Consider the following 72,089-nt stretch of genomic DNA (forward strand, 5'->3'; position numbering starts at 1 on the left):
TATTTGGAGCACTTCGAGGCCTGTGCTGGGATATGGAAAATCTTCACCTAAAAACTACAGAGAAGCATTCTCAGAAAGTTCTTCACGATGCATTCATTCAACTCACAGAGTTGAACCTTCCTTTTGATAGAACAGTTTTGAAACACTCTTTTTGTAGAATCTGCAAGAGGATATTTGGAGCGTTTTGAGGCCTATGCTGGAAAAGGAAATATCTTCACCTAAAAACTAGACAGAAACATTCTCAGAAACTTCTGTGTGATGAGTGCATTCAACTCACAGACTTGAACGTTCCTCTTTAAAGAGCAGTTTTGAAACACTCCTTTTGTAGAATCTGCACGTGTTCATTTGGAGCGCTCTGAGGCCTATGTTGGAAAAGGAAATATCTTCACATAAAAACTAGACAGAAGCATTCTCAGAAACTTCTTCGTGATGAGTGCATTCTACTCACAGTGTTGAAGCTTGCGCTTGATAGAGCAGTTTTGAAACACTCTTTTGCTAGAATCTGCAAGTGGATATTTGGAGCGCTTTGAGGCCTATGCTGGAAAAGGAAATGTCTTCGCATAAAAACTAGACAGAAGCATTCCAGGAAACTTCTGTATGATAAGTGCATTCAACTCACAGACTTGAACGTTCCTTTTGATAGAACAGTTTTGAAACATTACGTTTGTAGAATCTGCAAGTGTTTATTCGGAGCACCTTGAGGCCTATGTTGGAAAAGGAAATATCTTCACATAAAAACTAGAGAGAAGGATTCTCAGAAACTTCTTTGTGATGAGTTCATTCAACTCACAGAGTTGAACCTACCAATTGATAGAGAAGTTTGGAAACACTCTTTTTGTAGAATCTGCAAGTGGATATTTTGAGCCGTTTGAGGCCTATGCTGGAAAAGGAAATATCTTCACATAAAAACTGAACAGAAGCATTCTCAGAAACTTCTTTGTGTTGAGTGCATTCAACCCACGGACTTGAACTCACCTGTAGAAAGAGCAGTTTTGAAACACTCTTTTGGTAAAATCTGCAAGTGGTTATTTGGAGCACTTCGAGGCCTGTGCTGGGATATGGAATATCTTCACCTAAAAACTACAGAGAAACATTCTCAGAAAGTTCTTCACGATGCATTCATTCAACTCACAGAGTTGAACCTTCCTTTTGATAGAACAGTTTTGAAACACTCTTTTTGTAGAATCTGCAAGAGGATATTTGGAGCGTTTTGAGGCCTATGCTGGAAAAGGAAATATCTTCACCTAAAAACTAGACAGAAGCATTCTCAGAAACTTCTGTGTGATGAGTGCATTCAACTCACAGACTTGAACGTTTCTTTTGACAGAACAGTTTTGAAACATTACGTTTGTAGAATCTGCAAGTGTTTATTAGGAGCACCTTGAGGCCTATGTTGGAAAAGGAAATATCTTCACATAAAAACTAGAGAGAAGGATTGTCAGAAACTTCTTTGCGATGAGTTCATTCAACTCACAGAGTTGAACCTACCATTGATAGAGAAGTTTGGAAACACTCTTTTTGTAGAATCTGAAAGTGGATATTTGGAGCCGTTTGAGGCCTATGCTGGAAAAGGAAATACTTTCACATAAAAACTGAACAGAAGCATTCTCAGAAACTTCTTTGTGTTGAGTGCATTCAACTCACAGACTTGAACTTACCTGTAGAAAGAGCAGTTTTGAAACACTCTTTTGGTAAAATCTGCAAGTGGTTATTTGGAGCACTTCGAGGTCTGTGCTGGGATATGGAAAATCTTCACCTAAAAACTACAGAGAAGCATTCTCAGAAAGTTCTTCACGATGCATTCATTCAACTCACAGAGTTGAACCTTCCTTTTGATAGAACAGTTTTGAAACACTCTTTTTGTAGAATCTGCAAGAGGATATTTGGAGCGTTTTGAGGCCTATGCTGGAAAAGGAAATATCTTCACCTAAAAACTAGACAGAAGCATTCTCAGAAACTTCTGTGTGATGAGTGCATTCAACTCACAGACTTGAACGTTTCTTTTGATAGAACAGTTTTGAAACATTACGTTTGTATAATCTCCAAGTGTTTATTCGGAGCACTTTGAGGCCTATGTTGGAAAAGGAAATATCTTCACATAAAAACTAGAGAGAAGGATTCTCAGAAACTACTTTGTGATGAGTTCATTCAACTCACAGAGTTGAACCTACCAATTGATAGAGAAGTTTGGAAACACTCTTTTTGTAGAATCTGCAAGTGGATATTTGGAGCCGTTTGAGGCCTATGCTGGAAAAGGAAATATCTTCACATAAAAACTGAACAGAAGCATTCTCAGAAACTTCTTTGTGTTGAGTGCATTCAACTCACGGACTTGAACTTACCTGTAGAAAGAGCAGTTTGAAACACTCTTTTGGTAAAATCTGCAAGTGGTTATTTGGAGCACTTCGAGGCCTGTGCTGGGATATGGAATATCTTCACCTAAAAACTACAGAGAAGCATTCTCAGAAAGTTCTTCACGATGCATTCATTCAACTCACAGAGTTGAACCTTCCTTTTGATAGAACAGTTTTGAAACACTCTTTTTGTAGAATCTGCAAGAGGATATTTGGAGCGTTTTGAGGCCTATGCTGGAAAAGGAAATATCTTCACCTAAAAACTAGACAGAAGCATTCTCAGAAACTTCTGTGTGATGAGTGCATTCAACTCACAGACTTGAACGTTTCTTTTGATAGAACAGTTTTGAAACATTACGTTTGTAGAATCTGCAAGTGTTTATTCGGAGCACCTTGAGGCCTAGGTTGGAAAAGGAAATATCTTCACATAAAAACTAGAGAGAAGGATTCTCAGAAACTTCTTTTTGATGAGTTCATTCAACTCACAGAGTTCAGCCTACCAATTGATAGAGAAGTTTGGAAACACTCTTTTTGTAGAATCTGCAAGTGGATATTTGGAGCCGTTTGAGGCCTATGCTGGAAAAGGAAATATCTTCACATAAAAACTGAACAGAAGCATTCTCAGAAACTTCTTTGTGTTGAGTGCATTCAACTCACGGACTTGAACTTACCTGTAGAAAGAGCAGTTTGAAACACTCTTTTGGTAAAATCTGCAAGTGGTTATTTGGAGCACTTCGAGGCCTGTGCTGGGATATGGAATATCTTCACCTAAAAACTACAGAGAAGCATTCTCAGAAAGTTCTTCACGATGCATTCATTCAACTCACAGAGTTGAACCTTCCTTTTGATAGAACAGTTTTGAAACACTCTTTTTGTAGAATCTGCAAGAGGATATTTGGAGCGTTTCGAGGCCTATGCTGGAAAAGGAAATATCTTCACCTAAAAACTAGACAGAAGCATTCTCAGAAACTTCTGTGTGATGAGTGCATTCAACTCACAGACTTGAACGTTTCTTTTGATAGAACAGTTTTGAAACATTACGTTTGTAGAATCTGCAAGTGTTTATTCGGAGCACCTTGAGGCCTATGTTGGAAAAGGAAATATCTTCACATAAAAACAAGAGAGAAGGATTCTCAGAAACTTCTTTGTGATGAGTTCATTCAACTCACAGAGTTGAACCTACCAATTGATAGAGAAGTTTGGAAACACTCTTTTTGTAGAATCTGCAAGTGGATATTTGGAGCCGTTTGAGGCCTATGCTGGGAAAGGAAATATCTTCACATAAAAACTGAACAGAAGCATTCTCAGAAACTTCTTTGTGTTGAGTGCATTCAACTCACAGACATGAACTTACCTGTAGAAAGAGCAGTTTTGAAACACTCTTTTGGTAAAATCTGCAAGTGGTTATTTGGAGCACTTCGAGGCCTGTGCTGGGATATGGAATATCTTCACCTAAAAACTACAGAGAAGCATTCTCAGAAAGTTCTTCACGATGCATTCATTCAACTCACAGAGTTGAACCTTCCTTTTGATAGAACAGTTTTGAAACACTCTTTTTGTAGAATCTGCAAGAGGATATTTGGAGCGTTTTGAGGCCTATGCTGGAAAAGGAAATATCTTCACCTAAAAACTAGACAGAAGCATTCTCAGAAACTTCTGTGTGATGAGTGCATTCAACTCACAGACTTGAACGTTTCTTTTGATAGAACAGTTTTGAAACATTACGTTTGTAGAATCTCCAAGTGTTTATTCGGAGCACTTTGAGGCCTATGTTGGAAAAGGAAATATCTTCACATAAAAACTAGAGAGAAGGATTCTCAGAAACTACTTTGTGATGAGTTCATTCAACTCACAGAGTTGAACCTACCAATTGATAGAGAAGTTTGGAAACACTCTTTTTGTAGAATCTGCAAGTGGATATTTGGAGCCGTTTGAGGTCTATGCTGGAAAAGGAAATATCTTCACATAAAAACTGAACAGAAGCATTCTCAGAAACTTCTTTGTGTTGAGTGCATTCAACTCACAGACTTGAACTTACCTGTAGAAAGAGCAGTTTTGAAACACTCTTTTGGTGAAATCTGCAAGTGGTTATTTGGAGCACTTCGAGGCCTGTGCTGGGATATGGAATATCTTCACCTAAAAACTACAGAGAAGCATTCTCAGAAAGTTCTTCACGATGCATTCATTCAACTCACAGAGTTGAACCTTCCTTTTGATAGAACAGTTTTGAAACACTCTTTTTGTAGAATCTGCAAGAGGATATTTGGAGCGTTTTGAGGCCTATGCTGGAAAAGGAAATATCTTCACCTAAAAACTAGACAGAAGCATTCTCAGAAACTTCTGTGTGATGAGTGCATTCAACTCACAGACTTGAACGTTCCTCTTGAAAGAGCAGTTTTGAAACACTCCTTTTGTAGAATCTGCACGTGTTCATTTGGAGCGCTCTGAGGCCTATGTTGGAAAAGGAAATATCTTCACATAAAAACTAGACAGAAGCATTCTCAGAAACTTCTTTGTGATGAGTGCATTCTACTCACAGTGTTGAAGCTTGCGCTTGATAGAGCAGTTTTGAAACACTCTTTTGCTAGAATCTGCAAGTGGATATTTGGAGCGCTTTGAGGCCTATGCTGGAAAAGGAAATGTCTTCGCATAAAAACTAGACAGAAGCATTCCAGGAAACTTCTGTATGATAAGTGCATTCAACTCACAGACTTGAACGTTCCTTTTGATGGAACTCTTTGGAAACACTCCTTTTGTGGAATTTGCAAGGGTTTATTTGGAGCGCTTTGAGGCCTAAGCTGGAAAAGGAAATATCTTCACGTAAGGTCTAGACAGAAGAATTCTCAGAAACTTCTTTCTGATGAGTGCATTCAACACACAGACTTGAACCTTGCTCTTGAAAGAGCAGCTTTGAAACACTCTTTTCGTAGAATCTGCAAGTGGATATTTGGAGCGTTTTGAGGCCTATGCTGGAAAAGGAAATATCTTCACCTAAAAACTAGACAGAAGCATTCTGAGAAACTTCTGTGTGATGAGTGCATTCAACTCACAGACTTGAACGTTTCTTTTGATAGAACAGTTTTGAAACATTACGTTTGTAGAATCTGCAAGTGTTTATTCGGAGCACCTTGAGGCCTATGTTGGAAAAGGAAATATCTTCACATAAAAACTAGAGAGAAGGATTCTCAGAAACTTCTTTGTGATGAGTTCATTCAACTCACAGAGTTGAACCTACCAATTGATAGAGAAGTTTGGAAACACTCTTTTTGTAGAATCTGCAAGTGGATATTTGGAGCCGTTTGAGGCCTATGCTGGAAAAGGAAATATCTTCACATAAAAACTGAACAGAAGCATTCTCAGAAACTTCTTTGTGTTGAGCGCATTCAACTGACGGACTTGAACTTACCTGTAGAAAGAGCAGTTTTGAAACACTCTTTTGGTAAAATCTGCAAGTGGTTATTTGGAGCACTTCGAGGCCTGTGCTGTGATATGGAATATCTTCACCTGAAAACTACAGAGAAGCATTCTCAGAAAGTTCCTCACGATGCATTCATTCAACTCACAGACTTGAACCTTCCTTTTGATAGAACAGTTTTGAAACACTCTTTTTGTAGAATCTGCAAGAGGATATTTGGAGCGTTTTGAGGCCTATGCTGGAAAAGGAAATATCTTCACCTAAAAACTAGACAGAAGCATTCTCAGAAACTTCTGTGTGATGAGTGCATTCAACTCACAGACTTGAACGTTCCTCTTGAAAGAGCAGTTTTGAAACACTCCTTTTGTAGAATCTGCACGTGTTCATTTGGAGCGCTCTGAGGCCTATGTTGGAAAAGGAAATATCTTCACATAAAAACTAGACAGAAGCATTCTCAGAAACTTCTTTGTGATGAGTGCATTCTACTCACAGTGTTGAAGCTTGCGCTTGATAGAGCAGTTTTGAAACACTCTTTTGCTAGAATCTGCAAGTGGATATTTGGAGCGCTTTGAGGCCTATGCTGGAAAAGGAAATGTCTTCGCATAAAAACTAGACAGAAGCATTCCAGGAAACTTCTGTATGATAAGTGCATTCAACTCACAGACTTGAACGTTCCTTTTGATGGAACTCTTTGGAAACACTCCTTTTGTGGAATTTGCAAGGGTTTATTTGGAGCGCTTTGAGGCCTAAGCTGGAAAAGGAAATATCTTCACGTAAGGTCTAGACAGAAGAATTCTCAGAAACTTCTTTCTGATGAGTGCATTCAACACACAGACTTGAACCTTGCTCTTGAAAGAGCAGCTTTGAAACACTCTTTTCGTAGAATCTGCAAGTGGATATTTGGAGCGTTTTGAGGCCTATGCTGGAAAAGGAAATATCTTCACCTAAAAACTAGACAGAAGCATTCTGAGAAACTTCTGTGTGATGAGTGCATTCAACTCACAGACTTGAACGTTTCTTTTGATAGAACAGTTTTGAAACATTACGTTTGTAGAATCTGCAAGTGTTTATTCGGAGCACCTTGAGGCCTATGTTGGAAAAGGAAATATCTTCACATAAAAACTAGAGAGAAGGATTCTCAGAAACTTCTTTGTGATGAGTTCATTCAACTCACAGAGTTGAACCTACCAATTGATAGAGAAGTTTGGAAACACTCTTTTTGTAGAATCTGCAAGTGGATATTTGGAGCCGTTTGAGGCCTATGCTGGAAAAGGAAATATCTTCACATAAAAACTGAACAGAAGCATTCTCAGAAACTTCTTTGTGTTGAGCGCATTCAACTGACGGACTTGAACTTACCTGTAGAAAGAGCAGTTTTGAAACACTCTTTTGGTAAAATCTGCAAGTGGTTATTTGGAGCACTTCGAGGCCTGTGCTGTGATATGGAATATCTTCACCTGAAAACTACAGAGAAGCATTCTCAGAAAGTTCCTCACGATGCATTCATTCAACTCACAGACTTGAACCTTCCTTTTGATAGAACAGTTTTGAAACACTCTTTTTGTAGAATCTGCAAGAGGATATTTGGAGCGTTTTGAGGCCTATGCTGGAAAAGCAAATATCTTCACCTAAAAACTAGACAGAAGCATTCTCAGAAACTTCTGTGTGATGAGTGCATTCAACTCACAGACTTGAACGTTTCTTTTGATAGAACAGTTTTGAAACATTACGTTTGTAGAATCTGCAAGTGTTTATTCGGAGCACCTTGAGGCCTATGTTGGAAAAGGAAATATCTTCACATAAAAACTAGAGAGAAGGATTCTCAGAAACTTCTTTGTGATGAGTTCATTCAACTCACAGAGTTGAACCTACCAATTGATAGAGAAGTTTGGAAACACTCTTTTTGTAGAATCTGCAAGTGGATATTTGGAGCCGTATGAGGCCTATGCTGGAAAAGGAAATATATTCACATAAAAACTGAACAGAAGCATTCTCAGAAACTTCTTTGTGTTGAGTGCATTCAACTCACAGACTTGAACTTATCTGTAGAAAGAGCCGTTTTGAAACACTCTTTTGGTGAAATCTGCAAGTGGTTATTTGGAGCACTTCGAGGCCTGTGCTGGGATATGGAATATCTTCACCTAAAAACTACAGAGAAGCATTCTCAGAAAGTTCTTCACGATGCATTCATTCAACTCACAGAGTTGAACCTTCCTTTTGATAGAACAGTTTTGAAACACTCTTTTTGTAGAATCTGCAAGAGGATATTTGGAGCGTTTTGAGGCCTATGCTGGAAAAGGAAATATCTTCACCTAAAAACTAGACAGAAGCATTCTCAGAAACTTCTGTGTGATGAGTGCATTCAACTCACAGACTTGAACGTTTCTTTTGATAGAACAGTTTTGAAACATTACGTTTGTAGAATCTGCAAGTGTTTATTCGGAGCACCTTGAGGCCTATGTTGGAAAAGGAAATATCTTCACATAAAAACTAGAGAGAAGGATTCTCAGAAACTTCTTTGTGATGAGTTCATTCAACTCACAGAGTTGAACCTACCAATTGATAGAGAAGTTTGGAAACACTCTTTTTGTAGAATCTGCAAGTGGATATTTGGAGCCGTTTGAGGCCTATGCTGGAAAAGGAAATATCTTCACATAAAAACTGAACAGAAGCATTCTCAGAAACTTCTTTGTGTTGAGTGCATTCAACTCACAGACTTGAACTTACCTGTAGAAAGAGCAGTTTTGAAACACTCTTTTGGTAAAATCTGCAAGTGGTTATTTGGAGCACTTCGAGGCCTGTGCTGGGATATGGAATATCTTCACCTAAAAGCTACAGAGAAGCATTCTCAGAAAGTTCTTCACGATGCATTCATTCAACTCACAGAGTTGAACCTTCCTTTTGATAGAACAGTTTTGAAACACTCTTTTTGTAGAATCTGCAAGAGGATATTTGGAGCGTTTTGAGGCCTATGCTGGAAAAGGAAATATCTTCACCTAAAAACTAGACAGAAGCATTCTCAGAAACTTCTGTGTGATGAGTGCATTCAACTCACAGACTTGAACGTTCCTCTTGAAAGAGCAGTTTTGAAACACTCCTTTTGTAGAATCTGCACGTGTTCATTTGGAGCGCTCTGAGGCCTATGTTGGAAAAGGAAATATCTTCACATAAAAACTAGACAGAAGCATTCTCAGAAACTTCTTTGTGATCAGTGCATTCTACTCACAGTGTTGAAGCTTGCGCTTGATAGAGCAGTTTTGAAACACTCTTTTGCTAGAATCTGCAAGTGGATATTTGGAGCGCTTTGAGGCCTATGCTGGAAAAGGAAATGTCTTCGCATAAAAACTAGACAGAAGCATTCCAGGAAACTTCTGTATGATAAGTGCATTCAACTCACAGACTTGAACGTTCCTTTTGATGGAACTCTTTGGAAACACTCCTTTTGTGGAATTTGCAAGGGTTTATTTGGAGCGCTTTGAGGCCTAAGCTGGAAAAGGAAATATCTTCACGTAAGGTCTAGACAGAAGAATTCTCAGAAACTTCTTTCTGATGAGTGCATTCAACACACAGACTTGAACCTTGCTCTTGAAAGAGCAGCTTTGAAACACTCTTTTCGTAGAATCTGCAAGTGGATATTTGGAGCGTTTTGAGGCCTATGCTGGAAAAGGAAATATCTTCACCTAAAAACTAGACAGAAGCATTCTGAGAAACTTCTGTGTGATGAGTGCATTCAACTCACAGACTTGAACGTTTCTTTTGATAGAACAGTTTTGAAACATTACGTTTGTAGAATCTGCAAGTGTTTATTCGGAGCACCTTGAGGCCTATGTTGGAAAAGGAAATATCTTCACATAAAAACTAGAGAGAAGGATTCTCAGAAACTTCTTTGTGATGAGTTCATTCAACTCACAGAGTTGAACCTACCAATTGATAGAGAAGTTTGGAAACACTCTTTTTGTAGAATCTGCAAGTGGATATTTGGAGCCGTTTGAGGCCTATGCTGGAAAAGGAAATATCTTCACATAAAAACTGAACAGAAGCATTCTCAGAAACTTCTTTGTGTTGAGCGCATTCAACTGACGGACTTGAACTTACCTGTAGAAAGAGCAGTTTTGAAACACTCTTTTGGTAAAATCTGCAAGTGGTTATTTGGAGCACTTCGAGGCCTGTGCTGTGATATGGAATATCTTCACCTGAAAACTACAGAGAAGCATTCTCAGAAAGTTCCTCACGATGCATTCATTCAACTCACAGACTTGAACCTTCCTTTTGATAGAACAGTTTTGAAACACTCTTTTTGTAGAATCTGCAAGAGGATATTTGGAGCGTTTTGAGGCCTATGCTGGAAAAGGAAATATCTTCACCTAAAAACTAGACAGAAGCATTCTCAGAAACTTCTGTGTGATGAGTGCATTCAACTCACAGACTTGAACGTTTCTTTTGATAGAACAGTTTTGAAACATTACGTTTGTAGAATCTGCAAGTGTTTATTCGGAGCACCTTGAGGCCTATGTTGGAAAAGGAAATATCTTCACATAAAAACTAGAGAGAAGGATTCTCAGAAACTTCTTTGTGATGAGTTCATTCAACTCACAGAGTTGAACCTACCAATTGATAGAGAAGTTTGGAAACACTCTTTTTGTAGAATCTGCAAGTGGATATTTGGAGCCGTTTGAGGCCTATGCTGGAAAAGGAAATATCTTCACATAAAAACTGAACAGAAGCATTCTCAGAAACTTCTTTGTGTTGAGTGCATTCAACTCACGGACTTGAACTTACCTGTAGAAAGAGCAGTTTTGAAACACTCTTTTGGTAAAATCTGCAAGTGGTTATTTGGAGCACTTCGAGGCCTGTGCTGGGATATGGAATATCTTCACCTAAAAACTACAGAGAAGCATTCTCAGAAAGTTCTTCACGATGCATTCATTCAACTCACAGAGTTGAACCTTCCTTTTGATAGAACAGTTTTGAAACACTCTTTTTGTAGAATCTGCAAGAGGATATTTGGAGCGTTTCGAGGCCTATGCTGGAAAAGAAATATCTTCACCTAAAAACTAGACAGAAGCATTCTCAGAAACTTCTGTGTGATGAGTGCATTCAACTCACAGACTTGAACGTTTCTTTTGATAGAACAGTTTTGAAACATTACGTTTGTAGAATCTGCAAGTGTTTATTCGGAGCACCTTGAGGCCTATGTTGGAAAAGGAAATATCTTCACATAAAAACTAGAGAGAAGGATTCTCAGAAACTTCTTTGTGATGAGTTCATTCAACTCACAGAGTTGAACCTACCAATTGATAGAGAAGTTTGGAAACACTCTTTTTGTAGAATCTGCAAGTGGATATTTGGAGCCGTTTGAGGCCTATGCTGGAAAAGGAAATATCTTCACATAAAAACTGAACAGAAGCATTCTCAGAAACTTCTTTGTGTTGAGTGCATTCAACTCACAGACTTGAACTTACCTGTAGAAAGAGCAGTTTTGAAACACTCTTTTGGTGAAATCTGCAAGTGGTTATTTGGAGCACTTCGAGGCCTGTGCTGGGATATGGAATATCTTCACCTAAAAACTACAGAGAAGCATTCTCAGAAAGTTCTTCACGATGCATTCATTCAACTCACAGAGTTGAACCTTCCTTTTGATAGAACAGTTTTGAAACACTCTTTTTGTAGAATCTGCAAGAGGATATTTGGAGCGTTTTGAGGCCTATGCTGGAAAAGGAAATATCTTCACCTAAAAACTAGACAGAAGCATTCTCAGAAACTTCTGTGTGATGAGTGCATTCAACTCACAGACTTGAACGTTTCTTTTGATAGAACAGTTTTGAAACATTACGTTTGTAGAATCTGCAAGTGTTTATTCGGAGCACCTTGAGGCCTATGTTGGAAAAGGAAATATCTTCACATAAAAACTAGAGAGAAGGATTCTCAGAAACTTCTTTGTGATGAGTTCATTCAACTCACAGAGTTGAACCTACCAATTGATAGAGAAGTTTGGAAACACTCTTTTTGTAGAATCTGCAAGTGGATATTTGGAGCCGTTTGAGGCCTATGCTGGAAAAGGAAATATCTTCACATAAAAACTGAACAGAAGCATTCTCAGAAACTTCTTTGTGTTGAGTGCATTCAACTCACGGACTTGAACTTACCTGTAGAAAGAGCAGTTTGAAACACTCTTTTGGTAAAATCTGCAAGTGGTTATTTGGAGCACTTCGAGGCCTGTGCTGGGATATGGAATATCTTCACCTAAAAACTACAGAGAAGCATTCTCAGAAAGTTCTTCACGATGCATTCATTCAACTCACAGAGTTGAACCTTCCTTTTGATAGAACAGTTTTGAAACACTCTTTTTGTAGAATCTGCAAGAGGATATTTGGAGCGTTTTGAGGCCTATGCTGGAAAAGGAAATATCTTCACCTAAAAACTAGACAGAAGCATTCTCAGAAACTTCTGTGTGATGAGTGCATTCAACTCACAGACTTGAACGTTTCTTTTGATAGAACAGTTTTGAAACATTACGTTTGTAGAATCTGCAAGTGTTTATTCGGAGCACCTTGAGGCCTATGTTGGAAAAGGAAATATCTTCACATAAAAACGAGAGAGAAGGATTCTCAGAAACTTCTTTGTGATGAGTTCATTCAACTCACAGAGTTGAACCTACCAATTGATAGAGAAGTTTGGAAACACTCTTTTTGTAGAATCTGCAAGTGGATATTTGGAGCCGTTTGAGGCCTATGCTGGAAAAGGAAATATCTTCACATAAAAACTGAACAGAAGCATTCTCAGAAACTTCTTTGTGTTGAGTGCATTCAACTCACGGACTTGAACTTACCTGTAGAAAGAGCAGTTTGAAACACTCTTTTGGTAAAATCTGCAAGTGGTTATTTGGAGCACTTCGAGGCCTGTGCTGGGATATGGAATATCTTCACCTAAAAACTACAGAGAAGCATTCTCAGAAAGTTCTTCACGATGCATTCATTCAACTCACAGAGTTGAACCTTCCTTTTGATAGAACAGTTTTGAAACACTCTTTTTGTAGAATCTGCAGGAGGATATTTGGAGCGTTTTGAGGCCTATGCTGGAAAAGGAAATATCTTCACCTAAAAACTAGACAGAAGCATTCTCAGAAACTTCTGTGTGATGAGTGCATTCAACTCACAGACTTGAACGTTCCTCTTGAAAGAGCAGTTTTGAAACACTCCTTTTGTAGAATCTGCACGTGTTCATTTGGAGCGCTCTGAGGCCTCTGTTGGAAAAGGAAATATCTTCACATGAAAACTAGACAGAAGCATTCTCAGAAACTTCTTTGTGATGAGTGCATTCTACTCACAGTGTTGAAGCTTGCGCTTGATAGAGCAGTTTTGAAACACTCTTTTGCTAGAATCTGCAAGTGGATATTTGGAGCGCTTTGAGGCCTATGCTGGAAAAGGAAATGTCTTCGCATAAAAACTAGACAGAAGCATTCCAGGAAACTTCTGTATGATAAGTGCATTCAACTCACAGACTTGAACGTTCCTTTTGATAGAACAGTTTTGAAACATTACGTTTGTAGAATCTGCAAGTGTTTATTCGGAGCACCTTGAGGCCTATGTTGGAAAAGGAAATATCTTCACATAAAAACTAGAGAGAAGGATTCTCAGAAACTTCTTTGTGATGAGTTCATTCAACTCACAGAGTTGAACCTACCAATTGATAGAGAAGTTTGGAAACACTCTTTTTGTAGAATCTGCAAGTGTATATTTAGAGCCGTTTGAGGCCTATGCTGGAAAAGGAAATATCTTCACATAAAAACTGAACAGAAGCATTATCAGAAACTTTTTTGTGTTGAGTGCATTCAACTCACAGACTTGAACTTACCTGTAGAAAGAGCAGTTTTGAAACACTCTTTTGGTAAAATCTGCAAGTGGTTATTTGGAGCACTTCGAGGCCTGTGCTGGGATATGGAAAATATTCACCTAAAAACTACAGAGAAGCATTCTCAGAAAGTTCTTCACGATGCATTCATTCAACTCACAGAGTTGAACCTTCCTTTTGATAGAACAGTTTTGAAACACTCTTTTTGTAGAATCTGCAAGAGGATATTTGGAGCGTTTTGAGGCCTATGCTGGAAAAGGAAATATCTTCACCTAAAAACTAGACAGAAGCATTCTCAGAAACTTCTGTGTGATGAGTGCATTCAACTCACAGACTTCAACGTTTCTTTTGATAGAACAGTTTTGAAACATTACGTTTGTAGAATCTCCAAGTGTTTATTCGGAGCACTTTGAGGCCTATGTTGGAAAAGGAAATATCTTCACATAAAAACTAGAGAGAAGGATTCTCAGAAACTACTTTGTGATGAGTTCATTCAACTCACAGAGTTGAACCTACCAATTGATAGAGAAGTTTGGAAACACTCTTTTTGTAGAATCTGCAAGTGGATATTTGGAGCCGTTTGAGGTCTATGCTGGAAAAGGAAATATCTTCACATAAAAACTGAACAGAAGCATTCTCAGAAACTTCTTTGTGTTGAGTGCATTCAACTCACAGACTTGAACTTACCTGTAGAAAGAGCAGTTTTGAAACACTCTTTTTAAAATCTGCAAGTGGTTATTTGGAGCATTTCGAGGCCTGGGCTGGGATATGGAATATCTTCACCTAAAAACTACAGAGAAGCATTCTCAGAAAGTTCTTCACGATGCATTCATTCAACTCACAGAGTTGAACCTTCCTTTTGATAGAACAGTTTTGAAACACTCTTTTTGTAGAATCTGCAAGAGGATATTTGGAGCGTTTTGAGGCCTATGCTGGAAAAGGAAATATCTTCACCTAAAAACTAGACAGAAGCATTCTCAGAAACTTCTGTGTGATGAGTGCATTCAACTCACAGACTTGAACGTTCCTCTTGAAAGAGCAGTTTTGAAACACTCCTTTTGTAGAATCTGCACGTGTTCATTTGGAGCGCTCTGAGGCCTATGTTGGAAAAGGAAATATCTTCACATAAAAACTAGACAGAAGCATTCTCAGAAACTTCTTTGTGATGAGTGCATTCTACTCACAGTGTTGAAGCTTGCGCTTGATAGAGCAGTTTTGAAACACTCTTTTGCTAGAATCTGCAAGTGGATATTTGGAGCGCTTTGAGGCCTATGCTGGAAAAGGAAATGTCTTCGCATAAAAACTAGACAGAAGCATTCCAGGAAACTTCTGTATGATAAGTGCATTCAACTCACAGACTTGAACGTTCCTTTTGATAGAAATCTTTGGAAACACTCCTTTTGTAGAATTTGCAAGGGTTTATTTGGAGCGCTATGAGGCCTAAGCTGGAAAAGGAAATATCTTCACGTAAGGTCTAGACAGAAGAATTCTCAGAAACTTCTTTCTGATGAGTGCATTCAACACACAGACTTGAACCTTGCTCTTGAAAGAGCAGCTTTGAAACACTCTTTTCGTAGAATCTGCAAGTGGATATTTGGAGCGTTTTGAGGCCTATGCTGGAAAAGGAAATATCTTCACCTAAAAACTAGACAGAAGCATTCTCAGAAACTTCTGTGTGATGAGTGCATTCAACTCACAGACTTGAACGTTTCTTTTGATAGAACAGTTTTGAAACATTACGTTTGTAGAATCTGCAAGTGTTTATTCGGAGCACCTTGAGGCCTATGTTGGAAAAGGAAATATCTTCACATAAAAACTAGAGAGAAGGATTCTCAGAAACTTCTTTGTGATGAGTTCATTCAACTCACAGAGTTGAACCTACCAATAGATAGAGAAGTTTGGAAACACTCTTTTTGTAGAATCTGCAAGTGGATATTTGGAGCCGTTTGAGGCCTATGCTGGAAAAGGAAATATCTTCACATAAAAACTGAACAGAAGCATTCTCAGAAACTTCTTTGTGTTGAGTGCATTCAACTCACGGACTTGAACTTACCTGTAGAAAGAGCAGTTTGAAACACTCTTTTGGTAAAATCTGCAAGTGGTTATTTGGAGCACTTCGAGGCCTGTGCTGGGATATGGAATATCTTCACCTAAAAACTACAGAGAAGCGTTCTCAGAAAGTTCTTCACGATGCATTCATTCAACTCACAGAGTTGAACCTTCCTTTTGATAGAACAGTTTTGAAACACTCTTTTTGTAGAATCTGCAAGAGGATATTTGGAGCGTTTTGAGGCCTATGCTGGAAAAGGAAATATCTTCACCTAAAAACTAGACAGAAGCATTCTCAGAAACTTCTGTGTGATGAGTGCATTCAACTCACAGACTTGAACGTTTCTTTTGATAGAACAGTTTTGAAACATTACGTTTGTAGAATCTGCAAGTGTTTATTCGGAGCACCTTGAGGCCTATGTTGGAAAAGGAAATACCTTCACATAAAAACTAGAGAGAAGGGTTCTCAGAAACTTCTTTGTGATGAGTTCATTCAACTCACAGAGTTGAACCTACCAATTGATAGAGAAGTTTGGAAACACTCTTTTTGTAGAATCTGCAAGTGGATATTTGGCGCCGTTTGAGGCCTATGCTGGAAAAGGAAATATCTTCACATAAAAACTGAACAGAAGCATTCTCAGAAACTTCTTTGTGTTGAGTGCATTCAACTCACGGACTTGAACTTACCTGTAGAAAGAGCAGTTTTGAAACACTCTTTTGGTGAAATCTGCAAGTGGTTATTTGGAGCACTTCGAGGCCTGTGCTGGGATATGGAATATCTTCACCTAAAAACTACAGAGAAGCATTCTCAGAAAGTTCTTCACGATGCATTCATTCAACTCACAGAGTTGAAGCTTCCTTTTGATAGAACAGTTTTGAAACACTCTTTTTGTAGAATCTGCAAGAGGATATTTGGAGCGTTTTGAGGCCTATGCTGGAAAAGGAAATATCTTCACCTAAAAACTAGACAGAAGCATTCTCAGAAACTTCTGTGTGATGAGTGCATTCAACTCACAGACTTGAACGTTTCTTTTGATAGAACAGTTTTGAAACATTACGTTTGTAGAATCTGCAAGTGTTTATTCGGAGCACCTTGAGGCCTATGTTGGAAAAGGAAATATCTTCACATAAAAACTAGAGAGAAGGATTCTCAGAAACTTCTTTGTGATGAGTTCATTCAACTCACAGAGTTGAACCTACCAATTGATAGAGAAGTTTGGAAACACTCTTTTTGTAGAATCTGCAAGTGGATATTTGGAGCCGTCTGAGGCCTATGCTGGAAAAGGAAATATCTTCACATAAAAACTGAACAGAAGCATTCTCAGAAACTTCTTTGTGTTGAGTGCATTCAACTCACGGACTTGAACTTACCTGTAGAAAGAGCAGTTTGAAACACTCTTTTGGTAAAATCTGCAAGTGGTTATTTGGAGCACTTCGAGGCCTGTGCTGGGATATGGAATATCTTCACCTAAAAACTACAGAGAAGCATTCTCAGAAAGTTCTTCACGATGCATTCATTCAACTCACAGAGTTGAACCTTCCTTTTGATAGAACAGTTTTGAAACACTCTTTTTGTAGAATCTGCAAGAGGATATTTGGAGCGTTTTGAGGCCTATGCTGGAAAAGGAAATATCTTCACCTAAAAACTAGACAGAAGCATTCTCAGAAACTTCTGTGTGATGAGTGCATTCAACTCACAGACTTGAACGTTTCTTTTGATAGAACAGTTTTGAAATATTACGTTTGTAGAATCTGCAAGTGTTTATTCGGAGCACCTTGAGGCCTATGTTGGAAAAGGAAATCTCTTCACATAAAAACTACAGAGAAGGATTCTCAGAAACTTCTTTGTGATGAGTTCATTCAACTCACAGAGTTGAACCTACCAATTGATAGAGAAGTTTGGAAACACTCTTTTTGTAGAATCTGCAAGTGGAAATTTGGAGCCGTTTGAGGCCTATGCTGGAAAAGGAAATATCTTCACATAAAAACTGAACAGAAGCATTCTCAGAAACTTCTTTGTGTTGAGTGCATTCAACCCACGGACTTGAACTCACCTGTAGAAAGAGCAGTTTTGAAACACTCTTTTGGTAAAATCTGCAAGTGGTTATTTGGAGCACTTCGAGGCCTGTGCTGGGATATGGAATATCTTCAACTAAAAACTACAGAGAAGCATTCTCAGAAAGTTCTTCACGATGCATTCATTCAACTCACAGAGTTGAACCTTCCTTTTGATAGAACGGTTTTGAAACACTCTTTTTGTAGAATCTGCAAGAGGATATTTGGAGCGTTTTGAGGCCTATGCTGGAAAAGGAAATATCTTCACCTAAAAACTAGACAGAAGCATTCTCAGAAACTTCTGTGTGATGAGTGCATTCAACTCACAGACTTGAACGTTTCTTTTGATAGAACAGTTTTGAAACATTACGTTTGTAGAATCTGCAAGTGTTTATTCGGAGCACCTTGAGGCCTATGTTGGAAAAGGAAATATCTTCACATAAAAACTAGAGAGAAGGATTCTCAGAAACTTCTTTGCGATGAGTTCATTCAACTCACAGAGTTGAACCTACCATTGATAGAGAAGTTTGGAAACACTCTTTTTGTAGAATCTGAAAGTGGATATTTGGAGCCGTTTGAGGCCTATGCTGGAAAAGGAAATACTTTCACATAAAAACTGAACAGAAGCATTCTCAGAAACTTCTTTGTGTTGAGTGCATTCAACTCACAGACTTGAACTTACCTGTAGAAAGAGCAGTTTTGAAACACTCTTTTGGTAAAATCTGCAAGTGGTTATTTGGAGCACTTTGAGGCCTGTGCTGGGATATGGAAAATCTTCACCTAAAAACTACAGAGAAGCATTCTCAGAAAGTTCTTCACGATGCATTCATTCAAATCACAGAGTTGAACCTTCCTTTTGATAGAACAGTTTTGAAACACTCTTTTTGTAGAATCTGCAAGAGGATATTTGGAGCGTTTTGAGGCCTATGCTGGAAAAGGAAATATCTTCACCTAAAAACTAGACAGAAGCATTCTCAGAAACTTCTGTGTGATGAGTGCATTCAACTCACAGACTTGAACGTTTCTTTTGATAGAACAGTTTTGAAACATTACGTTTGTAGAATCTCCAAGTGTTTATTCGGAGCACTTTGAGGCCTATGTTGGAAAAGGAAATATCTTCACATAAAAACTAGAGAGAAGGATTCTCAGAAACTACTTTGTGATGAGTTCATTCAACTCACAGAGTTGAACATACCAATTGATAGAGAAGTTTGGAAACACTCTTTTTGTAGAATCTGCAAGTGGATATTTGGAGCCGTTTGAGGTCTATGCTGGAAAAGGAAATATCTTCACATAAAAACTGAACAGAAGCATTCTCAGAAACTTCTTTGTGTTGAGTGCATTCAACTCACAGACTTGAACTTACCTGTAGAAAGAGCAGTTTTGAAACACTCTTTTGGTAAAATCTGCAAGTGGTTATTTGGAGCACTTCGAGGCCTGTGCTGGGATATGGAATATCTTCACCTAAAAACTACAGAGAAGCATTCTCAGAAAGTTCTTCACGATGCATTCATTCAACTCACAGAGTTGAACCTTCCTTTTGATAGAACAGTTTTGAAACACTCTTTTTGTAGAATCTGCAGGAGGATATTTGGAGCGTTTTGAGGCCTATGCTGGAAAAGGAAATATCTTCACCTAAAAACTAGACAGAAGCATTCTCAGAAACTTCTGTGTGATGAGTGCATTCAACTCACAGACTTGAACGTTCCTCTTGAAAGAGCAGTTTTGAAACACTCCTTTTGTAGAATCTGCACGTGTTCATTTGGAGCGCTCTGAGGCCTCTGTTGGAAAAGGAAATATCTTCACATAAAAACTAGACAGAAGCATTCTCAGAAACTTCTTTGTGATGAGTGCATTCTACTCACAGTGTTGAAGCTTGCGCTTGATAGAGCAGTTTTGAAACACTCTTTTGCTAGAATCTGCAAGTGGATATTTGGAGCGCTTTGAGGCCTATGCTGGAAAAGGAAATGTCTTCGCATAAAAACTAGACAGAAGCATTCCAGGAAACTTCTGTATGATAAGTGCATTCAACTCACAGACTTGAACGTTCCTTTTGATAGAACAGTTTTGAAACCTTACGTTTGTAGAATCTGCAAGTGTTTATTCGGAGCACCTTGAGGCCTATGTTGGAAAAGGAAATATCTTCACATAAAAACTAGAGAGAAGGATTCTCAGAAACTTCTTTGTGATGAGTTCATTCAACTCACAGAGTTGAACCTACCAATTGATAGAGAAGTTTGGAAACACTCTTTTTGTAGAATCTGCAAGTGGATATTTAGAGCCGTTTGAGGCCTATGCTGGAAAAGGAAATATCTTCACATAAAAACTGAACAGAAGCATTATCAGAAACTTCTTTGTGTTGAGTGCATTCAACTCACAGACTTGAACTTACCTGTAGAAAGAGCAGTTTTGAAACACTCTTTTGGTAAAATCTGCAAGTGGTTATTTGGAGCACTTCGAGGCCTGTGCTGGGATATGGAAAATATTCACCTAAAAACTACAGAGAAGCATTCTCAGAAAGTTCTTCACGATGCATTCATTCAACTCACAGAGTTGAACCTTCCTTTTGATAGAACAGTTTTGAAACACTCTTTTTGTAGAATCTGCAAGAGGATATTTGGAGCGTTTTGAGGCCTATGCTGGAAAAGGAAATATCTTCACCTAAAAACTAGACAGAAGCATTCTCAGAAACTTCTGTGTGATGAGTGCATTCAACTCACAGACTTCAACGTTTCTTTTGATAGAACAGTTTTGAAACATTACGTTTGTAGAATCTCCAAGTGTTTATTCGGAGCACTTTGAGGCCTATGTTGGAAAAGGAAATATCTTCACATAAAAACTAGAGAGAAGGATTCTCAGAAACTACTTTGTGATGAGTTCATTCAACTCACAGAGTTGAACCTACCAATTGATAGAGAAGTTTGGAAACACTCTTTTTGTAGAATCTGCAAGTGGATATTTGGAGCCGTTTGAGGTCTATGCTGGAAAAGGAAATATCTTCACATAAAAACTGAACAGAAGCATTCTCAGAAACTTCTTTGTGTTGAGTGCATTCAACTCACAGACTTGAACTTACCTGTAGAAAGAGCAGTTTTGAAACACTCTTTTTAAAATCTGCAAGTGGTTATTTGGAGCATTTCGAGGCCTGGGCTGGGATATGGAATATCTTCACCTAAAAACTACAGAGAAGCATTCTCAGAAAGTTCTTCACGATGCATTCATTCAACTCACAGAGTTGAACCTTCCTTTTGATAGAACAGTTTTGAAACACTCTTTTTGTAGAATCTGCAAGAGGATATTTGGAGCGTTTTGAGGCCTATGCTGGAAAAGGAAATATCTTCACCTAAAAACTAGACAGAAGCATTCTCAGAAACTTCTGTGTGATGAGTGCATTCAACTCACAGACTTGAACGTTCCTCTTGAAAGAGCAGTTTTGAAACACTCCTTTTGTAGAATCTGCACGTGTTCATTTGGAGCGCTCTGAGGCCTATGTTGGAAAAGGAAATATCTTCACATAAAAACTAGACAGAAGCATTCTCAGAAACTTCTTTGTGATGAGTGCATTCTACTCACAGTGTTGAAGCTTGCGCTTGATAGAGCAGTTTTGAAACACTCTTTTGCTAGAATCTGCAAGTGGATATTTGGAGCGCTTTGAGGCCTATGCTGGAAAAGGAAATGTCTTCGCATAAAAACTAGACAGAAGCATTCCAGGAAACTTCTGTATGATAAGTGCATTCAACTCACAGACTTGAACGTTCCTTTTGATAGAAATCTTTGGAAACACTCCTTTTGTAGAATTTGCAAGGGTTTATTTGGAGCGCTATGAGGCCTAAGCTGGAAAAGGAAATATCTTCACGTAAGGTCTAGACAGAAGAATTCTCAGAAACTTCTTTCTGATGAGTGCATTCAACACACAGACTTGAACCTTGCTCTTGAAAGAGCAGCTTTGAAACACACTTTTCGTAGAATCTGCAAGTGGATATTTGGAGCGTTTTGAGGCCTATGCTGGAAAAGGAAATATCTTCACCTAAAAACTAGACAGAAGCATTCTCAGAAACTTCTGTGTGATGAGTGCATTCAACTCACAGACTTGAACGTTTCTTTTGATAGAACAGTTTTGAAACATTACGTTTGTAGAATCTGCAAGTGTTTATTCGGAGCACCTTGAGGCCTATGTTGGAAAAGGAAATATCTTCACATAAAAACTAGAGAGAAGGATTCTCAGAAACTTCTTTGTGATGAGTTCATTCAACTCACAGAGTTGAACCTATCAATTGATAGAGAAGTTTGGAAACACTCTTTTTGTAGAATCTGCAAGTGGATATTTGGAGCCGTTTGAGGCCTATGCTGGAAAAGGAAATATCTTCACATAAAAACTGAACAGAAGCATTCTCAGAAACTTCTTTGTGTTGAGTGCATTCAACTCACGGACTTGAACTTACCTGTAGAAAGAGCAGTTTGAAACACTCTTTTGGTAAAATCTGCAAGTGGTTATTTGGAGCACTTCGAGGCCTGTGCTGGGATATGGAATATCTTCACCTAAAAACTACAGAGAAGCATTCTCAGAAAGTTCTTCACGATGCATTCATTCAACTCACAGAGTTGAACCTTCCTTTTGATAGAACAGTTTTGAAACACTCTTTTTGTAGAATCTGCAAGAGGATATTTGGAGCGTTTTGAGGCCTATGCTGGAAAAGGAAATATCTTCACCTAAAAACTAGACAGAAGCATTCTCAGAAACTTCTGTGTGATGAGTGCATTCAACTCACAGACTTGAACGTTTCTTTTGATAGAACAGTTTTGAAACATTACGTTTGTAGAATCTGCAAGTGTTTATTCGGAGCACCTTGAGGCCTATGTTGGAAAAGGAAATATCTTCACATAAAAACTAGAGAGAAGGATTCTCAGAAACTTCTTTGTGATGAGTTCATTCAACTCACAGAGTTGAACCTACCAATTGATAGAGAAGTTTGGAAACACTCTTTTTGTAGAATCTGCAAGTGGATATTTGGCGCCGTTTGAGGCCTATGCTGGAAAAGGAAATATCTTCACATAAAAACTGAACAGAAGCATTCTCAGAAACTTCTTTGTGTTGAGTGCATTCAACTCACGGACTTGAACTTACCTGTAGAAAGAGCAGTTTTGAAACACTCTTTTGGTGAAATCTGCAAGTGGTTATTTGGAGCACTTCGAGGCCTGTGCTGGGATATGGAATATCTTCACCTAAAAACTACAGAGAAGCATTCTCAGAAAGTTCTTCACGATGCATTCATTCAACTCACAGAGTTGAAGCTTCCTTTTGATAGAACAGTTTTGAAACACTCTTTTTGTAGAATCTGCAAGAGGATATTTGGAGCGTTTTGAGGCCTATGCTGGAAAAGGAAATATCTTCACCTAAAAACTAGACAGAAGCATTCTCAGAAACTTCTGTGTGATGAGTGCATTCAACTCACAGACTTGAACGTTTCTTTTGATAGAACAGTTTTGAAACATTACGTTTGTAGAATCTGCAAGTGTTTATTCGGAGCACCTTGAGGCCTATGTTGGAAAAGGAAATATCTTCACATAAAAACTAGAGAGAAGGATTCTCAGAAACTTCTTTGTGATGAGTTCATTCAACTCACAGAGTTGAACCTACCAATTGATAGAGAAGTTTGGAAACACTCTTTTTGTAGAATCTGCAAGTGGATATTTGGAGCCGTCTGAGGCCTATGCTGGAAAAGGAAATATCTTCACATAAAAACTGAACAGAAGCATTCTCAGAAACTTCTTTGTGTTGAGTGCATTCAACTCACGGACTTGAACTTACCTGTAGAAAGAGCAGTTTGAAACACTCTTTTGGTAAAATCTGCAAGTGGTTATTTGGAGCACTTCGAGGCCTGTGCTGGGATTTGGAATATCTTCACCTAAAAACTACAGAGAAGCATTCTCAGAAAGTTCTTCATGATGCATTCATTCAACTCACAGAGTTGAACCTTCCTTTTGATAGAACAGTTTTGAAACACTCTTTTTGTAGAATCTGCAAGAGGATATTTGGAGCGTTTTGAGGCCTATGCTGGAAAAGGAAATATCTTCACCTAAAAACTAGACAGAAGCATTCTCAGAAACTTCTGTGTGATGAGTGCATTCAACTCACAGACTTGAACGTTTCTTTTGATAGAACAGTTTTGAAACATTACGTTTGTAGAATCTGCAAGTGTTTATTCGGAGCACCTTGAGGCCTATGTTGGAAAAGGAAATATCTTCACATAAAAACTAGAGAGAAGGATTCTCAGAAACTTCTTTGTGATGAGTGCATTCAACTCACAGAGTTGAACCTACCAATTGATAGAGAAGTTTGGAAACACTCTTTTTGTAGAATCTGCAAGTGGATATTTGGAGCCGTTTGAGGCCTATGCTGGAAAAGGAAATATCTTCACATAAAAACTGAACAGAAGCATTCTCAGAAACTTCTTTGTGTTGAGTGCATTCAACTCACGGACTTGAACTTACCTGTAGAAAGAGCAGTTTTGAAACACTCTTTTGGTAAAATCTGCAAGTGGTTATTTGGAGCACTTCGAGGCCTGTGCTGGGATATGGAATATCTTCACCTAAAAACTACAGAGAAGCATTCTCAGAAAGTTCTTCACGATGCATTCATTCAACTCACAGAGTTGAACCTTCCTTTTGATAGAACAGTTTTGAAACACTCTTTTTGTAGAATCTGCAAGAGGATATTTGGAGCGTTTTGAGGCCTATGCTGGAAAAGGAAATATCTTCACCTAAAAACTAGACAGAAGCATTCTCAGAAACTTCTGTGTGATGAGTGCATTCAACTCACAGACTTGAACGTTTCTTTTGATAGAACAGTTTTGAAATATTACGTTTGTAGAATCTGCAAGTGTTTATTCGGAGCACCTTGAGGCCTATGTTGGAAAAGGAAATATCTTCACATAAAAACTAGAGAGAAGGATTCTCAGAAAATTCTTTGTGATGAGTTCATTCAACTCACAGAGTTGAACCTACCAATTGATAGAGAAGTTTGGAAACACTCTTTTTGTAGAATCTGCAAGTGGAAATTTGGAGCCGTTTGAGGCCTATGCTGGAAAAGGAAATATCTTCACATAAAAACTGAACAGAAGCATTCTCAGAAACTTCTTTGTGTTGAGTGCATTCAACCCACGGACTTGAACTCACCTGTAGAAAGAGCAGTTTTGAAACACTCTTTTGGTAAAATCTGCAAGTGGTTATTTGGAGCACTTCGAGGCCTGTGCTGGGATATGGAATATCTTCAACTAAAAACTACAGAGAAGCATTCTCAGAAAGTTCTTCACGATGCATTCATTCAACTCACAGAGTTGAACCTTCCTTTTGATAGAACGGTTTTGAAACACTCTTTTTGTAGAATCTGCAAGAGGATATTTGGAGCGTTTTGAGGCCTATGCTGGAAAAGCAAATATCTTCACCTAAAAACTAGACAGAAGCATTCTCAGAAACTTCTGTGTGATGAGTGCATTCAACTCACAGACTTGAACGTTTCTTTTGATAGAACAGTTTTGAAACATTACGTTTGTAGAATCTGCAAGTGTTTATTCGGAGCACCTTGAGGCCTATGTTGGAAAAGGAAATATCTTCACATAAAAACTAGAGAGAAGGATTCTCAGAAACTTCTTTGCGATGAGTTCATTCAACTCACAGAGTTGAACCTACCATTGATAGAGAAGTTTGGAAACACTCTTTTTGTAGAATCTGAAAGTGGATATTTGGAGCCGTTTGAGGCCTATGCTGGAAAAGGAAATACTTTCACATAAAAACTGAACAGAAGCATTCTCAGAAACTTCTTTGTGTTGAGTGCATTCAACTCACAGACTTGAACTTACCTGTAGAAAGAGCAGTTTTGAAACACTCTTTTGGTAAAATCTGCAAGTGGTTATTTGGAGCACTTTGAGGCCTGTGCTGGGATATGGAAAATCTTCACCTAAAAACTACAGAGAAGCATTCTCAGAAAGTTCTTCACGATGCATTCATTCAAATCACAGAGTTGAACCTTCCTTTTGATAGAACAGTTTTGAACCACTCTTTTTGTAGAATCTGCAAGAGGATATTTGGAGCGTTTTGAGGCCTATGCTGGAAAAGGAAATATCTTCACCTAAAAACTAGACAGAAGCATTCTCAGAAACTTCTGTGTGATGAGTGCATTCAACTCACAGACTTGAACGTTTCTTTTGATAGAACAGTTTTGAAACATTACGTTTGTAGAATCTCCAAGTGTTTATTCGGAGCACTTTGAGGCCTATGTTGGAAAAGGAAATATCTTCACATAAAAACTAGAGAGAAGGATTCTCAGAAACTACTTTGTGATGAGTTCATTCAACTCACAGAGTTGAACCTACCAATTGATAGAGAAGTTTGGAAACACTCTTTTTGTAGAATCTGCAAGTGGATATTTGGAGCCGTTTGAGGTCTATGCTGGAAAAGGAAATATCTTCACATAAAAACTGAACAGAAGCATTCTCAGAAACTTCTTTGTGTTGAGTGCATTCAACTCACAGACTTGAACTTACCTGTAGAAAGAGCAGTTTTGAAACACTCTTTTGGTAAAATCTGCAAGTGGTTATTTGGAGCACTTCGAGGCCTGTGCTGGGATATGGAATATCTTCACCTAAAAACTACAGAGAAGCATTCTCAGAAAGTTCTTCACGATGCATTCATTCAACTCACAGAGTTGAACCTTCCTTTTGATAGAACAGTTTTGAAACACTCTTTTTGTAGAATCTGCAGGAGGATATTTGGAGCGTTTTGAGGCCTATGCTGGAAAAGGAAATATCTTCACCTAAAAACTAGACAGAAGCATTCTCAGAAACTTCTGTGTGATGAGTGCATTCAACTCACAGACTTGAACGTTCCTCTTGAAAGAGCAGTTTTGAAACACTCCTTTTGTAGAATCTGCACGTGTTCATTTGGAGCGCTCTGAGGCCTATGTTGGAAAAGGAAATATCTTCACATAAAAACTAGACAGAAGCATTCTCAGAAACTTCTTTGTGATGAGTGCATTCTACTCACAGTGTTGAAGCTTGCGCTTGATAGAGCAGTTTTGAAACACTCTTTTGCTAGAATCTGCAAGTGGATATTTGGAGCGCTTTGAGGCCTATGCTGGAAAAGGAAATGTCTTCGCATAAAAACTAGACAGAAGCATTCCAGGAAACTTCTGTATGATAAGTGCATTCAACTCACAGACTTGAACGTTCCTTTTGATAGAACAGTTTTGAAACATTACGTTTGTAGAATCTGCAAGTGTTTATTCGGAGCACCTTGAGGCCTATGTTGGAAAAGGAAATATCTTCACATAAAAACTAGAGAGAAGGATTCTCAGAAACTTCTTTGTGATGAGTTCATTCAACTCACAGAGTTGAGCCTACCAATTGATAGAGAAGTTTGGAAACACTCTTTTTGTAGAATCTGCAAGTGGATATTTAGAGCCGTTTGAGGCCTATGCTGGAAAAGGAAATATCTTCACATAAAAACTGAACAGAAGCATTATCAGAAACTTCTTTGTGTTGAGTGCATTCAACTCACAGACTTGAACTTACCTGTAGAAAGAGCAGTTTTGAAACACTCTTTTGGTAAAATCTGCAAGTGGTTATTTGGAGCACTTCGAGGCCTGTGCTGGGATATGGAAAATCTTCACCTAAAAACTACAGAGAAGCATTCTCAGAAAGTTCTTCACGATGCATTCATTCAACTCACAGAGTTGAACCTTCCTTTTGATAGAACAGTTTTGAAACACTCTTTTTGTAGAATCTGCAAGAGGATATTTGGAGCGTTTTGAGGCCTATGCTGGAAAAGGAAATATCTTCACCTAAAAACTAGACAGAAGCATTCTCAGAAACTTCTGTGTGATGAGTGCATTCAACTCACAGACTTCAACGTTTCTTTTGATAGAACAGTTTTGAAACATTACGTTTGTAGAATCTCCAAGTGTTTATTCGGAGCACTTTGAGGCCTATGTTGGAAAAGGAAATATCTTCACATAAAAACTAGAGAGAAGGATTCTCAGAAACTACTTTGTGATGAGTTCATTCAACTCACAGAGTTGAACCTACCAATTGATAGAGAAGTTTGGAAACACTCTTTTTGTAGAATCTGCAAGTGGATATTTGGAGCCGTTTGAGGTCTATGCTGGAAAAGGAAATATCTTCACATAAAAACTGAACAGAAGCATTCTCAGAAACTTCTTTGTGTTGAGTGCATTCAACTCACAGACTTGAACTTACCTGTAGAAAGAGCAGTTTTGAAACACTCTTTTTAAAATCTGCAAGTGGTTATTTGGAGCATTTCGAGGCCTGGGCTGGGATATGGAATATCTTCACCTAAAAACTACAGAGAAGCATTCTCAGAAAGTTCTTCACGATGCATTCATTCAACTCACAGAGTTGAACCTTCCTTTTGATAGAACAGTTTTGAAACACTCTTTTTGTAGAATCTGCAAGAGGATATTTGGAGCGTTTTGAGGCCTATGCTGGAAAAGGAAATATCTTCACCTAAAAACTAGACAGAAGCATTCTCAGAAACTTCTGTGTGATGAGTGCATTCAACTCACAGACTTGAACGTTCCTCTTGAAAGAGCAGTTTTGAAACACTCCTTTTGTAGAATCTGCACGTGTTCATTTGGAGCGCTCTGAGGCCTATGTTGGAAAAGGAAATATCTTCACATAAAAACTAGACAGAAGCATTCTCAGAAACTTCTTTGTGATGAGTGCATTCTACTCACAGTGTTGAAGCTTGCGCTTGATAGAGCAGTTTTGAAACACTCTTTTGCTAGAATCTGCAAGTGGATATTTGGAGCGCTTTGAGGCCTATGCTGGAAAAGGAAATGTCTTCGCATAAAAACTAGACAGAAGCATTCCAGGAAACTTCTGTATGATAAGTGCATTCAACTCACAGACTTGAACGTTCCTTTTGATAGAAATCTTTGGAAACACTCCTTTGGTAGAATTTGCAAGGGTTTATTTGGAGCGCTATGAGGCCTAAGCTGGAAAAGGAAATATCTTCACGTAAGGTCTAGACAGAAGAATTCTCAGAAACTTCTTTCTGATGAGTGCATTCAACACACAGACTTGAACCTTGCTCTTGAAAGAGCAGCTTTGAAACACACTTTTCGTAGAATCTGCAAGTGGATATTTGGAGCGTTTTGAGGCCTATGCTGGAAAAGGAAATATCTTCACCTAAAAACTAGACAGAAGCATTCTCAGAAACTTCTGTGTGATGAGTGCATTCAACTCACAGACTTGAACGTTTCTTTTGATAGAACAGTTTTGAAACATTACGTTTGTAGAATCTGCAAGTGTTTATTCGGAGCACCTTGAGGCCTATGTTGGAAAAGGAAATATCTTCACATAAAAACTAGAGAGAAGGATTCTCAGAAACTTCTTTGTGATGAGTTCATTCAACTCACAGAGTTGAACCTACCAATTGATAGAGAAGTTTGGAAACACTCTTTTTGTAGAATCTGCAAGTGGATATTTGGAGCCGTTTGAGGCCTATGCTGGAAAAGGAAATATCTTCACATAAAAACTGAACAGAAGCATTCTCAGAAACTTCTTTGTGTTGAGTGCATTCAACTCACGGACTTGAACTTACCTGTAGAAAGAGCAGTTTGAAACACTCTTTTGGTAAAATCTGCAAGTGGTTATTTGGAGCACTTCGAGGCCTGTGCTGGGATATGGAATATCTTCACCTAAAAACTACAGAGAAGCATTCTCAGAAAGTTCTTCACGATGCATTCATTCAACTCACAGAGTTGAACCTTCCTTTTGATAGAACAGTTTTGAAACACTCTTTTTGTAGAATCTGCAAGAGGATATTTGGAGCGTTTTGAGGCCTATGCTGGAAAAGGAAATATCTTCACCTAAAAACTAGACAGAAGCATTCTCAGAAACTTCTGTGTGATGAGTGCATTCAACTCACAGACTTGAACGTTTCTTTTGATAGAACAGTTTTGAAACATTACGTTTGTAGAATCTGCAAGTGTTTATTCGGAGCACCTTGAGGCCTATGTTGGAAAAGGAAATATCTTCACATAAAAACTAGAGAGAAGGATTCTCAGAAACTTCTTTGTGATGAGTTCATTCAACTCACAGAGTTGAACCTACCAATTGATAGAGAAGTTTGGAAACACTCTTTTTGTAGAATCTGCAAGTGGATATTTGGCGCCGTTTGAGGCCTATGCTGGAAAAGGAAATATCTTCACATAAAAACTGAACAGAAGCATTCTCAGAAACTTCTTTGTGTTGAGTGCATTCAACTCACGGACTTGAACTTACCTGTAGAAAGAGCAGTTTTGAAACACTCTTTTGGTGAAATCTGCAAGTGGTTATTTGGAGCACTTCGAGGCCTGTGCTGGGATATGGAATATCTTCACCTAAAAACTACAGAGAAGCATTCTCAGAAAGTTCTTCACGATGCATTCATTCAACTCACAGAGTTGAAGCTTCCTTTTGATAGAACAGTTTTGAAACACTCTTTTTGTAGAATCTGCAAGAGGATATTTGGAGCGTTTTGAGGCCTATGCTGGAAAAGGAAATATCTTCACCTAAAAACTAGACAGAAGCATTCTCAGAAACTTCTGTGTGATGAGTGCATTCAACTCACAGACTTGAACGTTTCTTTTGATAGAACAGTTTTGAAACATTACGTTTGTAGAATCTGCAAGTGTTTATTCGGAGCACCTTGAGGCCTATGTTGGAAAAGGAAATATCTTCACATAAAAACTAGAGAGAAGGATTCTCAGAAACTTCTTTGTGATGAGTTCATTCAACTCACAGAGTTGAACCTACCAATTGATAGAGAAGTTTGGAAACACTCTTTTTGTAGAATCTGCAAGTGGATATTTGGAGCCGTCTGAGGCCTATGCTGGAAAAGGAAATATCTTCACATAAAAACTGAACAGAAGCATTCTCAGAAACTTCTTTGTGTTGAGTGCATTCAACTCACGGACTTGAACTTACCTGTAGAAAGAGCAGTTTGAAACACTCTTTTGGTAAAATCTGCAAGTGGTTATTTGGAGCACTTCGAGGCCTGTGCTGGGATTTGGAATATCTTCACCTAAAAACTACAGAGAAGCATTCTCAGAAAGTTCTTCACGATGCATTCATTCAACTCACAGAGTTGAACCTTCCTTTTGATAGAACAGTTTTGAAACACTCTTTTTGTAGAATCTGCAAGAGGATATTTGGAGCGTTTTGAGGCCTATGCTGGAAAAGGAAATATCTTCACCTAAAAACTAGACAGAAGCATTCTCAGAAACTTCTGTGTGATGAGTGCATTCAACTCACAGACTTGAACGTTTCTTTTGATAGAACAATTTTGAAATATTACGTTTGTAGAATCTGCAAGTGTTTATTCGGAGCACCTTGAGGCCTATGTTGGAAAAGGAAATATCTTCACATAAAAACTAGAGAGAAGGATTCTCAGAAACTTCTTTGTGATGAGTTCATTCAACTCACAGAGTTGAACCTACCAATTGATAGAGAAGTTTGGAAACACTCTTTTTGTAGAATCTGCAAGTGGATATTTGGAGCCGTTTGAGGCCTATGCTGGAAAAGGAAATATATTCACATAAAAACTGAACAGAAGCATTCTCAGAAACTTCTTTGTGTTGACTGCATTCAACTCACAGACTTGAACTTATCTGTAGAAAGAGCCGTTTTGAAACACTCTTTTGGTGAAATCTGCAAGTGGTTATTTGGAGCACTTCGAGGCCTGTGCTGGGATATGGAATATCTTCACCTAAAAACTACAGAGAAGCATTCTCAGAAAGTTCTTCATGATGCATTCATTCAACTCACAGAGTTGAACCTTCCTTTTGATAGAACAGTTTTGAAACACTCTTTTTGTAGAATCTGCAAGAGGATATTTGGAGCGTTTTGAGGCCTATGCTGGAAAAGGAAATATCTTCACCTAAAAACTAGACAGAAGCATTCTCAGAAACTTCTGTGTGATGAGTGCATTCAACTCACAGACTTGAACGTTTCTTTTGATAGAACAGTTTTGAAACATTACGTTTGTAGAATCTGCAAGTGTTTATTCGGAGCACCTTGAGGCCTATGTTGGAAAAGGAAATATCTTCACATAAAAACTAGAGAGAAGGATTCTCAGAAACTTCTTTGTGATGAGTGCATTCAACTCACAGAGTTGAACCTACCAATTGATAGAGAAGTTTGGAAACACTCTTTTTGTAGAATCTGCAAGTGGATATTTGGAGCCGTTTGAGGCCTATGCTGGAAAAGGAAATATCTTCACATAAAAACTGAACAGAAGCATTCTCAGAAACTTCTTTGTGTTGAGTGCATTCAACTCACGGACTTGAACTTACCTGTAGAAAGAGCAGTTTTGAAACACTCTTTTGGTAAAATCTGCAAGTGGTTATTTGGAGCACTTCGAGGCCTGTGCTGGGATATGGAATATCTTCACCTAAAAACTACAGAGAAGCATTCTCAGAAAGTTCTTCACGATGCATTCATTCAACTCACAGAGTTGAACCTTCCTTTTGATAGAACAGTTTTGAAACACTCTTTTTGTAGAATCTGCAAGAGGATATTTGGAGCGTTTTGAGGCCTATGCTGGAAAAGGAAATATCTTCACCTAAATACTAGACAGAAGCATTCTCAGAAACTTCTGTGTGATGAGTGCATTCAACTCACAGACTTGAACGTTTCTTTTGATAGAACAGTTTTGAAATATTACGTTTGTAGAATCTGCAAGTGTTTATTCGGAGCACCTTGAGGCCTATGTTGGAAAAGGAAATATCTTCACATAAAAACTAGAGAGAAGGATTCTCAGAAACTTCTTTGTGATGAGTTCATTCAACTCACAGAGTTGAACCTACCAATTGATAGAGAAGTTTGGAAACACTCTTTTTGTAGAATCTGCAAGTGGAAATTTGGAGCCGTTTGAGGCCTATGCTGGAAAAGGAAATATCTTCACATAAAAACTGAACAGAAGCATTCTCAGAAACTTCTTTGTGTTGAGTGCATTCAACCCACGGACTTGAACTCACCTGTAGAAAGAGCAGTTTTGAAACACTCTTTTGGTAAAATCTGCAAGTGGTTATTTGGAGCACTTCGAGGCCTGTGCTGGGATATGGAATATCTTCAACTAAAAACTACAGAGAAGCATTCTCAGAAAGTTCTTCACGATGCATTCATTCAACTCACAGAGTTGAACCTTCCTTTTGATAGAACGGTTTTGAAACACTCTTTTTGTAGAATCTGCAAGAGGATATTTGGAGCGTTTTGAGGCCTATGCTGGAAAAGGAAATATCTTCACCTAAAAACTAGACAGAAGCATTCTCAGAAACTTCTGTGTGATGAGTGCATTCAACTCACAGACTTGAACGTTTCTTTTGATAGAACAGTTTTGAAACATTACGTTTGTAGAATCTGCAAGTGTTTATTCGGAGCACCTTGAGGCCTATGTTGGAAAAGGAAATATCTTCACATAAAAACTAGAGAGAAGGATTCTCAGAAACTTCTTTGCGATGAGTTCATTCAACTCACAGAGTTGAACCTACCATTGATAGAGAAGTTTGGAAACACTCTTTTTGTAGAATCTGCAAGTGGATATTTGGAGCCGTTTGAGGCCTATGCTGGAAAAGGAAATACTTTCACATAAAAACTGAACAGAAGCATTCTCAGAAACTTCTTTGTGTTGAGTGCATTCAACTCACAGACTTGAACTTACCTGTAGAAAGAGCAGTTTTGAAACACTCTTTTGGTAAAATCTGCAAGTGGTTATTTGGAGCACTTTGAGGCCTGTGCTGGGATATGGAAAATCTTCACCTAAAAACTACAGAGAAGCATTCTCAGAAAGTTCTTCACGATGCATTCATTCAAATCACAGAGTTGAACCTTCCTTTTGATAGAACAGTTTTGAAACACTCTTTTTGTAGAATCTGCAAGAGGATATTTGGAGCGTTTTGAGGCCTATGCTGGAAAAGGAAATATCTTCACCTAAAAACTAGACAGAAGCATTCTCAGAAACTTCTGTGTGATGAGTGCATTCAACTCACAGACTTGAACGTTTCTTTTGATAGAACAGTTTTGAAACATTACGTTTGTAGAATCTCCAAGTGTTTATTCGGAGCACTTTGAGGCCTATGTTGGAAAAGGAAATATCTTCACATAAAAACTAGAGAGAAGGATTCTCAGAAACTACTTTGTGATGAGTTCATTCAACTCACAGAGTTGAACCTACCAATTGATAGAGAAGTTTGGAAACACTCTTTTTGTAGAATCTGCAAGTGGATATTTGGAGCCGTTTGAGGTCTATGCTGGAAAAGGAAATATCTTCACATAAAAACTGAACAGAAGCATTCTCAGAAACTTCTTTGTGTTGAGTGCATTCAACTCACAGACTTGAACTTACCTGTAGAAAGAGCAGTTTTGAAACACTCTTTTGGTAAAATCTGCAAGTGGTTATTTGGAGCACTTCGAGGCCTGTGCTGGGATATGGAATATCTTCACCTAAAAACTACAGAGAAGCATTCTCAGAAAGTTCTTCACGATGCATTCATTCAACTCACAGAGTTGAACCTTCCTTTTGATAGAACAGTTTTGAAACACTCTTTTTGTAGAATCTGCAGGAGGATATTTGGAGCGTTTTGAGGCCTATGCTGGAAAAGGAAATATCTTCACCTAAAAACTAGACAGAAGCATTCTCAGAAACTTCTGTGTGATGAGTGCATTCAACTCACAGACTTGAACGTTCCTCTTGAAAGAGCAGTTTTGAAACACTCCTTTTGTAGAATCTGCACGTGTTCATTTGGAGCGCTCTGAGGCCTATGTTGGAAAAGGAAATATCTTCACATAAAAACTAGACAGAAGCATTCTCAGAAACTTCTTTGTGATGAGTGCATTCTACTCACAGTGTTGAAGCTTGCGCTTGATAGAGCAGTTTTGAAACACTCTTTTGCTAGAATCTGCAAGTGGATATTTGGAGCGCTTTGAGGCCTATGCTGGAAAAGGAAATGTCTTCGCATAAAAACTAGACAGAAGCATTCCAGGAAACTTCTGTATGATAAGTGCATTCAACTCACAGACTTGAACGTTCCTTTTGATAGAACAGTTTTGAAACATTACGTTTGTAGAATCTGCAAGTGTTTATTCGGAGCACCTTGAGGCCTATGTTGGAAAAGGAAATATCTTCACATAAAAACTAGAGAGAAGGATTCTCAGAAACTTCTTTGTGATGAGTTCATTCAACTCACAGAGTTGAGCCTACCAATTGATAGAGAAGTTTGGAAACACTCTTTTTGTAGAATCTGCAAGTGGATATTTAGAGCCGTTTGAGGCCTATGCTGGAAAAGGAAATATCTTCACATAAAAACTGAACAGAAGCATTATCAGAAACTTCTTTGTGTTGAGTGCATTCAACTCACAGACTTGAACTTACCTGTAGAAAGAGCAGTTTTGAAACACTCTTTTGGTAAAATCTGCAAGTGGTTATTTGGAGCACTTCGAGGCCTGTGCTGGGATATGGAAAATATTCACCTAAAAACTACAGAGAAGCATTCTCAGAAAGTTCTTCACGATGCATTCATTCAACTCACAGAGTTGAACCTTCCTTTTGATAGAACAGTTTTGAAACACTCTTTTTGTAGAATCTGCAAGAGGATATTTGGAGCGTTTTGAGGCCTATGCTGGAAAAGGAAATATCTTCACCTAAAAACTAGACAGAAGCATTCTCAGAAACTTCTGTGTGATGAGTGCATTCAACTCACAGACTTCAACGTTTCTTTTGATAGAACAGTTTTGAAACATTACGTTTGTAGAATCTCCAAGTGTTTATTCGGAGCACTTTGAGGCCTATGTTGGAAAAGGAAATATCTTCACATAAAAACTAGAGAGAAGGATTCTCAGAAACTACTTTGTGATGAGTTCATTCAACTCACAGAGTTGAACCTACCAATTGATAGAGAAGTTTGGAAACACTCTTTTTGTAGAATCTGCAAGTGGATATTTGGAGCCGTTTGAGGTCTATGCTGGAAAAGGAAATATCTTCACATAAAAACTGAACAGAAGCATTCTCAGAAACTTCTTTGTGTTGAGTGCATTCAACTCACAGACTTGAACTTACCTGTAGAAAGAGCAGTTTTGAAACACTCTTTTTAAAATCTGCAAGTGGTTATTTGGAGCATTTCGAGGCCTGGGCTGGGATATGGAATATCTTCACCTAAAAACTACAGAGAAGCATTCTCAGAAAGTTCTTCACGATGCATTCATTCAACTCACAGAGTTGAACCTTCCTTTTGATAGAACAGTTTTGAAACACTCTTTTTGTAGAATCTGCAAGAGGATATTTGGAGCGTTTTGAGGCCTATGCTGGAAAAGGAAATATCTTCACCTAAAAACTAGACAGAAGCATTCTCAGAAACTTCTGTGTGATGAGTGCATTCAACTCACAGACTTGAACGTTCCTCTTGAAAGAGCAGTTTTGAAACACTCCTTTTGTAGAATCTGCACGTGTTCATTTGGAGCGCTCTGAGGCCTATGTTGGAAAAGGAAATATCTTCACATAAAAACTAGACAGAAGCATTCTCAGAAACTTCTTTGTGATGAGTGCATTCTACTCACAGTGTTGAAGCTTGCGCTTGATAGAGCAGTTTTGAAACACTCTTTTGCTAGAATCTGCAAGTGGATATTTGGAGCGCTTTGAGGCCTATGCTGGAAAAGGAAATGTCTTCGCATAAAAACTAGACAGAAGCATTCCAGGAAACTTCTGTATGATAAGTGCATTCAACTCACAGACTTGAACGTTCCTTTTGATAGAAATCTTTGGAAACACTCCTTTGGTAGAATTTGCAAGGGTTTATTTGGAGCACTTTGAGGCCTGTGCTGGGATATGGAATATCTTCACCTAAAAACTACAGAGAAGCATTCTCAGAAAGTTCTTCACGATGCATTCATTCAACTCACAGAGTTGAACCTTCCTTTTGATAGAACAGTTTTGAAACACTCTTTTTGTGGAATCTGCAAGAGGATATTTGGAGCGTTTTGAGGCCTATGCTGGAAAAGGAAATATCTTCACCTAAAAACTAGACAGAAGCATTCTCAGAAACTTCTGTGTGATGAGTGCATTCAACTCACAGACTTGAACGTTTCTTTTGATAGAACAGTTTTGAAACATTACGTTTGTAGAATCTGCAAGTGTTTATTCGGAGCACCTTGAGGCCTATGTTGGAACAGGAAATATCTTCACATAAAAACTAGAGAGAAGGATTCTCAGAAACTTCTTTGTGATGAGTTCATTCAACTCACAGAGTTGAACCTACCAATTGATAGAGAAGTTTGGAAACACTCTTTTTGTAGAATCTGCAAGTGGATATTTGGAGCCGTTTGAGGCCTATGCTGGAAAAGGAAATATCTTCACATAAAAACTGAACAGAAGCATTCTCAGAAACTTCTTTGTGTTGAGTGCATTCAACTCACGGACTTGAACTTACCTGTAGAAAGAGCAGTTTTGAAACACTCTTTTGGTAAAATCTGCAAGTGGTTATTTGGAGCACTTCGAGGCCTGTGCTGGGATATGGAATATCTTCACCTAAAAACTACAGAGAAGCATTCTCAGAAAGTTCTTCACGATGCATTCATTCAACTCACAGAGTTGAACCTTCCTTTTGATAGAACAGTTTTGAAACACTCTTTTTGTAGAATCTGCAAGAGGATATTTGGAGCGATTCGAGGCCTATGCTGGAAAAGGAAATATCTTCACCTAAAAACTAGACAGAAGCATTCTCAGAAACTTCTGTGTGATGAGTGCATTCAACTCACAGACTTGAACGTTTCTTTTGATAGAACAGTTTTGAAACATTACGTTTGTAGAATCTGCAAGTGTTTATTCGGAGCACCTTGAGGCCTATGTTGGAAAAGGAAATATCTTCACATAAAAACTAGAGAGAAGGATTCTCAGAAACTTCTTTGTGATGAGTTCATTCAACTCACAGAGTTGAACCTACCAATTGATAGAGAAGTTTGGAAACACTCTTTTTGTAGAATCTGCAAGTGGATATTTGGAGCCGTTTGAGGTCTATGCTGGAAAAGGAAATATCTTCACATAAAAACTGAACAGAAGCATTCTCAGAAACTTCTTTGTGTTGAGTGCATTCAACTCACAGACTTGAACTTACCTGTAGAAAGAGCAGTTTTGAAACACTCTTTTTAAAATCTGCAAGTGGTTATTTGGAGCATTTCGAGGCCTGGGCTGGGATATGGAATATCTTCACCTAAAAACTACAGAGAAGCATTCTCAGAAAGTTCTTCACGATGCATTCATTCAACTCACAGAGTTGAACCTTCCTTTTGATAGAACAGTTTTGAAACACTCTTTTTGTAGAATCTGCAAGAGGATATTTGGAGCGTTTTGAGGCCTATGCTGGAAAAGGAAATATCTTCACCTAAAAACTAGACAGAAGCATTCTCAGAAACTTCTGTGTGATGAGTGCATTCAACTCACAGACTTGAACGTTCCTCTTGAAAGAGCAGTTTTGAAACACTCCTTTTGTAGAATCTGCACGTGTTCATTTGGAGCGCTCTGAGGCCTATGTTGGAAAAGGAAATATCTTCACATAAAAACTAGACAGAAGCATTCTCAGAAACTTCTTTGTGATGAGTGCATTCTACTCACAGTGTTGAAGCTTGCGCTTGATAGAGCAGTTTTGAAACACTCTTTTGCTAGAATCTGCAAGTGGATATTTGGAGCGCTTTGAGGCCTATGCTGGAAAAGGAAATGTCTTCGCATAAAAACTAGACAGAAGCATTCCAGGAAACTTCTGTATGATAAGTGCATTCAACTCACAGACTTGAACGTTCCTTTTGATAGAAATCTTTGGAAACACTCCTTTGGTAGAATTTGCAAGGGTTTATTTGGAGCGCTATGAGGCCTAAGCTGGAAAAGGAAATATCTTCACGTAAGGTCTAGACAGAAGAATTCTCAGAAACTTCTTTCTGATGAGTGCATTCAACACACAGACTTGAACCTTGCTCTTGAAAGAGCAGCTTTGAAACACACTTTTCGTAGAATCTGCAAGTGGATATTTGGAGCGTTTTGAGGCCTATGCTGGAAAAGGAAATATCTTCACCTAAAAACTAGACAGAAGCATTCTCAGAAACTTCTGTGTGATGAGTGCATTCAACTCACAGACTTGAACGTTTCTTTTGATAGAACAGTTTTGAAACATTACGTTTGTAGAATCTGCAAGTGTTTATTCGGAGCACCTTGAGGCCTATGTTGGAAAAGGAAATATCTTCACATAAAAACTAGAGAGAAGGATTCTCAGAAACTTCTTTGTGATGAGTTCATTCAACTCACAGAGTTGAACCTACCAATTGATAGAGAAGTTTGGAAACACTCTTTTTGTAGAATCTGCAAGTGGATATTTGGAGCCGTTTGAGGCCTATGCTGGAAAAGGAAATATCTTCACATAAAAACTGAACAGAAGCATTCTCAGAAACTTCTTTGTGTTGAGTGCATTCAACTCACGGACTTGAACTTACCTGTAGAAAGAGCAGTTTGAAACACTCTTTTGGTAAAATCTGCAAGTGGTTATTTGGAGCACTTCGAGGCCTGTGCTGGGATATGGAATATCTTCACCTAAAAACTACAGAGAAGCATTCTCAGAAAGTTCTTCACGATGCATTCATTCAACTCACAGAGTTGAACCTTCCTTTTGATAGAACAGTTTTGAAACACTCTTTTTGTAGAATCTGCAAGAGGATATTTGGAGCGATTCGAGGCCTATGCTGGAAAAGGAAATATCTTCACCTAAAAACTAGACAGAAGCATTCTCAGAAACTTCTGTGTGATGAGTGCATTCAACTCACAGACTTGAACGTTTCTTTTGATAGAACAGTTTTGAAACATTACGTTTGTAGAATCTGCAAGTGTTTATTCGGAGCACCTTGAGGCCTATGTTGGAAAAGGAAATATCTTCACATAAAAACTAGAGAGAAGGATTCTCAGAAACTTCTTTGTGATGAGTTCATTCAACTCACAGAGTTGAACCTACCAATTGATAGAGAAGTTTGGAAACACTCTTTTTGTAGAATCTGCAAGTGGATATTTGGAGCCGTTTGAGGCCTATGCTGGAAAAGGAAATATCTTCACATAAAAACTGAACAGAAGCATTCTCAGAAACTTCTTTGTGTTGAGTGCATTCAACTCACGGACTTGAACTTACCTGTAGAAAGAGCAGTTTGAAACACTCTTTTGGTAAAATCTGCAAGTGGTTATTTGGAGCACTTCGAGGCCTGTGCTGGGATATGGAATATCTTCACCTAAAAACTACAGAGAAGCATTCTCAGAAAGTTCTTCACGATGCATTCATTCAACTCACAGAGTTGAACCTTCCTTTTGATAGAACAGTTTTGAAACACTCTTTTTGTAGAATCTGCAAGAGGATACTTGGAGCGTTTTGAGGCCTATGCTGGAAAAGGAAATATCTTCACCTAAAAACTAGACAGAAGCATTCTCAGAAACTTCTGTGTGATGAGTGCATTCAACTCACAGACTTGAACGTTTCTTTTGATAGAACAGTTTTGAAACATTACGTTTGTAGAATCTGCAAGTGTTTATTCGGAGCACCTTGAGGCCTATGTTGGAAAAGGAAATATCTTCACATAAAAACTAGAGAGAAGGATTCTCAGAAACTTCTTTGTGATGAGTTCATTCAACTCACAGAGTTGAACCTACCAATTGATAGAGAAGTTTGGAAACACTCTTTTTGTAGAATCTGCAAGTGGATATTTGGAGCCGTTTGAGGCCTATGCTGGAAAAGGAAATATCTTCACATAAAAACTGAACAGAAGCATTCTCAGAAACTTCTTTGTGTTGAGTGCATTCAACTCACGGACTTGAACTTACCTGTAGAAAGAGCAGTTTTGAAACACTCTTTTGGTAAAATCTGCAAGTGGTTATTTGGAGCACTTCGAGGCCTGTGCTGGGATATGGAATATCTTCACCTAAAAACTACAGAGAAGCATTCTCAGAAAGTTCTTCACGATGCATTCATTCAACTCACAGAGTTGAACCTTCCTTTTGATAGAACAGTTTTGAAACACTCTTTTTGTAGAATCTGCAAGAGGATATTTGGAGCGTTTTGAGGCCTATGCTGGAAAAGGAAATATCTTCACCTAAATACTAGACAGAAGCATTCTCAGAAACTTCTGTGTGATGAGTGCATTCAACTCACAGACTTGAACGTTTCTTTTGATAGAACAGTTTTGAAATATTACGTTTGTAGAATCTGCAAGTGTTTATTCGGAGCACCTTGAGGCCTATGTTGGAAAAGGAAATATCTTCACATAAAAACTAGAGAGAAGGATTCTCAGAAACTTCTTTGTGATGAGTTCATTCAACTCACAGAGTTGAACCTACCAATTGATAGAGAAGTTTGGAAACACTCTTTTTGTAGAATCTGCAAGTGGAAATTTGGAGCCGTTTGAGGCCTATGCTGGAAAAGGAAATATCTTCACATAAAAACTGAACAGAAGCATTCTCAGAAACTTCTTTGTGTTGAGTGCATTCAACCCACGGACTTGAACTCACCTGTAGAAAGAGCAGTTTTGAAACACTCTTTTGGTAAAATCTGCAAGTGGTTATTTGGAGCACTTCGAGGCCTGTGCTGGGATATGGAATATCTTCAACTAAAAACTACAGAGAAGCATTCTCAGAAAGTTCTTCACGATGCATTCATTCAACTCACAGAGTTGAACCTTCCTTTTGATAGAACGGTTTTGAAACACTCTTTTTGTAGAATCTGCAAGAGGATATTTGGAGCGTTTTGAGGCCTATGCTGGAAAAGGAAATATCTTCACCTAAAAACTAGACAGAAGCATTCTCAGAAACTTCTGTGTGATGAGTGCATTCAACTCACAGACTTGAACGTTTCTTTTGATAGAACAGTTTTGAAACATTACGTTTGTAGAATCTGCAAGTGTTTATTCGGAGCACCTTGAGGCCTATGTTGGAAAAGGAAATATCTTCACATAAAAACTAGAGAGAAGGATTCTCAGAAACTTCTTTGCGATGAGTTCATTCAACTCACAGAGTTGAACCTACCATTGATAGAGAAGTTTGGAAACACTCTTTTTGTAGAATCTGCAAGTGGATATTTGGAGCCGTTTGAGGCCTATGCTGGAAAAGGAAATACTTTCACATAAAAACTGAACAGAAGCATTCTCAGAAACTTCTTTGTGTTGAGTGCATTCAACTCACAGACTTGAACTTACCTGTAGAAAGAGCAGTTTTGAAACACTCTTTTGGTAAAATCTGCAAGTGGTTATTTGGAGCACTTTGAGGCCTGTGCTGGGATATGGAAAATCTTCACCTAAAAACTACAGAGAAGCATTCTCAGAAAGTTCTTCACGATGCATTCATTCAAATCACAGAGTTGAACCTTCCTTTTGATAGAACAGTTTTGAAACACTCTTTTTGTAGAATCTGCAAGAGGATATTTGGAGCGTTTTGAGGCCTATGCTGGAAAAGGAAATATCTTCACCTAAAAACTAGACAGAAGCATTCTCAGAAACTTCTGTGTGATGAGTGCATTCAACTCACAGACTTGAACGTTTCTTTTGATAGAACAGTTTTGAAACATTACGTTTGTAGAATCTCCAAGTGTTTATTCGGAGCACTTTGAGGCCTATGTTGGAAAAGGAAATATCTTCACATAAAAACTAGAGAGAAGGATTCTCAGAAACTACTTTGTGATGAGTTCATTCAACTCACAGAGTTGAACCTACCAATTGATAGAGAAGTTTGGAAACACTCTTTTTGTAGAATCTGCAAGTGGATATTTGGAGCCGTTTGAGGTCTATGCTGGAAAAGGAAATATCTTCACATAAAAACTGAACAGAAGCATTCTCAGAAACTTCTTTGTGTTGAGTGCATTCAACTCACAGACTTGAACTTACCTGTAGAAAGAGCAGTTTTGAAACACTCTTTTGGTAAAATCTGCAAGTGGTTATTTGGAGCACTTCGAGGCCTGTGCTGGGATATGGAATATCTTCACCTAAAAACTACAGAGAAGCATTCTCAGAAAGTTCTTCACGATGCATTCATTCAACTCACAGAGTTGAACCTTCCTTTTGATAGAACAGTTTTGAAACACTCTTTTTGTAGAATCTGCAGGAGGATATTTGGAGCGTTTTGAGGCCTATGCTGGAAAAGGAAATATCTTCACCTAAAAACTAGACAGAAGCATTCTCAGAAACTTCTGTGTGATGAGTGCATTCAACTCACAGACTTGAACGTTCCTCTTGAAAGAGCAGTTTTGAAACACTCCTTTTGTAGAATCTGCACGTGTTCATTTGGAGCGCTCTGAGGCCTATGTTGGAAAAGGAAATATCTTCACATAAAAACTAGACAGAAGCATTCTCAGAAACTTCTTTGTGATGAGTGCATTCTACTCACAGTGTTGAAGCTTGCGCTTGATAGAGCAGTTTTGAAACACTCTTTTGCTAGAATCTGCAAGTGGATATTTGGAGCGCTTTGAGGCCTATGCTGGAAAAGGAAATGTCTTCGCATAAAAACTAGACAGAAGCATTCCAGGAAACTTCTGTATGATAAGTGCATTCAACTCACAGACTTGAACGTTCCTTTTGATAGAACAGTTTTGAAACATTACGTTTGTAGAATCTGCAAGTGTTTATTCGGAGCACCTTGAGGCCTATGTTGGAAAAGGAAATATCTTCACATAAAAACTAGAGAGAAGGATTCTCAGAAACTTCTTTGTGATGAGTTCATTCAACTCACAGAGTTGAGCCTACCAATTGATAGAGAAGTTTGGAAACACTCTTTTTGTAGAATCTGCAAGTGGATATTTAGAGCCGTTTGAGGCCTATGCTGGAAAAGGAAATATCTTCACATAAAAACTGAACAGAAGCATTATCAGAAACTTCTTTGTGTTGAGTGCATTCAACTCACAGACTTGAACTTACCTGTAGAAAGAGCAGTTTTGAAACACTCTTTTGGTAAAATCTGCAAGTGGTTATTTGGAGCACTTCGAGGCCTGTGCTGGGATATGGAAAATATTCACCTAAAAACTACAGAGAAGCATTCTCAGAAAGTTCTTCACGATGCATTCATTCAACTCACAGAGTTGAACCTTCCTTTTGATAGAACAGTTTTGAAACACTCTTTTTGTAGAATCTGCAAGAGGATATTTGGAGCGTTTTGAGGCCTATGCTGGAAAAGGAAATATCTTCACCTAAAAACTAGACAGAAGCATTCTCAGAAACTTCTGTGTGATGAGTGCATTCAACTCACAGACTTCAACGTTTCTTTTGATAGAACAGTTTTGAAACATTACGTTTGTAGAATCTCCAAGTGTTTATTCGGAGCACTTTGAGGCCTATGTTGGAAAAGGAAATATCTTCACATAAAAACTAGAGAGAAGGATTCTCAGAAACTACTTTGTGATGAGTTCATTCAACTCACAGAGTTGAACCTACCAATTGATAGAGAAGTTTGGAAACACTCTTTTTGTAGAATCTGCAAGTGGATATTTGGAGCCGTTTGAGGTCTATGCTGGAAAAGGAAATATCTTCACATAAAAACTGAACAGAAGCATTCTCAGAAACTTCTTTGTGTTGAGTGCATTCAACTCACAGACTTGAACTTACCTGTAGAAAGAGCAGTTTTGAAACACTCTTTTTAAAATCTGCAAGTGGTTATTTGGAGCATTTCGAGGCCTGGGCTGGGATATGGAATATCTTCACCTAAAAACTACAGAGAAGCATTCTCAGAAAGTTCTTCACGATGCATTCATTCAACTCACAGAGTTGAACCTTCCTTTTGATAGAACAGTTTTGAAACACTCTTTTTGTAGAATCTGCAAGAGGATATTTGGAGCGTTTTGAGGCCTATGCTGGAAAAGGAAATATCTTCACCTAAAAACTAGACAGAAGCATTCTCAGAAACTTCTGTGTGATGAGTGCATTCAACTCACAGACTTGAACGTTCCTCTTGAAAGAGCAGTTTTGAAACACTCCTTTTGTAGAATCTGCACGTGTTCATTTGGAGCGCTCTGAGGCCTATGTTGGAAAAGGAAATATCTTCACATAAAAACTAGACAGAAGCATTCTCAGAAACTTCTTTGTGATGAGTGCATTCTACTCACAGTGTTGAAGCTTGCGCTTGATAGAGCAGTTTTGAAACACTCTTTTGCTAGAATCTGCAAGTGGATATTTGGAGCGCTTTGAGGCCTATGCTGGAAAAGGAAATGTCTTCGCATAAAAACTAGACAGAAGCATTCCAGGAAACTTCTGTATGATAAGTGCATTCAACTCACAGACTTGAACGTTCCTTTTGATAGAAATCTTTGGAAACACTCCTTTGGTAGAATTTGCAAGGGTTTATTTGGAGCGCTATGAGGCCTAAGCTGGAAAAGGAAATATCTTCACGTAAGGTCTAGACAGAAGAATTCTCAGAAACTTCTTTCTGATGAGTGCATTCAACACACAGACTTGAACCTTGCTCTTGAAAGAGCAGCTTTGAAACACACTTTTCGTAGAATCTGCAAGTGGATATTTGGAGCGTTTTGAGGCCTATGCTGGAAAAGGAAATATCTTCACCTAAAAACTAGACAGAAGCATTCTCAGAAACTTCTGTGTGATGAGTGCATTCAACTCACAGACTTGAACGTTTCTTTTGATAGAACAGTTTTGAAACATTACGTTTGTAGAATCTGCAAGTGTTTATTCGGAGCACCTTGAGGCCTATGTTGGAAAAGGAAATATCTTCACATAAAAACTAGAGAGAAGGATTCTCAGAAACTTCTTTGTGATGAGTTCATTCAACTCACAGAGTTGAACCTACCAATTGATAGAGAAGTTTGGAAACACTCTTTTTGTAGAATCTGCAAGTGGATATTTGGAGCCGTTTGAGGCCTATGCTGGAAAAGGAAATATCTTCACATAAAAACTGAACAGAAGCATTCTCAGAAACTTCTTTGTGTTGAGTGCATTCAACTCACGGACTTGAACTTACCTGTAGAAAGAGCAGTTTGAAACACTCTTTTGGTAAAATCTGCAAGTGGTTATTTGGAGCACTTCGAGGCCTGTGCTGGGATATGGAATATCTTCACCTAAAAACTACAGAGAAGCATTCTCAGAAAGTTCTTCACGATGCATTCATTCAACTCACAGAGTTGAACCTTCCTTTTGATAGAACAGTTTTGAAACACTCTTTTTGTAGAATCTGCAAGAGGATATTTGGAGCGATTCGAGGCCTATGCTGGAAAAGGAAATATCTTCACCTAAAAACTAGACAGAAGCATTCTCAGAAACTTCTGTGTGATGAGTGCATTCAACTCACAGACTTGAACGTTTCTTTTGATAGAACAGTTTTGAAACATTACGTTTGTAGAATCTGCAAGTGTTTATTCGGAGCACCTTGAGGCCTATGTTGGAAAAGGAAATATCTTCACATAAAAACTAGAGAGAAGGATTCTCAGAAACTTCTTTGTGATGAGTTCATTCAACTCACAGAGTTGAACCTACCAATTGATAGAGAAGTTTGGAAACACTCTTTTTGTAGAATCTGCAAGTGGATATTTGGAGCCGTTTGAGGCCTATGCTGGAAAAGGAAATATCTTCACATAAAAACTGAACAGAAGCATTCTCAGAAACTTCTTTGTGTTGAGTGCATTCAACTCACGGACTTGAACTTACCTGTAGAAAGAGCAGTTTGAAACACTCTTTTGGTAAAATCTGCAAGTGGTTATTTGGAGCACTTCGAGGCCTGTGCTGGGATATGGAATATCTTCACCTAAAAACTACAGAGAAGCATTCTCAGAAAGTTCTTCACGATGCATTCATTCAACTCACAGAGTTGAACCTTCCTTTTGATAGAACAGTTTTGAAACACTCTTTTTGTAGAATCTGCAAGAGGATACTTGGAGCGTTTTGAGGCCTATGCTGGAAAAGGAAATATCTTCACCTAAAAACTAGACAGAAGCATTCTCAGAAACTTCTGTGTGATGAGTGCATTCAACTCACAGACTTGAACGTTTCTTTTGATAGAACAGTTTTGAAACATTACGTTTGTAGAATCTGCAAGTGTTTATTCGGAGCACCTTGAGGCCTATGTTGGAAAAGGAAATATCTTCACATAAAAACTAGAGAGAAGGATTCTCAGAAACTTCTTTGTGATGAGTTCATTCAACTCACAGAGTTGAACCTACCAATTGATAGAGAAGTTTGGAAACACTCTTTTTGTAGAATCTGCAAGTGGATATTTGGAGCCGTTTGAGGCCTATGCTGGAAAAGGAAATATCTTCACATAAAAACTGAACAGAAGCATTCTCAGAAACTTCTTTGTGTTGAGTGCATTCAACTCACGGACTTGAACTTACCTGTAGAAAGAGCAGTTTTGAAACACTCTATTGGTGAAATCTGCAAGTGGTTATTTTGAGCACTTCGAGGCCTGTGCTGGGATATGGAATATCTTCACCTAAAAACTACAGAGAAGCATTCTCAGAAAGTTCTTCACGATGCATTCATTCAACTCACAGAGTTGAACCTTCCTTTTGATAGAACAGTTTTGAAACACTCTTTTTGTGGAATCTGCAAGAGGATATTTGGAGCGTTTTGAGGCCTATGCTGGAAAAGGAAATATCTTCACCTAAAAACTAGACAGAAGCATTCTCAGAAACTTCTGTGTGATGAGTGCATTCAACTCACAGACTTGAACGTTTCTTTTGATAGAACAGTTTTGAAACATTACGTTTGTAGAATCTGCAAGTGTTTATTCGGAGCACCTTGAGGCCTATGTTGGAACAGGAAATATCTTCACATAAAAACTAGAGAGAAGGATTCTCAGAAACTTCTTTGTGATGAGTTCATTCAACTCACAGAGTTGAACCTACCAATTGATAGAGAAGTTTGGAAACACTCTTTTTGTAGAATCTGCAAGTGGATATTTGGAGCCGTTTGAGGCCTATGCTGGAAAAGGAAATATCTTCACATAAAAACTGAACAGAAGCATTCTCAGAAACTTCTTTGTGTTGAGTGCATTCAACTCACGGACTTGAACTTACCTGTAGAAAGAGCAGTTTTGAAACACTCTTTTGGTAAAATCTGCAAGTGGTTATTTGGAGCACTTCGAGGCCTGTGCTGGGATATGGAATATCTTCACCTAAAAACTACAGAGAAGCATTCTCAGAAAGTTCTTCACGATGCATTCATTCAACTCACAGAGTTGAACCTTCCTTTTGATAGAACAGTTTTGAAACACTCTTTTTGTAGAATCTGCAAGAGGATATTTGGAGCGATTCGAGGCCTATGCTGGAAAAGGAAATATCTTCACCTAAAAACTAGACAGAAGCATTCTCAGAAACTTCTGTGTGATGAGTGCATTCAACTCACAGACTTGAACGTTTCTTTTGATAGAACAGTTTTGAAACATTACGTTTGTAGAATCTGCAAGTGTTTATTCGGAGCACCTTGAGGCCTATGTTGGAAAAGGAAATATCTTCACATAAAAACTAGAGAGAAGGATTCTCAGAAACTTCTTTGTGATGAGTTCATTCAACTCACAGAGTTGAACCTACCAATTGATAGAGAAGTTTGGAAACACTCTTTTTGTAGAATCTGCAAGTGGATATTTGGAGCCGTTTGAGGTCTATGCTGGAAAAGGAAATATCTTCACATAAAAACTGAACAGAAGCATTCTCAGAAACTTCTTTGTGTTGAGTGCATTCAACTCACAGACTTGAACTTACCTGTAGAAAGAGCAGTTTTGAAACACTCTTTTTAAAATCTGCAAGTGGTTATTTGGAGCATTTCGAGGCCTGGGCTGGGATATGGAATATCTTCACCTAAAAACTACAGAGAAGCATTCTCAGAAAGTTCTTCACGATGCATTCATTCAACTCACAGAGTTGAACCTTCCTTTTGATAGAACAGTTTTGAAACACTCTTTTTGTAGAATCTGCAAGAGGATATTTGGAGCGTTTTGAGGCCTATGCTGGAAAAGGAAATATCTTCACCTAAAAACTAGACAGAAGCATTCTCAGAAACTTCTGTGTGATGAGTGCATTCAACTCACAGACTTGAACGTTCCTCTTGAAAGAGCAGTTTTGAAACACTCCTTTTGTAGAATCTGCACGTGTTCATTTGGAGCGCTCTGAGGCCTATGTTGGAAAAGGAAATATCTTCACATAAAAACTAGACAGAAGCATTCTCAGAAACTTCTTTGTGATGAGTGCATTCTACTCACAGTGTTGAAGCTTGCGCTTGATAGAGCAGTTTTGAAACACTCTTTTGCTAGAATCTGCAAGTGGATATTTGGAGCGCTTTGAGGCCTATGCTGGAAAAGGAAATGTCTTCGCATAAAAACTAGACAGAAGCATTCCAGGAAACTTCTGTATGATAAGTGCATTCAACTCACAGACTTGAACGTTCCTTTTGATAGAAATCTTTGGAAACACTCCTTTGGTAGAATTTGCAAGGGTTTATTTGGAGCGCTATGAGGCCTAAGCTGGAAAAGGAAATATCTTCACGTAAGGTCTAGACAGAAGAATTCTCAGAAACTTCTTTCTGATGAGTGCATTCAACACACAGACTTGAACCTTGCTCTTGAAAGAGCAGCTTTGAAACACACTTTTCGTAGAATCTGCAAGTGGATATTTGGAGCGTTTTGAGGCCTATGCTGGAAAAGGAAATATCTTCACCTAAAAACTAGACAGAAGCATTCTCAGAAACTTCTGTGTGATGAGTGCATTCAACTCACAGACTTGAACGTTTCTTTTGATAGAACAGTTTTGAAACATTACGTTTGTAGAATCTGCAAGTGTTTATTCGGAGCACCTTGAGGCCTATGTTGGAAAAGGAAATATCTTCACATAAAAACTAGAGAGAAGGATTCTCAGAAACTTCTTTGTGATGAGTTCATTCAACTCACAGAGTTGAACCTACCAATTGATAGAGAAGTTTGGAAACACTCTTTTTGTAGAATCTGCAAGTGGATATTTGGAGCCGTTTGAGGCCTATGCTGGAAAAGGAAATATCTTCACATAAAAACTGAACAGAAGCATTCTCAGAAACTTCTTTGTGTTGAGTGCATTCAACTCACGGACTTGAACTTACCTGTAGAAAGAGCAGTTTGAAACACTCTTTTGGTAAAATCTGCAAGTGGTTATTTGGAGCACTTCGAGGCCTGTGCTGGGATATGGAATATCTTCACCTAAAAACTACAGAGAAGCATTCTCAGAAAGTTCTTCACGATGCATTCATTCAACTCACAGAGTTGAACCTTCCTTTTGATAGAACAGTTTTGAAACACTCTTTTTGTAGAATCTGCAAGAGGATATTTGGAGCGATTCGAGGCCTATGCTGGAAAAGGAAATATCTTCACCTAAAAACTAGACAGAAGCATTCTCAGAAACTTCTGTGTGATGAGTGCATTCAACTCACAGACTTGAACGTTTCTTTTGATAGAACAGTTTTGAAACATTACGTTTGTAGAATCTGCAAGTGTTTATTCGGAGCACCTTGAGGCCTATGTTGGAAAAGGAAATATCTTCACATAAAAACTAGAGAGAAGGATTCTCAGAAACTTCTTTGTGATGAGTTCATTCAACTCACAGAGTTGAACCTACCAATTGATAGAGAAGTTTGGAAACACTCTTTTTGTAGAATCTGCAAGTGGATATTTGGAGCCGTTTGAGGCCTATGCTGGAAAAGGAAATATCTTCACATAAAAACTGAACAGAAGCATTCTCAGAAACTTCTTTGTGTTGAGTGCATTCAACTCACGGACTTGAACTTACCTGTAGAAAGAGCAGTTTGAAACACTCTTTTGGTAAAATCTGCAAGTGGTTATTTGGAGCACTTCGAGGCCTGTGCTGGGATATGGAATATCTTCACCTAAAAACTACAGAGAAGCATTCTCAGAAAGTTCTTCACGATGCATTCATTCAACTCACAGAGTTGAACCTTCCTTTTGATAGAACAGTTTTGAAACACTCTTTTTGTAGAATCTGCAAGAGGATACTTGGAGCGTTTTGAGGCCTATGCTGGAAAAGGAAATATCTTCACCTAAAAACTAGACAGAAGCATTCTCAGAAACTTCTGTGTGATGAGTGCATTCAACTCACAGACTTGAACGTTTCTTTTGATAGAACAGTTTTGAAACATTACGTTTGTAGAATCTGCAAGTGTTTATTCGGAGCACCTTGAGGCCTATGTTGGAAAAGGAAATATCTTCACATAAAAACTAGAGAGAAGGATTCTCAGAAACTTCTTTGTGATGAGTTCATTCAACTCACAGAGTTGAACCTACCAATTGATAGAGAAGTTTGGAAACACTCTTTTTGTAGAATCTGCAAGTGGATATTTGGAGCCGTTTGAGGCCTATGCTGGAAAAGGAAATATCTTCACATAAAAACTGAACAGAAGCATTCTCAGAAACTTCTTTGTGTTGAGTGCATTCAACTCACGGACTTGAACTTACCTGTAGAAAGAGCAGTTTTGAAACACTCTATTGGTGAAATCTGCAAGTGGTTATTTTGAGCACTTCGAGGCCTGTGCTGGGATATGGAATATCTTCACCTAAAAACTACAGAGAAGCATTCTCAGAAAGTTCTTCACGATGCATTCATTCAACTCACAGAGTTGAACCTTCCTTTTGATAGAACAGTTTTGAAACACTCTTTTTGTGGAATCTGCAAGAGGATATTTGGAGCGTTTTGAGGCCTATGCTGGAAAAGGAAATATCTTCACCTAAAAACTAGACAGAAGCATTCTCAGAAACTTCTGTGTGATGAGTGCATTCAACTCACAGACTTGAACGTTTCTTTTGATAGAACAGTTTTGAAACATTACGTTTGTAGAATCTGCAAGTGTTTATTCGGAGCACCTTGAGGCCTATGTTGGAACAGGAAATATCTTCACATAAAAACTAGAGAGAAGGATTCTCAGAAACTTCTTTGTGATGAGTTCATTCAACTCACAGAGTTGAACCTACCAATTGATAGAGAAGTTTGGAAACACTCTTTTTGTAGAATCTGCAAGTGGATATTTGGAGCCGTTTGAGGCCTATGCTGGAAAAGGAAATATCTTCACATAAAAACTGAACAGAAGCATTCTCAGAAACTTCTTTGTGTTGAGTGCATTCAACTCACGGACTTGAACTTACCTGTAGAAAGAGCAGTTTTGAAACACTCTTTTGGTAAAATCTGCAAGTGGTTATTTGGAGCACTTCGAGGCCTGTGCTGGGATATGGAATATCTTCACCTAAAAACTACAGAGAAGCATTCTCAGAAAGTTCTTCACGATGCATTCATTCAACTCACAGAGTTGAACCTTCCTTTTGATAGAACAGTTTTGAAACACTCTTTTTGTAGAATCTGCAAGAGGATATTTGGAGCGATTCGAGGCCTATGCTGGAAAAGGAAATATCTTCACCTAAAAACTAGACAGAAGCATTCTCAGAAACTTCTGTGTGATGAGTGCATTCAACTCACAGACTTGAACGTTTCTTTTGATAGAACAGTTTTGAAACATTACGTTTGTAGAATCTGCAAGTGTTTATTCGGAGCACCTTGAGGCCTATGTTGGAAAAGGAAATATCTTCACATAAAAACTAGAGAGAAGGATTCTCAGAAACTTCTTTGTGATGAGTTCATTCAACTCACAGAGTTGAACCTACCAATTGATAGAGAAGTTTGGAAACACTCTTTTTGTAGAATCTGCAAGTGGATATTTGGAGCCGTTTGAGGCCTATGCTGGAAAAGGAAATATCTTCACATAAAAACTGAACAGAAGCATTCTCAGAAACTTCTTTGTGTTGAGTGCATTCAACTCACGGACTTGAACTTACCTGTAGAAAGAGCAGTTTGAAACACTCTTTTGGTAAAATCTGCAAGTGGTTATTTGGAGCACTTCGAGGCCTGTGCTGGGATATGGAATATCTTCACCTAAAAACTACAGAGAAGCATTCTCAGAAAGTTCTTCACGATGCATTCATTCAACTCACAGAGTTGAACCTTCCTTTTGATAGAACAGTTTTGAAACACTCTTTTTGTAGAATCTGCAAGAGGATATTTGGAGCGTTTTGAGGCCTATGCTGGAAAAGGAAATATCTTCACCTAAAAACTAGACAGAAGCATTCTCAGAAACTTCTGTGTGATGAGTGCATTCAACTCACAGACTTGAACGTTTCTTTTGATAGAACAGTTTTGAAACATTACGTTTGTAGAATCTGCAAGTGTTTATTCGGAGCACCTTGAGGCCTATGTTGGAAAAGGAAATATCTTCACATAAAAACTAGAGAGAAGGATTCTCAGAAACTTCTTTTTGATGAGTTCATTCAACTCACAGAGTTGAACCTACCAATTGATAGAGAAGTTTGGAAACACTCTTTTTGTAGAATCTGCAAGTGGATATTTGGAGCCGTTTGAGGCCTATGCTGGAAAAGGAAATATCTTCACATAAAAACTGAACAGAAGCATTCTCAGAAACTTCTTTGTGTTGAGTGCATTCAACTCACGGACTTGAACTTACCTGTAGAAAGAGCAGTTTGAAACACTCTTTTGGTAAAATCTGCAAGTGGTTATTTGGAGCACTTCGAGGCCTGTGCTCGGATATGGAATATCTTCACCTAAAAACTACAGAGAAGCATTCTCAGAAAGTTCTTCACGATGCATTCATTCAACTCACAGAGTTGAACCTTCCTTTTGATAGAACAGTTTTGAAACACTCTTTTTGTGGAATCTGCAAGAGGATATTTGGAGCGTTTTGAGGCCTATGCTGGAAAAGGAAATATCTTCACCTAAAAACTAGACAGAAGCATTCTCAGAAACTTCTGTGTGATGAGTGCATTCAACTCACAGACTTGAACGTTTCTTTTGATAGAACAGTTTTGAAACATTACGTTTGTAGAATCTGCAAGTGTTTATTCGGAGCACCTTGAGGCCTATGTTGGAACAGGAAATATCTTCACATAAAAACTAGAGAGAAGGATTCTCAGAAACTTCTTTGTGATGAGTTCATTCAACTCACAGAGTTGAACCTACCAATTGATAGAGAAGTTTGGAAACACTCTTTTTGTAGAATCTGCAAGTGGATATTTGGAGCCGTTAGAGGCCTATGCTGGAAAAGGAAATATCTTCACATAAAAACTGAACAGAAGCATTCTCAGAAACTTCTTTGTGTTGAGTGCATTCAACTCACGGACTTGAACTTACCTGCAGAAAGAGCAGTTTTGAAACACTCTTTTGGTAAAATCTGCAAGTGGTTATTTGGAGCACTTCGAGGCCTGTGCTGGGATATGGAATATCTTCACCTAAAAACTACAGAGAAGCATTCTCAGAAAGTTCTTCACGATGCATTCATTCAACTCACAGAGTTGAACCTTCCTTTTGATAGAACAGTTTTGAAACACTCTTTTTGTAGAATCTGCAAGAGGATATTTGGAGCGATTCGAGGCCTATGCTGGAAAAGGAAATATCTTCACCTAAAAACTAGACAGAAGCATTCTCAGAAACTTCTGTGTGATGAGTGCATTCAACTCACAGACTTGAACGTTTCTTTAGATAGAACAGTTTTGAAACATTACGTTTGTAGAATCTGCAAGTATTTATTCGGAGCACCTTGAGGCCTATGTTGGAAAAGGAAATATCTTCACATAAAAACTAGAGAGAAGGATTCTCAGAAACTTCTTTGTGATGAGTTCATTCAACTCACAGAGTTGAACCTACCAATTGATAGAGAAGTTTGGAAACACTCTTTTTGTAGAATCTGCAAGTGGATATTTGGAGCCGTTTGAGGCCTATGCTGGAAAAGGAAATATCTTCACATAAAAACTGAACAGAAGCATTCTCAGAAACTTCTTTGTGTTGAGTGCATTCAACTCACAGACTTGAACTTACCTGTAGAAAGAGCAGTTTTGAAACACTCTTTTGGTGAAATCTGCAAGTGGTTATTTGGAGCACTTCGAGGCCTGTGCTGGGATATGGAATATCTTCACCTAAAAACTACAGAGAAGCATTCTCAGAAAGTTCTTCACGATGCATTCATTCAACTCACAGAGTTGAACCTTCCTTTTGATAGAACAGTTTTGAAACACTCTTTTTGTAGAGTCTGCAAGAAGATATTTGGAACGTTTTGAGGCCTATGCTGGAAAAGGAAATATCTTCACCTAAAAACTAGACAGAAGCATTCTCAGAAACTTCTGTGTGATGAGTGCATTCAACTCACAGACTTGAACGTTTCTTTTGATAGAACAGTTTTGAAACATTACGTTTGTAGAATGTGCAAGTGTTTATTCGGAGCACCTTGAGGCCTATGTTGGAAAAGGAAATATCTTCACATAAAAACTAGAGAGAAGGATTCTCAGAAACTTCTTTGTGATGAGTTCATTCAACTCACAGAGTTGAACCTACCAATTGATAGAGAAGTTTGGAAACACTCTTTTTGTAGAATCTGCAAGTGGATATTTGGAGCCGTTTGAGGCCTATGCTGGAAAAGGAAATATCTTCACATAAAAACTGAACAGAAGCATTCTCAGAAACTTCTTTGTGTTGAGTGCATTCAACTCACGGACTTGAACTTACCTGTAGAAAGAGCAGTTTGAAACACTCTTTTGGTAAAATCTGCAAGTGGTTATTTTGAGCACTTCGAGGCCTGTGCTGGGATATGGAATATCTTCACCTAAAAACTACAGAGAAGCATTCTCAGAAAGTTCTTCACGATGCATTCATTCAACTCACAGAGTTGAACCTTCCTTTTGATAGAACAGTTTTGAAACACTCTTTTTGTAGAATCTGCAAGAGGATATTTGGAGCGTTTTGAGGCCTATGCTGGAAAAGGAAATATCTTCACCTAAAAACTAGACAGAAGCATTCTCAGAAACTTCTGTGTGATGAGTGCATTCAACTCACAGACTTGAACGTTTCTTTTGATAGAACAGTTTTGAAACATTACGTTTGTAGAATCTGCAAGTGTTTATTCGGAGCACCTTGAGGCCTATGTTGGAAAAGGAAATATCTTCACATAAAAACTAGAGAGAAGGATTCTCAGAAACTTCTTTGTGATGAGTTCATTCAACTCACAGAGTTGAACCTACCAATTGATAGAGAAGTTTGGAAACACTCTTTTTGTAGAATCTGCAAGTGGATATTTGGAGCCGTTTGAGGCCTATGCTGGAAAAGGAAATATCTTCACATAAAAACTGAACAGAAGCATTCTCAGAAACTTCTTTGTGTTGAGTGCATTCAACTCACGGACTTGAACTTACCTGTAGAAAGAGCAGTTTTGAAACACTCTTTTGGTGAAATCTGCAAGTGGTTATTTGGAGCATTTCGAGGCCTGTGCTGGGATATGGAATATCTTCACCTAAAAACTACAGAGAAGCATTCTCAGAAAGTTCTTCACGATGCATTCATTCAACTCACAGAGTTGAACCTTCCTTTTGATAGAACAGTTTTGAAACACTGTTTTTGTAGAATCTGCAAGAGGATATTTGGAGCGTTTTGAGGCCTATGCTGGAAAAGGAAATATCTTCACCTAAAAACTAGACAGAAGCATTCTCAGAAACTTCTGTGTGATGAGTGCATTCAACTCACAGACTTGAACGTTTCTTTTGATAGAACAGTTTTGAAACATTACGTTTGTAGAATCTGCAAGTGTTTATTCGGAGCACCTTGAGGCCTATGTTGGAAAAGGAAATATCTTCACATAAAAACTAGAGAGAAGGATTCTCAGAAACTTCTTTGTGATGAGTTCATTCAACTCACAGAGTTGAACCTACCAATTGATAGAGAAGTTTGGAAACACTCTTTTTGTAGAATCTGCAAGTGGATATTTGGAGCCGTCTGAGGCCTATGCTGGAAAAGGAAATATCTTCACATAAAAACTGAACAGAAGCATTCTCAGAAACTTCTTTGTGTTGAGTGCATTCAACTCACGGACTTGAACTTACCTGTAGAAAGAGCAGTTTGAAACACTCTTTTGGTAAAATCTGCAAGTGGTTATTTGGAGCACTTCGAGGCCTGTGCTGGGATATGGAATATCTTCACCTAAAAACTACAGAGAAGCATTCTCAGAAAGTTCTTCACGATGCATTCATCCAACTCACAGAGTTGAACCTTCCTTTTGATAGAACAGTTTTGAAACACTCTTTTTGTAGAATCTGCAAGAGGATATTTGGAGCGTTTTGAGGCCTATGCTGGAAAAGGAAATATCTTCACCTAAAAACTAGACAGAAGCATTCTCAGAAACTTCTGTGTGATGAGTGCATTCAACTCACAGACTTGAACGTTTCTTTTGATAGAACAGTTTTGAAACATTACGTTTGTAGAATCTGCAAGTGTTTATTCGGAGCACCTTGAAGCCTATGTTGGAAAAGGAAATATCTTCACATAAAAACTAGAGAGAAGGATTCTCAGAAACTTCTTTTTGATGAGTTCATTCAACTCACAGAGTTGAACCTACCAATTGATAGAGAAGTTTGGAAACACTCTTTTTGTAGAATCTGCAAGTGGATATTTGGAGCCGTTTGAGGCCTCTGCTGGAAAAGGAAATATCTTCACATAAAAACTGAACAGAAGCATTCTCAGAAACTTCTTTGTGTTGAGTGCATTCAACTCACGGACTTGAACTTACCTGTAGAAAGAGCAGTTTGAAACACTCTTTTGGTAAAATCTGCAAGTGGTTATTTGGAGCACTTCGAGGCCTGTGCTGGGATATGGAATATCTTCACCTAAAAACTACAGAGAAGCATTCTCAGAAAGTTCTTCACGATGCATTCATTCAACTCACAGAGTTGAACCTTCCTTTTGATAGAACAGTTTTGAAACACTCTTTTTGTGGAATCTGCAAGAGGATATTTGGAGCGTTTTGAGGCCTATGCTGGAAAAGGAAATATCTTCACCTAAAAACTAGACAGAAGCATTCTCAGAAACTTCTGTGTGATGAGTGCATTCAACTCACAGACTTGAACGTTTCTTTTGATAGAACAGTTTTGAAACATTACGTTTGTAGAATCTGCAAGTGTTTATTCGGAGCACCTTGAGGCCTATGTTGGAACAGGAAATATCTTCACATAAAAACTAGAGAGAAGGATTCTCAGAAACTTCTTTGTGATGAGTTCATTCAACTCACAGAGTTGAACCTACCAATTGATAGAGAAGTTTGGAAACACTCTTTTTGTAGAATCTGCAAGTGGATATTTGGAGCCGTTTGAGGCCTATGCTGGAAAAGGAAATATATTCACATAAAAACTGAACAGAAGCATTCTCAGAAACTTCTTTGTGTTGACTGCATTCAACTCACAGACTTGAACTTATCTGTAGAAAGAGCCGTTTTGAAACACTCTTTTGGTGAAATCTGCAAGTGGTTATTTGGAGCACTTCGAGGCCTGTGCTGGGATATGGAATATCTTCACCTAAAAACTACAGAGAAGCATTCTCAGAAAGTTCTTCATGATGCATTCATTCAACTCACAGAGTTGAACCTTCCTTTTGATAGAACAGTTTTGAAACACTCTTTTTGTAGAATCTGCAAGAGGATATTTGGAGCGTTTTGAGGCCTATGCTGGAAAAGGAAATATCTTCACCTAAAAACTAGACAGAAGCATTCTCAGAAACTTCTGTGTGATGAGTGCATTCAACTCACAGACTTGAACGTTTCTTTTGATAGAACAGTTTTGAAACATTACGTTTGTAGAATCTGCAAGTGTTTATTCGGAGCACCTTGAGGCCTATGTTGGAAAAGGAAATATCTTCACATAAAAACTAGAGAGAAGGATTCTCAGAAACTTCTTTGTGATGAGTGCATTCAACTCACAGAGTTGAACCTACCAATTGATAGAGAAGTTTGGAAACACTCTTTTTGTAGAATCTGCAAGTGGATATTTGGAGCCGTTTGAGGCCTATGCTGGAAAAGGAAATATCTTCACATAAAAACTGAACAGAAGCATTCTCAGAAACTTCTTTGTGTTGAGTGCATTCAACTCACGGACTTGAACTTACCTGTAGAAAGAGCAGTTTTGAAACACTCTTTTGGTAAAATCTGCAAGTGGTTATTTGGAGCACTTCGAGGCCTGTGCTGGGATATGGAATATCTTCACCTAAAAACTACAGAGAAGCATTCTCAGAAAGTTCTTCACGATGCATTCATTCAACTCACAGAGTTGAACCTTCCTTTTGATAGAACAGTTTTGAAACACTCTTTTTGTAGAATCTGCAAGAGGATATTTGGAGCGTTTTGAGGCCTATGCTGGAAAAGGAAATATCTTCACCTAAATACTAGACAGAAGCATTCTCAGAAACTTCTGTGTGATGAGTGCATTCAACTCACAGACTTGAACGTTTCTTTTGATAGAACAGTTTTGAAATATTACGTTTGTAGAATCTGCAAGTGTTTATTCGGAGCACCTTGAGGCCTATGTTGGAAAAGGAAATATCTTCACATAAAAACTAGAGAGAAGGATTCTCAGAAACTTCTTTGTGATGAGTTCATTCAACTCACAGAGTTGAACCTACCAATTGATAGAGAAGTTTGGAAACACTCTTTTTGTAGAATCTGCAAGTGGAAATTTGGAGCCGTTTGAGGCCTATGCTGGAAAAGGAAATATCTTCACATAAAAACTGAACAGAAGCATTCTCAGAAACTTCTTTGTGTTGAGTGCATTCAACCCACGGACTTGAACTCACCTGTAGAAAGAGCAGTTTTGAAACACTCTTTTGGTAAAATCTGCAAGTGGTTATTTGGAGCACTTCGAGGCCTGTGCTGGGATATGGAATATCTTCAACTAAAAACTACAGAGAAGCATTCTCAGAAAGTTCTTCACGATGCATTCATTCAACTCACAGAGTTGAACCTTCCTTTTGATAGAACGGTTTTGAAACACTCTTTTTGTAGAATCTGCAAGAGGATATTTGGAGCGTTTTGAGGCCTATGCTGGAAAAGGAAATATCTTCACCTAAAAACTAGACAGAAGCATTCTCAGAAACTTCTGTGTGATGAGTGCATTCAACTCACAGACTTGAACGTTTCTTTTGATAGAACAGTTTTGAAACATTACGTTTGTAGAATCTGCAAGTGTTTATTCGGAGCACCTTGAGGCCTATGTTGGAAAAGGAAATATCTTCACATAAAAACTAGAGAGAAGGATTCTCAGAAACTTCTTTGCGATGAGTTCATTCAACTCACAGAGTTGAACCTACCATTGATAGAGAAGTTTGGAAACACTCTTTTTGTAGAATCTGCAAGTGGATATTTGGAGCCGTTTGAGGCCTATGCTGGAAAAGGAAATACTTTCACATAAAAACTGAACAGAAGCATTCTCAGAAACTTCTTTGTGTTGAGTGCATTCAACTCACAGACTTGAACTTACCTGTAGAAAGAGCAGTTTTGAAACACTCTTTTGGTAAAATCTGCAAGTGGTTATTTGGAGCACTTTGAGGCCTGTGCTGGGATATGGAAAATCTTCACCTAAAAACTACAGAGAAGCATTCTCAGAAAGTTCTTCACGATGCATTCATTCAAATCACAGAGTTGAACCTTCCTTTTGATAGAACAGTTTTGAAACACTCTTTTTGTAGAATCTGCAAGAGGATATTTGGAGCGTTTTGAGGCCTATGCTGGAAAAGGAAATATCTTCACCTAAAAACTAGACAGAAGCATTCTCAGAAACTTCTGTGTGATGAGTGCATTCAACTCACAGACTTGAACGTTTCTTTTGATAGAACAGTTTTGAAACATTACGTTTGTAGAATCTCCAAGTGTTTATTCGGAGCACTTTGAGGCCTATGTTGGAAAAGGAAATATCTTCACATAAAAACTAGAGAGAAGGATTCTCAGAAACTACTTTGTGATGAGTTCATTCAACTCACAGAGTTGAACCTACCAATTGATAGAGAAGTTTGGAAACACTCTTTTTGTAGAATCTGCAAGTGGATATTTGGAGCCGTTTGAGGTCTATGCTGGAAAAGGAAATATCTTCACATAAAAACTGAACAGAAGCATTCTCAGAAACTTCTTTGTGTTGAGTGCATTCAACTCACAGACTTGAACTTACCTGTAGAAAGAGCAGTTTTGAAACACTCTTTTGGTAAAATCTGCAAGTGGTTATTTGGAGCACTTCGAGGCCTGTGCTGGGATATGGAATATCTTCACCTAAAAACTACAGAGAAGCATTCTCAGAAAGTTCTTCACGATGCATTCATTCAACTCACAGAGTTGAACCTTCCTTTTGATAGAACAGTTTTGAAACACTCTTTTTGTAGAATCTGCAGGAGGATATTTGGAGCGTTTTGAGGCCTATGCTGGAAAAGGAAATATCTTCACCTAAAAACTAGACAGAAGCATTCTCAGAAACTTCTGTGTGATGAGTGCATTCAACTCACAGACTTGAACGTTCCTCTTGAAAGAGCAGTTTTGAAACACTCCTTTTGTAGAATCTGCACGTGTTCATTTGGAGCGCTCTGAGGCCTATGTTGGAAAAGGAAATATCTTCACATAAAAACTAGACAGAAGCATTCTCAGAAACTTCTTTGTGATGAGTGCATTCTACTCACAGTGTTGAAGCTTGCGCTTGATAGAGCAGTTTTGAAACACTCTTTTGCTAGAATCTGCAAGTGGATATTTGGAGCGCTTTGAGGCCTATGCTGGAAAAGGAAATGTCTTCGCATAAAAACTAGACAGAAGCATTCCAGGAAACTTCTGTATGATAAGTGCATTCAACTCACAGACTTGAACGTTCCTTTTGATAGAACAGTTTTGAAACATTACGTTTGTAGAATCTGCAAGTGTTTATTCGGAGCACCTTGAGGCCTATGTTGGAAAAGGAAATATCTTCACATAAAAACTAGAGAGAAGGATTCTCAGAAACTTCTTTGTGATGAGTTCATTCAACTCACAGAGTTGAGCCTACCAATTGATAGAGAAGTTTGGAAACACTCTTTTTGTAGAATCTGCAAGTGGATATTTAGAGCCGTTTGAGGCCTATGCTGGAAAAGGAAATATCTTCACATAAAAACTGAACAGAAGCATTATCAGAAACTTCTTTGTGTTGAGTGCATTCAACTCACAGACTTGAACTTACCTGTAGAAAGAGCAGTTTTGAAACACTCTTTTGGTAAAATCTGCAAGTGGTTATTTGGAGCACTTCGAGGCCTGTGCTGGGATATGGAAAATATTCACCTAAAAACTACAGAGAAGCATTCTCAGAAAGTTCTTCACGATGCATTCATTCAACTCACAGAGTTGAACCTTCCTTTTGATAGAACAGTTTTGAAACACTCTTTTTGTAGAATCTGCAAGAGGATATTTGGAGCGTTTTGAGGCCTATGCTGGAAAAGGAAATATCTTCACCTAAAAACTAGACAGAAGCATTCTCAGAAACTTCTGTGTGATGAGTGCATTCAACTCACAGACTTCAACGTTTCTTTTGATAGAACAGTTTTGAAACATTACGTTTGTAGAATCTCCAAGTGTTTATTCGGAGCACTTTGAGGCCTATGTTGGAAAAGGAAATATCTTCACATAAAAACTAGAGAGAAGGATTCTCAGAAACTACTTTGTGATGAGTTCATTCAACTCACAGAGTTGAACCTACCAATTGATAGAGAAGTTTGGAAACACTCTTTTTGTAGAATCTGCAAGTGGATATTTGGAGCCGTTTGAGGTCTATGCTGGAAAAGGAAATATCTTCACATAAAAACTGAACAGAAGCATTCTCAGAAACTTCTTTGTGTTGAGTGCATTCAACTCACAGACTTGAACTTACCTGTAGAAAGAGCAGTTTTGAAACACTCTTTTTAAAATCTGCAAGTGGTTATTTGGAGCATTTCGAGGCCTGGGCTGGGATATGGAATATCTTCACCTAAAAACTACAGAGAAGCATTCTCAGAAAGTTCTTCACGATGCATTCATTCAACTCACAGAGTTGAACCTTCCTTTTGATAGAACAGTTTTGAAACACTCTTTTTGTAGAATCTGCAAGAGGATATTTGGAGCGTTTTGAGGCCTATGCTGGAAAAGGAAATATCTTCACCTAAAAACTAGACAGAAGCATTCTCAGAAACTTCTGTGTGATGAGTGCATTCAACTCACAGACTTGAACGTTCCTCTTGAAAGAGCAGTTTTGAAACACTCCTTTTGTAGAATCTGCACGTGTTCATTTGGAGCGCTCTGAGGCCTATGTTGGAAAAGGAAATATCTTCACATAAAAACTAGACAGAAGCATTCTCAGAAACTTCTTTGTGATGAGTGCATTCTACTCACAGTGTTGAAGCTTGCGCTTGATAGAGCAGTTTTGAAACACTCTTTTGCTAGAATCTGCAAGTGGATATTTGGAGCGCTTTGAGGCCTATGCTGGAAAAGGAAATGTCTTCGCATAAAAACTAGACAGAAGCATTCCAGGAAACTTCTGTATGATAAGTGCATTCAACTCACAGACTTGAACGTTCCTTTTGATAGAAATCTTTGGAAACACTCCTTTGGTAGAATTTGCAAGGGTTTATTTGGAGCGCTATGAGGCCTAAGCTGGAAAAGGAAATATCTTCACGTAAGGTCTAGACAGAAGAATTCTCAGAAACTTCTTTCTGATGAGTGCATTCAACACACAGACTTGAACCTTGCTCTTGAAAGAGCAGCTTTGAAACACACTTTTCGTAGAATCTGCAAGTGGATATTTGGAGCGTTTTGAGGCCTATGCTGGAAAAGGAAATATCTTCACCTAAAAACTAGACAGAAGCATTCTCAGAAACTTCTGTGTGATGAGTGCATTCAACTCACAGACTTGAACGTTTCTTTTGATAGAACAGTTTTGAAACATTACGTTTGTAGAATCTGCAAGTGTTTATTCGGAGCACCTTGAGGCCTATGTTGGAAAAGGAAATATCTTCACATAAAAACTAGAGAGAAGGATTCTCAGAAACTTCTTTGTGATGAGTTCATTCAACTCACAGAGTTGAACCTACCAATTGATAGAGAAGTTTGGAAACACTCTTTTTGTAGAATCTGCAAGTGGATATTTGGAGCCGTTTGAGGCCTATGCTGGAAAAGGAAATATCTTCACATAAAAACTGAACAGAAGCATTCTCAGAAACTTCTTTGTGTTGAGTGCATTCAACTCACGGACTTGAACTTACCTGTAGAAAGAGCAGTTTGAAACACTCTTTTGGTAAAATCTGCAAGTGGTTATTTGGAGCACTTCGAGGCCTGTGCTGGGATATGGAATATCTTCACCTAAAAACTACAGAGAAGCATTCTCAGAAAGTTCTTCACGATGCATTCATTCAACTCACAGAGTTGAACCTTCCTTTTGATAGAACAGTTTTGAAACACTCTTTTTGTAGAATCTGCAAGAGGATATTTGGAGCGATTCGAGGCCTATGCTGGAAAAGGAAATATCTTCACCTAAAAACTAGACAGAAGCATTCTCAGAAACTTCTGTGTGATGAGTGCATTCAACTCACAGACTTGAACGTTTCTTTTGATAGAACAGTTTTGAAACATTACGTTTGTAGAATCTGCAAGTGTTTATTCGGAGCACCTTGAGGCCTATGTTGGAAAAGGAAATATCTTCACATAAAAACTAGAGAGAAGGATTCTCAGAAACTTCTTTGTGATGAGTTCATTCAACTCACAGAGTTGAACCTACCAATTGATAGAGAAGTTTGGAAACACTCTTTTTGTAGAATCTGCAAGTGGATATTTGGAGCCGTTTGAGGCCTATGCTGGAAAAGGAAATATCTTCACATAAAAACTGAACAGAAGCATTCTCAGAAACTTCTTTGTGTTGAGTGCATTCAACTCACGGACTTGAACTTACCTGTAGAAAGAGCAGTTTGAAACACTCTTTTGGTAAAATCTGCAAGTGGTTATTTGGAGCACTTCGAGGCCTGTGCTGGGATATGGAATATCTTCACCTAAAAACTACAGAGAAGCATTCTCAGAAAGTTCTTCACGATGCATTCATTCAACTCACAGAGTTGAACCTTCCTTTTGATAGAACAGTTTTGAAACACTCTTTTTGTAGAATCTGCAAGAGGATACTTGGAGCGTTTTGAGGCCTATGCTGGAAAAGGAAATATCTTCACCTAAAAACTAGACAGAAGCATTCTCAGAAACTTCTGTGTGATGAGTGCATTCAACTCACAGACTTGAACGTTTCTTTTGATAGAACAGTTTTGAAACATTACGTTTGTAGAATCTGCAAGTGTTTATTCGGAGCACCTTGAGGCCTATGTTGGAAAAGGAAATATCTTCACATAAAAACTAGAGAGAAGGATTCTCAGAAACTTCTTTGTGATGAGTTCATTCAACTCACAGAGTTGAACCTACCAATTGATAGAGAAGTTTGGAAACACTCTTTTTGTAGAATCTGCAAGTGGATATTTGGAGCCGTTTGAGGCCTATGCTGGAAAAGGAAATATCTTCACATAAAAACTGAACAGAAGCATTCTCAGAAACTTCTTTGTGTTGAGTGCATTCAACTCACGGACTTGAACTTACCTGTAGAAAGAGCAGTTTTGAAACACTCTATTGGTGAAATCTGCAAGTGGTTATTTTGAGCACTTCGAGGCCTGTGCTGGGATATGGAATATCTTCACCTAAAAACTACAGAGAAGCATTCTCAGAAAGTTCTTCACGATGCATTCATTCAACTCACAGAGTTGAACCTTCCTTTTGATAGAACAGTTTTGAAACACTCTTTTTGTGGAATCTGCAAGAGGATATTTGGAGCGTTTTGAGGCCTATGCTGGAAAAGGAAATATCTTCACCTAAAAACTAGACAGAAGCATTCTCAGAAACTTCTGTGTGATGAGTGCATTCAACTCACAGACTTGAACGTTTCTTTTGATAGAACAGTTTTGAAACATTACGTTTGTAGAATCTGCAAGTGTTTATTCGGAGCACCTTGAGGCCTATGTTGGAACAGGAAATATCTTCACATAAAAACTAGAGAGAAGGATTCTCAGAAACTTCTTTGTGATGAGTTCATTCAACTCACAGAGTTGAACCTACCAATTGATAGAGAAGTTTGGAAACACTCTTTTTGTAGAATCTGCAAGTGGATATTTGGAGCCGTTTGAGGCCTATGCTGGAAAAGGAAATATCTTCACATAAAAACTGAACAGAAGCATTCTCAGAAACTTCTTTGTGTTGAGTGCATTCAACTCACGGACTTGAACTTACCTGTAGAAAGAGCAGTTTTGAAACACTCTTTTGGTAAAATCTGCAAGTGGTTATTTGGAGCACTTCGAGGCCTGTGCTGGGATATGGAATATCTTCACCTAAAAACTACAGAGAAGCATTCTCAGAAAGTTCTTCACGATGCATTCATTCAACTCACAGAGTTGAACCTTCCTTTTGATAGAACAGTTTTGAAACACTCTTTTTGTAGAATCTGCAAGAGGATATTTGGAGCGATTCGAGGCCTATGCTGGAAAAGGAAATATCTTCACCTAAAAACTAGACAGAAGCATTCTCAGAAACTTCTGTGTGATGAGTGCATTCAACTCACAGACTTGAACGTTTCTTTTGATAGAACAGTTTTGAAACATTACGTTTGTAGAATCTGCAAGTGTTTATTCGGAGCACCTTGAGGCCTATGTTGGAAAAGGAAATATCTTCACATAAAAACTAGAGAGAAGGATTCTCAGAAACTTCTTTGTGATGAGTTCATTCAACTCACAGAGTTGAACCTACCAATTGATAGAGAAGTTTGGAAACACTCTTTTTGTAGAATCTGCAAGTGGATATTTGGAGCCGTTTGAGGCCTATGCTGGAAAAGGAAATATCTTCACATAAAAACTGAACAGAAGCATTCTCAGAAACTTCTTTGTGTTGAGTGCATTCAACTCACGGACTTGAACTTACCTGTAGAAAGAGCAGTTTGAAACACTCTTTTGGTAAAATCTGCAAGTGGTTATTTGGAGCACTTCGAGGCCTGTGCTGGGATATGGAATATCTTCACCTAAAAACTACAGAGAAGCATTCTCAGAAAGTTCTTCACGATGCATTCATTCAACTCACAGAGTTGAACCTTCCTTTTGATAGAACAGTTTTGAAACACTCTTTTTGTAGAATCTGCAAGAGGATATTTGGAGCGTTTTGAGGCCTATGCTGGAAAAGGAAATATCTTCACCTAAAAACTAGACAGAAGCATTCTCAGAAACTTCTGTGTGATGAGTGCATTCAACTCACAGACTTGAACGTTTCTTTTGATAGAACAGTTTTGAAACATTACGTTTGTAGAATCTGCAAGTGTTTATTCGGAGCACCTTGAGGCCTATGTTGGAAAAGGAAATATCTTCACATAAAAACTAGAGAGAAGGATTCTCAGAAACTTCTTTTTGATGAGTTCATTCAACTCACAGAGTTGAACCTACCAATTGATAGAGAAGTTTGGAAACACTCTTTTTGTAGAATCTGCAAGTGGATATTTGGAGCCGTTTGAGGCCTATGCTGGAAAAGGAAATATCTTCACATAAAAACTGAACAGAAGCATTCTCAGAAACTTCTTTGTGTTGAGTGCATTCAACTCACGGACTTGAACTTACCTGTAGAAAGAGCAGTTTGAAACACTCTTTTGGTAAAATCTGCAAGTGGTTATTTGGAGCACTTCGAGGCCTGTGCTCGGATATGGAATATCTTCACCTAAAAACTACAGAGAAGCATTCTCAGAAAGTTCTTCACGATGCATTCATTCAACTCACAGAGTTGAACCTTCCTTTTGATAGAACAGTTTTGAAACACTCTTTTTGTGGAATCTGCAAGAGGATATTTGGAGCGTTTTGAGGCCTATGCTGGAAAAGGAAATATCTTCACCTAAAAACTAGACAGAAGCATTCTCAGAAACTTCTGTGTGATGAGTGCATTCAACTCACAGACTTGAACGTTTCTTTTGATAGAACAGTTTTGAAACATTACGTTTGTAGAATCTGCAAGTGTTTATTCGGAGCACCTTGAGGCCTATGTTGGAACAGGAAATATCTTCACATAAAAACTAGAGAGAAGGATTCTCAGAAACTTCTTTGTGATGAGTTCATTCAACTCACAGAGTTGAACCTACCAATTGATAGAGAAGTTTGGAAACACTCTTTTTGTAGAATCTGCAAGTGGATATTTGGAGCCGTTAGAGGCCTATGCTGGAAAAGGAAATATCTTCACATAAAAACTGAACAGAAGCATTCTCAGAAACTTCTTTGTGTTGAGTGCATTCAACTCACGGACTTGAACTTACCTGCAGAAAGAGCAGTTTTGAAACACTCTTTTGGTAAAATCTGCAAGTGGTTATTTGGAGCACTTCGAGGCCTGTGCTGGGATATGGAATATCTTCACCTAAAAACTACAGAGAAGCATTCTCAGAAAGTTCTTCACGATGCATTCATTCAACTCACAGAGTTGAACCTTCCTTTTGATAGAACAGTTTTGAAACACTCTTTTTGTAGAATCTGCAAGAGGATATTTGGAGCGATTCGAGGCCTATGCTGGAAAAGGAAATATCTTCACCTAAAAACTAGACAGAAGCATTCTCAGAAACTTCTGTGTGATGAGTGCATTCAACTCACAGACTTGAACGTTTCTTTAGATAGAACAGTTTTGAAACATTACGTTTGTAGAATCTGCAAGTATTTATTCGGAGCACCTTGAGGCCTATGTTGGAAAAGGAAATATCTTCACATAAAAACTAGAGAGAAGGATTCTCAGAAACTTCTTTGTGATGAGTTCATTCAACTCACAGAGTTGAACCTACCAATTGATAGAGAAGTTTGGAAACACTCTTTTTGTAGAATCTGCAAGTGGATATTTGGAGCCGTTTGAGGCCTATGCTGGAAAAGGAAATATCTTCACATAAAAACTGAACAGAAGCATTCTCAGAAACTTCTTTGTGTTGAGTGCATTCAACTCACAGACTTGAACTTACCTGTAGAAAGAGCAGTTTTGAAACACTCTTTTGGTGAAATCTGCAAGTGGTTATTTGGAGCACTTCGAGGCCTGTGCTGGGATATGGAATATCTTCACCTAAAAACTACAGAGAAGCATTCTCAGAAAGTTCTTCACGATGCATTCATTCAACTCACAGAGTTGAACCTTCCTTTTGATAGAACAGTTTTGAAACACTCTTTTTGTAGAGTCTGCAAGAAGATATTTGGAACGTTTTGAGGCCTATGCTGGAAAAGGAAATATCTTCACCTAAAAACTAGACAGAAGCATTCTCAGAAACTTCTGTGTGATGAGTGCATTCAACTCACAGACTTGAACGTTTCTTTTGATAGAACAGTTTTGAAACATTACGTTTGTAGAATGTGCAAGTGTTTATTCGGAGCACCTTGAGGCCTATGTTGGAAAAGGAAATATCTTCACATAAAAACTAGAGAGAAGGATTCTCAGAAACTTCTTTGTGATGAGTTCATTCAACTCACAGAGTTGAACCTACCAATTGATAGAGAAGTTTGGAAACACTCTTTTTGTAGAATCTGCAAGTGGATATTTGGAGCCGTTTGAGGCCTATGCTGGAAAAGGAAATATCTTCACATAAAAACTGAACAGAAGCATTCTCAGAAACTTCTTTGTGTTGAGTGCATTCAACTCACGGACTTGAACTTACCTGTAGAAAGAGCAGTTTGAAACACTCTTTTGGTAAAATCTGCAAGTGGTTATTTTGAGCACTTCGAGGCCTGTGCTGGGATATGGAATATCTTCACCTAAAAACTACAGAGAAGCATTCTCAGAAAGTTCTTCACGATGCATTCATTCAACTCACAGAGTTGAACCTTCCTTTTGATAGAACAGTTTTGAAACACTCTTTTTGTAGAATCTGCAAGAGGATATTTGGAGCGTTTTGAGGCCTATGCTGGAAAAGGAAATATCTTCACCTAAAAACTAGACAGAAGCATTCTCAGAAACTTCTGTGTGATGAGTGCATTCAACTCACAGACTTGAACGTTTCTTTTGATAGAACAGTTTTGAAACATTACGTTTGTAGAATCTGCAAGTGTTTATTCGGAGCACCTTGAGGCCTATGTTGGAAAAGGAAATATCTTCACATAAAAACTAGAGAGAAGGATTCTCAGAAACTTCTTTGTGATGAGTTCATTCAACTCACAGAGTTGAACCTACCAATTGATAGAGAAGTTTGGAAACACTCTTTTTGTAGAATCTGCAAGTGGATATTTGGAGCCGTTTGAGGCCTATGCTGGAAAAGGAAATATCTTCACATAAAAACTGAACAGAAGCATTCTCAGAAACTTCTTTGTGTTGAGTGCATTCAACTCACGGACTTGAACTTACCTGTAGAAAGAGCAGTTTTGAAACACTCTTTTGGTGAAATCTGCAAGTGGTTATTTGGAGCATTTCGAGGCCTGTGCTGGGATATGGAATATCTTCACCTAAAAACTACAGAGAAGCATTCTCAGAAAGTTCTTCACGATGCATTCATTCAACTCACAGAGTTGAACCTTCCTTTTGATAGAACAGTTTTGAAACACTGTTTTTGTAGAATCTGCAAGAGGATATTTGGAGCGTTTTGAGGCCTATGCTGGAAAAGGAAATATCTTCACCTAAAAACTAGACAGAAGCATTCTCAGAAACTTCTGTGTGATGAGTGCATTCAACTCACAGACTTGAACGTTTCTTTTGATAGAACAGTTTTGAAACATTACGTTTGTAGAATCTGCAAGTGTTTATTCGGAGCACCTTGAGGCCTATGTTGGAAAAGGAAATATCTTCACATAAAAACTAGAGAGAAGGATTCTCAGAAACTTCTTTGTGATGAGTTCATTCAACTCACAGAGTTGAACCTACCAATTGATAGAGAAGTTTGGAAACACTCTTTTTGTAGAATCTGCAAGTGGATATTTGGAGCCGTCTGAGGCCTATGCTGGAAAAGGAAATATCTTCACATAAAAACTGAACAGAAGCATTCTCAGAAACTTCTTTGTGTTGAGTGCATTCAACTCACGGACTTGAACTTACCTGTAGAAAGAGCAGTTTGAAACACTCTTTTGGTAAAATCTGCAAGTGGTTATTTGGAGCACTTCGAGGCCTGTGCTGGGATATGGAATATCTTCACCTAAAAACTACAGAGAAGCATTCTCAGAAAGTTCTTCACGATGCATTCATCCAACTCACAGAGTTGAACCTTCCTTTTGATAGAACAGTTTTGAAACACTCTTTTTGTAGAATCTGCAAGAGGATATTTGGAGCGTTTTGAGGCCTATGCTGGAAAAGGAAATATCTTCACCTAAAAACTAGACAGAAGCATTCTCAGAAACTTCTGTGTGATGAGTGCATTCAACTCACAGACTTGAACGTTTCTTTTGATAGAACAGTTTTGAAACATTACGTTTGTAGAATCTGCAAGTGTTTATTCGGAGCACCTTGAAGCCTATGTTGGAAAAGGAAATATCTTCACATAAAAACTAGAGAGAAGGATTCTCAGAAACTTCTTTTTGATGAGTTCATTCAACTCACAGAGTTGAACCTACCAATTGATAGAGAAGTTTGGAAACACTCTTTTTGTAGAATCTGCAAGTGGATATTTGGAGCCGTTTGAGGCCTCTGCTGGAAAAGGAAATATCTTCACATAAAAACTGAACAGAAGCATTCTCAGAAACTTCTTTGTGTTGAGTGCATTCAACTCACGGACTTGAACTTACCTGTAGAAAGAGCAGTTTGAAACACTCTTTTGGTAAAATCTGCAAGTGGTTATTTGGAGCACTTCGAGGCCTGTGCTGGGATATGGAATATCTTCACCTAAAAACTACAGAGAAGCATTCTCAGAAAGTTCTTCACGATGCATTCATTCAACTCACAGAGTTGAACCTTCCTTTTGATAGAACAGTTTTGAAACACTCTTTTTGTGGAATCTGCAAGAGGATATTTGGAGCGTTTTGAGGCCTATGCTGGAAAAGGAAATATCTTCACCTAAAAACTAGACAGAAGCATTCTCAGAAACTTCTGTGTGATGAGTGCATTCAACTCACAGACTTGAACGTTTCTTTTGATAGAACAGTTTTGAAACATTACGTTTGTAGAATCTGCAAGTGTTTATTCGGAGCACCTTGAGGCCTATGTTGGAACAGGAAATATCTTCACATAAAAACTAGAGAGAAGGATTCTCAGAAACTTCTTTGTGATGAGTTCATTCAACTCACAGAGTTGAACCTACCAATTGATAGAGAAGTTTGGAAACACTCTTTTTGTAGAATCTGCAAGTGGATATTTGGAGCCGTTTGAGGCCTATGCTGGAAAAGGAAATATCTTCACATAAAAACTGAACAGAAGCATTCTCAGAAACTTCTTTGTGTTGAGTGCATTCAACTCACGGACTTGAACTTACCTGTAGAAAGAGCAGTTTTGAAACACTCT

Source organism: Pongo abelii, chromosome 8, assembly GCF_028885655.2.
Source record: "Pongo abelii isolate AG06213 chromosome 8, NHGRI_mPonAbe1-v2.0_pri, whole genome shotgun sequence".
Lineage (NCBI taxonomy): Eukaryota > Metazoa > Chordata > Mammalia > Primates > Hominidae > Pongo > Pongo abelii.